At 40.6% G+C, this 52,097-nt stretch overlaps 1 protein-coding gene and 1 pseudogene across 2 annotated transcripts; both read left to right on the forward strand.

Moving 5' to 3' along the window:
- Positions 1-11,032: 11,032 nt before the first annotated feature.
- Positions 11,033-51,223, forward strand: RALBP1 (ralA binding protein 1). Of its 2 annotated transcripts, XM_059706637.1 has the most exons (11): positions 11,033-11,233; positions 23,825-23,914; positions 24,034-24,329; positions 26,301-26,759; positions 29,315-29,664; positions 31,088-31,249; positions 32,971-33,102; positions 39,511-39,618; positions 46,880-47,001; positions 47,241-47,364; positions 49,317-51,223. In XM_059706637.1, exons 3-11 carry the CDS (start codon positions 24,086-24,088, stop codon positions 49,581-49,583), a joined length of 1,968 nt encoding a protein of 655 aa, XP_059562620.1. In that variant the 5' UTR covers positions 11,033-11,233; positions 23,825-23,914; positions 24,034-24,085; the 3' UTR covers positions 49,584-51,223. The 2 variants fall into 2 exon arrangements, with proteins under 2 accessions (XP_059562620.1, XP_059562619.1); XM_059706636.1 differs by lacking the exon at positions 23,825-23,914 and having other exon boundaries at positions 11,034-11,233.
- LOC132239783 (small ribosomal subunit protein eS8-like) lies at positions 38,243-38,960 on the forward strand (annotated as a pseudogene).
- Positions 51,224-52,097: the final 874 nt, after the last annotated feature.

The raw sequence follows: 52,097 nt of genomic DNA on the forward strand, positions 1-52,097 counted from the left end.
TGAATAGACATCTTACAAAGGAAAATGTACTAATGGCCAATAAGCAAATAGAAATGTCCAACATTGTTAATATATCAAAAAATGCAAATTAAACTATAATTAACTTGTCACTTCAACTAACCAGAATGGCTATAATTAAAAACACTGATGATACCAACATTGATAGAATTGAAATAACAAGAACTCTTAGACATTGTTGGTAGCTATAAAATGGTTCATCACTTTGGAAAAAAATTCTGATATTAGAGAAACATCTACCTTGTGACCAGCAATTCTACTCTTAGGATTTTACCCGGGAGAAATTAAAAACATGTTTACAGTCCTAGCTGTGAAGGGTCTCAGGTTCGATTCATGTCAAGGGCACATGTCTGGGTTTTGGGCTGGATCCCCAATAGGGGGCATGCAGGAGGCAGCTGATCAATGATTCTCTCTCATTATTGATGTTTCTAAATCTTTCTCCCTTTCCCTTTCTCTCTGAAATCAATAAAAAATATATTTTAAAAAAACATGTTCAGAAAAAGGCATGTATAAGAAGGTTTTGTTTAGGGACAGTTCTGCATGGGCCTCTGGTTTTTTGCATGTCTTGTGAGCAGAAGCACTGGGTGCCTGTGTTCTGAGCTGTTTGTATAAAGAAAACCTTGGAAGATCAAGATAATGTCTTTCTCCAGAGCAGTCATAAATGATTCAGGTTCCCTAAGATCAGGGTTTGTCTCCTGTCACATAACTGGGTGTAGCAGGTGTCACTTGGCTCTGTTACATCACCCTGTGGAACTGGGGCCTAGGGAACTGGAGCAAATACTGAAACTCTGGCTACCACTATTCCTATGAGCAATAAAACCCTTGGTGTCTGACTCAGGAGTCTGTGTGTCTTCTGCCAGCATCCATGAAACTGGCAGGTTACTTTGTTATCATGCACGAGATGAGGCATGAAACTTCGGACTCTGCATAGTTCTTGACCTGTTCATAGCAGCTTCACCCCCCACCCCCCTGCCCGCCCAAGTGGAAACAACCTAAATGTTCATCAATGGGATGAGATGAACTGTGATGTGGTACTTAATGATGGCATGCCACTCAGTAGTAGAAAGTAATGAACTACTGGAACCCACAACAAGAATGACTCTCCAAAACGGGAAGAAAGCGACCTTACACAAAATAGTACTAACTGTCTGACTGCACTTATATGACGTTCTCGAATAGGCACAACGGACCCGTTGTGTAACAAATGAGGCAGCAGGTGTTTCTTACTGAGGGTAAAGCTGGGGACTGACTAGAATAGGGCTTGAAGAAACTTTCTTGGGTGACGAAAATTTATCTAAGAGAACAGATTGTCAGCTGTCAGAGAGGAGGGGGGCTGTGGGGCCAGGTGAAAAAGGTGAAGGAATTAAGCAAAAACACAGACAACAGCATGGTGATTACCAAAGGGAAAAGGGGTACCTGGAGGTAGAAGAGGGTATAGAGCAGTGGTTCTCAACCTTCCTAGTGCCGCGACCCTTTAATACAGTTCCTCATGTTGTGGTGACTCCCAATCTCATTGTTACAAATTGAACATAATTAAAGCATAGTGATTAATCACAAAAACAATATGTAATTATATGTGTGTTTTCTGATGGTCTTAGGCGACCCCTGTGAAAGGGTCGTTCGACCCCCAAAGGGGTCACGACCCACAGGTTGAGAACCGCTGGTATAGAGGGATAAATGGTGATGGAAGGAGACTTGACTTGGGGTGGTAGATACACAGTACAATTTACAGATGATGTATTATAGAATCATACACCTGAAACGTATACAATTTAATTAAGCAATATCACCTCAAATAAATTCAGTAACAAAGAACTTTTGCATATGAAAAAAACTAGAAAATGTATCTATCTAGATAGGGGCTGGGTTGAGTGTTGCATATTTCTGAACCCAGAATGGTTCACTTAATATTTGTCTATTTCACTGTATGTAAATTTTACCTTAAATTAAAAAAAGAACTATAGAACAAATATTGCAAGCTGAAATGTGTAGGGATAAAGTGTACTCATGTCTGCAATTTAATTTGAAATGCATACAAAAATAATGCATACAAAAAATAAGATGAATTGATATATGTCTTTTTGAATTTATGACACAATTTTGATCAGATCTGTAATGCTTTTAATATTAAAATAAATATTATTTTTTGGAAAAAATATAATTAACTCTGTATCATAGTTCTCAGCAACACATTTTTTAAAAAATAGGTACTATTTGTTTTCAAGTTAAGAATTATATGAGTTTTTTGAGTGTCTTACTATCTATATCCCATGTGAGGATATTGAATTGGGTGACCACAGATGTCTTCAGTCCAATATTCTGCTTTTTGCTCTGTTTCCTGAGCAATGAAAATACAAATTACAGCTGCTTTCTTTCCAAACAGAAAGCATCATTATTTTTCTCCTTCATAATGCATCATTTTCATAAATAGTTCAAATAATACAGAGACAGTGAACACATTCTCATTCACATTCTGTCCAGATAACTAAGTTTGCTGTTTGCTGTCTATCAGGACATCTTTCATGCCAAAACATACAGATACACAGTACTTTTTAAAAAATATTTTTATTGATTTCAGAGAGGAAGGAAGAGGGAGAGAGAGATAGAAACATCAATGATGAGAGAGAATCATTGATTGGCTGCCTCCTGGGGATTGAGCCCGCAGCCCAGGCATGTGCCCTTGACCAAAATTGAACCTAGGATCCTTCAGTCTGCAGGCCTACACTCTATCCACCGAGCCAAACTGGCTCCGGGTACACAGTACTTTTTTTATAAGAAACATAGTATTCTATTGCAGTGGATGTATCATAATTGCTTTAATCAATCCCTTGTTGCTGGACCCCAATGTGTTCATTATTAAAAATAACGATAGTATAAATAGCCTTGTGTTTATTTGGCCTTAGGATAGCCTTGGAATAAGTTTTTGGATCACAGTTTATGCATACTTTAAATTTTGTTAGAAATCCTCCATTTCTCTCTTGTAAGGCCGTAGCAATTTATAGTCCCACCAACGTCAGCTTCTAGAAACCTGCAGCTCCTATCTTGCAAAGTAAAATATTTAACAAAGGAACTCTTAAATATTTACTAGGAGAAGACTTCTCATCCCCTACTTACCAAAGGCTCCTATTTCAATCAAAGACTCTCTAAAGATTATTTCAATTGATACTCTGTTGTAATTAGACCCACACATAAACTTCCCAGGGAGATGGCAACCCACCATATTTTTAAAAGTCTATGTAGATTTAAAAGCTTTCAACAGCCACTACAAGGAAATCCTTTTGATGGGGAACTTCAAAGCCTTGTTTTGGTTAAGGCTCTTTTCTTTTTGTTTCAACTTCAGTAAAAAGATGAAATACCTGATTCCTTTTCCTGAGAAGTAGATCTTCAGTCATTAAAGGCATGTCTCCACAAGCAGAGCTGCACCAGGGCCAGACCATAGGTAGGTCAGTGAACCAGAAATGCTACTGCTCCGTTCAACAACCCTGCAAAATTAGAGTGTGTCAGCTGTTGTCCAATCTAGCCAGGCAAGAGCTTAGAGAGGTTAGAAACTTGCCCAAGGTCACCTGTTACTAGTTAGTGACAAATCCAGACTCAGCCCAAAATCTATCTGACTTTGGGACTCATTTCGGTGCCTTGGTTCATATTTTCCCCAACTTCAAATAGGAGTTTTATTTTATTTTTATTGAGATAGAATTGACATATAACATTTGCCGGGAGCCGGTCCATCCTTGCTGTTTCAAGGGACCTGGCATATATGGCATACGGTTCTTAATATGTTTGCTCACCTTCTTGGCGCTGTGTTTTAACCAAAGTCACCTCTCCGAGAAAGGTTGAATCCCCAGGTAGGGATTTTCCCCTGAAGTTAGGGAGGGAATGAAACCCCTCAACTAAGTGCCAGGCGGGTAATTAATCCCTTTAACTACGAACAATCATGCTTAAACTACATAATCTTTTCTCCCTGGAATGGAGATAAGAAACGCCCTAACCTTTGTAATAGAGATTGACAGGATTAGAATCAACTGGTATAAATACAGATGCAACAAGACAACAACAGACAGAATTTAGAACACAGGACTTAGGAGACAGGGCTTGGAAGACAGGACCAAGAGAGACAGAGCCTAGGCACAGAACCTACACAGAACGTTCTCTAGAGACAGAAGAACTTCGCTGGCGAGAGCATGCCGGAGGATCCTGGAGAGGAACTGGCCTCGGAGCCTAGAGACAGAGCCTAGCGGGAGAACATGGCAAGGGATCCTGGACTGAACCTGACTACAGAGATTGGCAGGAGAACCTGACTGGAACCTGGACACTGAACCTGACTGGAGAGCCTGGACAGAACCTGGCTGGAGAACCTAGCGAGGGAACATGGCTACAGAACCTCGCTGGAGATCCGAAGCAGAACCTCTCTGGAGATCCGGGCTAGAGATCCTGGCTAGGCTGCTGATCAACTGAACCCTGTCTCCGTGTCATTCCTTCTTCGCCGACTCCGTCTACGCCTTTGGGGACCCCTGGACCTGCTGGGGTTGGACCCCGGCAACATTATCTTAGTTTTGGGTGTACAACATGATTCCATATTTGTATATATTGCAAAATGATCACCAAAAAAAGTCTAGGTAATATCCATCACCACACATAGTTACAATTTCTTAAAGAACTTTTAAGATTCATCATATTATTTTCTATAAGTGCCAGAACAACCTTACAAAGTAGTTAGCATTAGGACCATTTTTGCAAATGAAGTAAGAATAAATATGTTCATAGAGCAGAAGTTAGCAAAGCACCTCAACTTGCCTTTCCAAATAAAGAATTTTTGGAACACAGCCACACTCATTTGTTTATATGTTGTCTTTGGCTGCTTTTGCATTACAACAGCAGAGTTGAGTAGTTCTAACAGAGACCATATGGCCCCCCAAAACCTAACAACTTACTTTCTGGCCCTGTAATAAAAAGTCTGTTGCCTGGCCTATGGGACTCGGTGGTTGAACTTTGACCTGTGAACCAGGAGGTCATGGTTCAATTCCCGGTCAGGGAACATGCCCAGTTGTGGGCTCAATCCCCAGTGTGGGGCGTGCAGGAGGCAGCCAATCAATGATTCTCTCTCATCATTGATGTTTCTATCTCTTTCTCCCTTTCCCTTCCTCTCTGAAATCAATACAAGCATATCTTTAAAAAAAAGTTTGTTGATTCTGGCATATAGTAGAAATTAGAGCCAATAATCAAATTCCAAAAATTTGTGCCCCATTACTTAGTCTAATTATGCCTGCTCATTGTGTATACAGATTCTTGCAAAGTTTTTGACAGTATTCCTCTTATCCTTGTGGACACGTTAGAGTATTGTGGCCTGGATGACAGTATAGTTACATGTTAATTCTGTCTATACGTGAAGGTCATCTCACAGTCATCCCAACTGGACTTGCCCAGTCAGCCACATATATGTTTGATATATACAGTACTGGTAGTCCTCTCCCATTAGTGAGAAATACATTTCAAGACCCCCACTGAATGCCTGAAACTGCAGATAGTACCAAAGAACCCTATACACATTGTGCTTTTTCCTATGCATACATACCTATGATAGAGTTTAATTTATAAATTGGGCACAGCAAGGGATTAATAATAAATAATAATAATAAAATAGAACAATTATAACAATATACTGTAATAAAAGTTATGTGAATGGCTTTTGGGGTATAACTAAGTAAAATCGAACACAGGCACTGAGATACCACAACAGTCAATCTGATAACCGAGATGGCAACTAAGTGATTAAGGGGCAGGTTGTGTACACAGTGTGGGTACCCTGCACAAAGGGCTGAGTTACGTCCTGAGTCACGTCCTGGCAGATGGAGCAGGATTTCATTATGCTACTCAGAGCAGCATGCAATTTCAAACTTCTAAATGGTTTACTTCTGGAATTTTTAATATTTTCAGTTCACTGTTGACCGTAGGTAACTAAAACCACAAAAAATAAAACCATGGATAAAGGAGGACTACTGTAGTTATTTTGGTGGTTTCTTGGAGCTGAAGAAAGCCTTATCATGCTTTCTTTTGAGGAGGGGTTCGATAAGCTATTTCAAAAACTCAGAAGGAAAGGGGAAGTTTTAGAGATAATGCTATTTCAACTTCAGCAAGAAAGAGCAAGAAGAAAGAATTTGGCAGAAGTATAGACAAAAAATAAGTAAATCATTTTCCATCACCCCCTCACCCCACCAAACTTTGAGTCGCATCATTTAGCATAGCTTCATTGTTAATTTGAGTGATTGCAAAGAACATCCAAACACAATAATTAAACTGCATTCTAGTATTAACTATAAATTATTTGGTATAATCTGGGATTTGTATAAATATAGGGTTAAATCCAGGCAAACTGGCTCTAGAATCCATGATCTTAATCACTATGTGATATAAATATTTATTTAGCTGAAAGTAAACATACATTTAACTTAAATGTACAGTGCTTGGCACAGAATAGTCAAGTCTATGAGTAGCAGATGTTATTTCAAGTAGAGGAAGAAGACATATACAGTTGTAGGGTACACTATCTAAGAATATAAACTTGGTGTGTTTGTTACTACATGGAGAGAGTCTACCAGAAAATAAACTCAACACAAAGAAAGAAGGACCAAAAGATGGTAAGGAAGAATCCTGATGATGCATTTGAGGCCCAAGAACCAGCTGTGCCTGGAGTCAGTATCTTGGACTTGGTTATGTGTGCCAATAAATTCTCCTTTTTTTTTTTAATCCTCACCTGAGGACATGCTTAGAGAGAAGGGAGAGAGGGAAGGAGGGATGATGGAAAGCGAGGGAGAGAAAGAGAGGGAAACATCAATATGAGAGAGAAACATTGATGTGAGAGAGACACATCACTAGGCTGCCTTCTGTTTGCGGCCGACTAGGGATCAAACTTACAGCCCAGGTATGTGCCCTGACCGGAATCGAACTGGCAACCTTCTGGTGGACGAGATGATGATGCTCAACCAACTATGCCACTCCAGCTGGGCAAATTCTCCTTTTTTGTTTAAGCAAAATTGAATTGAATTTCCATCACTTGCTACTGAGAGTTTTAGCAGCTTTATTATACAAAAATTTATCAGGCATGTATTATGTGTCAGGCACTCTATCAATAATCAGAACGGTGAACACACTTATGATTTTTGTTCTTGGATTTGCTTTCACAGTGCTAGCCAATACCTGAAGCAGCTGGTTCAGAAAAAGGTGTCATTTCATGGTAATTTACAGATGCTTGGAGGGTAGACAATCATCTCCTCAGAAGCCAAGGAGATTCAAGAGTTCTTGTCATAGATTGCAAATAAATGACCACAGATTTTTGTGGGGTCTGTTTCTACATCCTGGGGTTTGGCTTGTGACATGCTCTGGCTAATGTGACATTAGTAAATGACATCCAAACATTTGAAATTTTGTGTGTAGAGCAGTGATTTTCAAACTTTTTCATCTCATGTAAACATAAACTAATTACTAAAATTCTGTGGCACACCAAAAAGTATATATTTTTTGCCAATCTGACAAAATAATATAATATTGATTCATTCACACCAACGGCTATTGTGTTGTTGGCTGTTGTTTTTTTTTATTTCACAGTCGAAGGCAGTGGTTCTCAATCTGTGGGTCGTGGCCCCTTTGGGGGTTGAACGACCCTTTCACAGGGATCGCCTAAGACCATCGGAAAACACATATATAATTATATATTGTTTTTGTGATTAATCACTATGCTTTAATTATGTTCAATTTGTAACAATGAAATTGGGGGTCACCACAACTTGAGGAACTGTATTAAAGAGTTGCGGCATTAGGAAGGTTGAGAACCACTGGTCTAAGGGAAAACAGGTCAGTGCCCCTAACTAGTCAGTTATTGCATGTTTTAAAAATTCTTGCAGTATACCAGTTGAAAATCGCTTGTGTAGAGGAATTGTTGGCCATGTCACATAGCCATAGCTGAAAGTCTCTTCCACAGTTTATTTTTATTTTTTTTAATATATTTTATTGATTTTTTACAGAGAGAAAGGGAGAGAGATAGAGAGAGCCAGAAACATTGATCAGCCGCCTCCTGCACATCTCCCACTGGGGATGTGCCCGCAACCCAGGCACATGCCCCTCACCGGAACCGAACCTGGGACCCCTCAGCCCGCAGGCTGATGCTCCTTCCACTGAGCCAAACCGGCTTCAGCCACAGTTTATTTTTAATATTAATTTGTATTCGACAGGACCTTGCAATGTCATGTAAAGAAATCCAACAGAATTAGGACGTTTAGAGTTTTGCATCACAGAAAACCCCCAATACAAGCCTGCTTAAACAACACAGGGCATGTATGACACCATTCTAAACAGTAGATATTAGTCTGTAGGCCAAACAGGTGAGGTCTGATAGTGCAGCTCTAGTGATGCCACCACACATTTGGTTCTTCTCTCTCCAGAACGCATTTGACAATATTGACTGCATCTGCAGGCTCTCTGGTGCCTGTCCCTTAAGCCCATTTCCTTCAGGCTTTCCTCTGGTAGGAGCAAAATGGTTGCACGTTTTTAGCCTTCATGTACTTACCCCACACCAGAAAAACAAGGGCACTGCAATTTACTGCACTCTTCAACTGAAGTCTCTGTGGGGCTCCTTGGTTCTGATTGGGTTACACGACCATCTCCGAAACGCTCAGCCACTCGAGGGTCTGGTTATGCTGCATGGCTTCAATTGGGAGGAATGAAGACTCAGGAGGCAAAAAACAAGTATGTTCTATAACCACACAAATTCGTCCTAAATAATAAAAAAACAAATGAACGTATCAGCTCACCCAGCTAGGCTCACATGCTCAAAGCACTTAAAGAAGAGCTATAAAAACCACGGCCTCTGAAACGGAAACCAGTTTTCATGCTGCCGGCTCTTGGTTTCTCTCCCTTCCCATTCACATCACCTGCCTCCACTCCCCCCCCACCACCCCCCCCACCCCCTTTGGCTTCATTCATTCCTACAGTAGACAGGCCTGTTTTTGTGATGAAGAACATGGCCAGCAGCTGTTACTGTTAGGCCTACAGGGCAATCCAATCCTTCAGGGCCAATAGTTAGCCTCCGGGCACAGGAGAACAAAAGACCAGGAAAAACTCGCTGGACACCAGGGCTACGACCATACAAGGAATGAAAACTGCCTGGAGGCACCTGATGGCACACCTGCATTCCTTTCCCATTCCAACCCACCAGCTCAGCCCCCAAACCCACCGAGGACAAGGTTCCCACCAGTGACTGCATTGAAGGATGAGACTCCAGCTCCTGGGAGCTGCCATCATTGACCCGATGTCCCCTTGGCTCCGTCCTGTGCAGCCCTTCCCTTCAAATATCCCATCCCCCACCCCCTTCCCTTAATTAAATTCAATTAAACCACCATCTGAGATGGCTATTTAGCCTCCCGGGGCACACCACCATGCCACCCATCCACCAGGTTCACCTTCCGGTACCTCAGTAGAAACCTTTCCCCCTTCCATGTCTACGCCCACATAACAATTTCAAGCAAGGGCTCAAAAAATGCCCCAACTTGAGTCAGTGTCTACCTTCGGCCCAGTTAGTGTTGCCAGAGGCAGAGAGTATGGGGACTTGCCCATCTTAGTCACCAGGCGACACTTTTGTTGCCAGCGGGAAAACCAGAAGGAAAACCAGAAAGCTCCGCACGCAGTCAGAAGACAGTATCTTGGTGTCTGATGGTGGGTGAAGGTCAGGCGGAGGGGGCTGGCTTCACGGGGTAGAAAATGCAGAGTACAAGGGAGAGACCTCCTGTGGGATCTGAGGGAGCTGATTTGGGAGGTGCCCTGCAAGATGGGTTACGGAGGTCTAATATGCAAGGAGGCGCTGAAGGGAGTATCGACCTAGGAATGGGAGGGGTTGGGAAGGACTATCTATCCCAAATCCTATTCCCCTCACCAGCTGCCAAACTTTATAAAACAGGAACATTTCAGAAGACCCCGGACTTCCAGCCCTGCAATAACAGAACAATTCCTTAAGACTTTATGAAGGACTTCCGGGGGAACTCCTTATTTCCACCCTTCCTCGAGATTCAGTTGTATTTGCAAGCTCAAGGTGCACTGCGCAATTCTGTTCTAACTCAGATGTTTCTTGGTAAATGTTGAACCAAAGAAGGTGGCGGGAGAGCAAACCCGACCCTTGTCAATACCGATTTTTAAAAGATGAATATTTCAATTGATTTCAGAGAGGGAGAGGGAGAGATTCATCAGTGAGAGAGAACTGATGAGCTGCCTCCTGCACGCCCCCTACTGGGGATCGAGCCCACAACCCGGGCCTGTGCCCTGGCCGGGCATGGAAACCAGACCCTTCAGTCCACAGGCCCACGCTCCAGCCCCTGAGCCAAACCCGCCTGGACTTTTTTTTTTTTTAGGAATTCTGAGGATGGTCCAGAGCTTCATGCCTTTCCTCACGGGCCCAGACGCTTTCTTTAACCAACAGCCCTCAGAGCAGGAGTCCTCGCCCCAAGCCAAAGCTGCCCCACCCAGCCCCAGGTCGGGAAGATGTCCCACCCAGGCGCAGGCTGGGCCGGCCTTCCAGGCTGGTTTAACTGGTTAGGACGGCTGAAGCCGCTGGCACAAAAGGCCTGCTCTTCGGTAGCTGAGGAACAGACTGGCCAGAGCGTGCAGAGGGAAGGTATGTCCTCTCTCAAGGCGCTGCCCCCAAACCAAGAGCAGCGGCGGTAGGTGTACGTCCCACCCAGTCCCCCAAGACCAGGAACTGCGCAGGCGCCTCGAGGGCACCAGCGCGGCGCGTTCTTTCGCGCGCTCCCTCAGTCTCCTCCGCAAGCTTTAGGGCCGCAGGGGGCGCGGTGCTTCCTGGGAGTTGTAGTGTGCTTCCTTCACAAAGGGCCCTCCTGTGGACTGGGCTCTGGGTTTCCGAGAACTACGCCTCCCGACGCACCTCGCGCGCGGGCACCGGGCGTGTGCCCAGGTCGGCCTTAGCCGTCAGCGCAGAGTGAAGGACCCGGGAAGCCGGCTGCGGCGGGAGGAGGGAATGCGCTTGCGCGCTGGGCCAGCCTGTCGCGTTCGTCCCAATCATTGTAAACAGGCGGAGGCAGGGCGGGGTGAGAATGGGGCGACCGAGGCCGGCCAGGGGCGCAGCGCAGGAGGAGGCTTCGGTGGCTGCGGCGGCAGCGTGAGCGCGAGGAGGCGGTGGCTGCGGCGCGGGTGGGCGGTCGCGCGGCGGCGGGCACAGGTTAGTGAGGGGCAGCGGTGGCGCGCAGGGGTCGCAGGGCGCCCCCCTCGCGTGCCCGGCGAGCCCTCTCCGCACCCGCCTGGCAGTAGCTTCTGTCAGGCAGCCTGCGGGGCTGGGCTGGATGGAGTTGGGGGTGGGGGGCGTGGCTGCCCCTAGTGCGGGTGCTTCCCAGGCTGGCTTTTCCTCCGATCTCGCCCTTTGCTGCGCGTGCCTCCCACTTCCCGGCCGGGCCTCCCTCGTGGCGGCCGCGTTTGTAATTTGGTGCTCGAGGTCTGGAGGAGCGCCGCCCGGAGCCCAGCCCCTCCCCCCGTGGGCTCCAGGCCTCAGGGCAGCTCTTGGGCACCTCGGCACGGGAGAGGGGCTCAGTCTTTTATGTAACTGTACTGTTTTCCAGTTGCACCCCGAATATTGGCCCGTGTCCAGTGCTTGCCCAGCGGACCGGAGGGGCTCCTGGTGTGTCCCACCGCCGGTGTAAGCAGTGGGGCTCCTCCGCGTGCTGCGGTCCTTAGTTCAGGGCTCGGTGGGAATGGACGGACAGATCTGGGGCCCAGACTTCCTTTCACAGCACATTCCCACCTGTGCTTTTGCCAAAATGCTGTTGTTGAGGTCAGCTGTTGTGTGTGTGTGTGTGTGTGTGTGTGTGTGTGTGTGTGTGTGTGTTTAATCGTTGTAAAACAGGTTTTACAAAATATTCCACACCCCAGTCCTGCCTGAAGTAATTATGCTGTTTCAAGTTCGGGAATTCATTACTACAGAGCCTCCCTCTTGAGCAAGCACCCTTATTTCCCCTAGGGCCTGATAGGATTCTTGAAGATGATTAAAATGTTAATTCGAGACGGCGTGCATGGGCGTACCAAAGAAGTCCGGCGCAGTGGTGGGGACAGCGCGTTCGAAAAGCTCTTCCCCAGATTTTTGTGTGGAGTGCAGTGGGCATGTCCGGTGCTGGAACACTTTAGTAGCATTCCATCGTTCCTGGCAGTCAGTCACAACATAGTTAGGTGGCGATAAGGAATAGGCCCGCTTTTGGTTTGGTGATCCCAGAGGCAGCACTTCCAAATGGGGCGGCGAATGAGAAAGTAACCTCACTTTCTGTGCGTGATCTCGGTGATTTGATAATTCCTTTCTGAGTATTTTCCCGAAGGTGAGTAATTGCTGTAAGCTGTATTGGCAGTCGGAGGGAATTAGTGGAGCGGTTCCCACTTTTCAGAGTGACCCATGGTTTCAGTGGGGTAGGCAAGTGTAACAGTAACCATAGAGAATTCTTTAAACAAAGTATCTTCAAGCAGTGGACCATAACTTAAATGCTTTCTCTTCAAAATAGTATTTCTCACTTTAGATCTTTTCAGGGACCGTTTATTCCCTAATTTAGAGAAAGAAGTGGTATCAGAAAATGCATAATAACTTTAATTTGTACAGTTGTATTTACACAGTTGTTTGCTTGTCCAGAAGAGATTGGGTCCTGGACATAACCTAAAAGTATGTTCTTTTTTGGAAGGGAGAGGGAAGAGAGAGAGAGAGAAACATCAGTGATGAGAAAGAATCATTGATCTGCTGCCTCCTGCACACCCCTACTGGGGATCGAGCCCACCACCCGGGCCTGTGCCCTTGACCGGAATCGAACCTGGGACCCTTCAGTCCTTAGGCCGATGCTCTATCCACTGAACCAAACTCGCTAAGGCTTTTTTTAAAAGAAAAATCACAATAGAAACTTGTGTTAGTATATGTGGAGAGAATAAGGGAAAATGTGGATCATTTAGTATGGAGGAATTACTGTGTAGCAGCTGCTGTACTAGGTGAAGAGGACTTGCAGAAGGAAAAGGCAGTGCCCCTGCCTTCAGAGTGGTAAGACTATCTCTTATTTGAATTGTCAACAAGTACAGTATGTTTTTAAGATTGCTTTAATTGTAGAAAGTATGGGGTACGGTGGTTGTAGAAAGGAGGAGGAGGTAGTGGTCAGTTTCTTAAGAGAAAAGAGATTGAGGAAGGGAGCAATAGTAAGGAAAAAGTATATTTAGGAGGGATGAAAACATTTAAGTATACAGGCATAGAAAGTACACAGACAGATGGGCATTTAGGTAGAAGGAACAGTGTGAGCCAAGAAGCACAGGAGTCTAAACTTACATAATGAATTGGATCTGCAAGTATAGCTAGAGAGAGTATAGGCTGGTGGCAAGACATGAAATTGGGGAGCTAGGCAGAACCAAATTATGGATAGTCTTGCATACAGTTGAAGTGATTTCAATTTTACTTTGTAAGTAAGTGGGGGTCATTGAGACAGGATAAACAAGAGAGGCTTAAGCCAGCACAGCCTGTTTTAACCACCTGCTGTGCGTTAAGTATTGTATCAGGTTCTTATACCTTAGGTCCTTAAACGTAGGCATAGGCATGACTGAAGGAAGAAAGGAACTTAAGACAGAGGGAAAGTTGGACTTGATGAGAGAGAGCATGGTACATTTTTACGAGTGGAAAGTTGCTCTCTATTGCTATAGCATCGGGTTTATTATAAGTTTTGGGTTTATGGTAAGTAGCAGAAGATGAGGCTGCACAGATAAATCCTCAAGTATCTGGCATTCTAAGGGTTCTAGAAATCTTTTCCTATAGATAGTAATAGAGTTTATGGATTTTAATCAGGGGAGAGTCATGATAAGGTTTTATTTAGAAAGATCATTCTTGGTATTGGAGAATATAAATTTCAGAAGGGATAAAGGGAAGATAAGGCAGCAGGCAGAAAGGCTGGTTAGAAGTTTTTGTAATAATTGAGGTGACAGATAAGGGCCTAAACAAAGGTAGTGTCAGTGGAGGAGACACAGTGGAATAGGTTAATACCACAAATATTTAGAAGGTAGGATTCATAGATTTGGGAAATGAGAAATAATAGGATAAGATGACTTGGATTTTAATTTGGGTGATTGAATAAACAATGGTAAAGTATACTGGGACAGAATTCTGGAAGGGGTCCAGATTTGGGGAGAAACAGTATTTTGCTTTTGAATATATTGAGTGGAAGTCATTTAGGAAGCATCCAGGTGGAAACCCCTGCTGTAGAGTTGGATGTGTGGGTTTAGAGTACAAGAGAGGTCTTGGTAAGATCATCATCAGGCTATGCATATTGTAAATGGTCGCTGAAGCCTTTGGTGACACTGCATAGGAAGAGCTTACTGATGGAGAATAGTTCTGGAAATAGGACATGGAGAAAAACAAAACAAAACATGTAAAGCCAGATAGAAGAAGAACTGGGAAAGGAAATGCCAAAGTGTTTCGAGTTGTGGAGAAACCATAAGAAAATGTCGTAGAAACCCAAATGGGATCATTTTAAAAGGAAGCTATACTTCATAACCAACTCCAGAAAAGATAAAAATTGAGAAAAGGAAGCTGTACTTCAAATGCTGTGAGAACTTTAGTTAAACAAGGATTATGAAGGTTCTATTGAATTTGATAATAGTTTTGTAGCATTCTACTTAATGCTAACAATTGGGAAAGAAGCTAGGTTTCCTTTAATTGGGGGGTCAGAGACAGAAAGCAAATGTAGACTACTTCAAGAATAAGCAAATCTTAGCTGTGAGGGGAAGACTAGAAGGAGGTATTAGAAGGGGGTAATAAAAGGTTAAAGGAGGGATTTTTAACATGGCAAAGACTTGAGACTGCTTTTTTCTAACAGTTTTGTTGATATATAATTAAGATAACATAAAATTTATTCTCTTAAAGTTTACAAATGACTCAGTGGACTGGTCATGTTTGATTCCAGGTCAGGGCACATGCCCAGGTTTTGGGCTCTGTCCCCAATAGGGGTCGTGCAAGAGGCAGCCAATCAATGATTCGTCTTCTGCTGCCTGCATCTCACTGCCAGGGGGAGTTAAAAGATAGTGAGATAAAGTTTAGTCTTCAAACATTATTTTACAACTACAGGACCGGTGCACGAATTACTGGGGTGGGGTGTGGGGCTCAGCCCAGCCTGCACTCTCTCCAATCCAGGACCCCTTGGGGGATGTCTGACTGCCAGTTTAGCCCTGATCCCAGGGAATCGGGGCCAATCAGGCAGTTGGACATCCCTCTCACAATCCGGCCGGCTGGCTCCCACTGCTTACCTGCCTGCCTGACTGATCACCCCTAACTGCCCCCCCCCCCCAAGCCTGATCACCCCTAACCACCACTGCCTGCCAACCTGATCGCCCCTTACTGCCCCCCCCCCCCCCCCCCCGGCCTGGTTGTTCTCTCTGATGTTTTTCTCCTCCCTTCTCTCTGAAATCAATATAAATGTATTTTTAAAAAATAAAGTTTACAATGCAGTGGTTTTTAGAATATTCACTGAGTTGTGCAGCCATCTCCACAATAAATTTTAGAACATTTTACTCCAAAAGAAAAACTTCTTATTCATTATCAGTCATTCACCATTCCCCTTCTCCCATCCACTAGCAACGACTAATCAACTTTCTGTCTCTCTGGAGTTGCCTACTCTGGACATTCACATAAATGGAATCATATATGTCAGTGATGGCGAACCTTTTGAGCTCGTCATGTCAGCATTTTGAAAAACCCTACCTTAACTCTGGTGCCGTGTCACATATAGAAATTTTTTTATATTTGCAACCATAGTAAAACAAAGATTTATATTTTTGATATTTTATATATTTACATGCCATTTAACAAAGAAAACTCAAAGAAAATGAGTTCACGTGTCACCTCTGACACGCGTGTCACAGGTTCGCCATCACTGATACATGTGATCATTTATGACCGACTTCCTTTCCTTAGCATAATGTTTCCAAGGTTCCTCCATATTGTAGCAGATAGCAGGACTTCATTTCTGTTTTTTGTTTTGTTTTGTTTTTTTTAATCCTCACTTGAGGGTGTATTTCCATTGATTTTTAGAGAGAGGAATAGAGAGAGAGAGATGTGAGAGAGAAACATCGAGGGATCAAACCTGCAACCTTTTGGTGTACTGGACAACGCTCCAACCAACCGAGCCACCTGGCCAGGGCTTATTTTCTTACACCTTCACCTGGTGTCCTGTAACTTTCAATAGTTTCCTTGTGTATTCTTTTGGGTTTCCTATATAAGGTCATGTCATTTGTGAATAGAGAGATATTTACTTCTTCCTTTCTAATATAAATACTATTTATTTATTTATTTATTTTCTTGCCTAATTGCCCTGACCAGAACCTTCAGTACAACATTGAATGGAAGTGGGAAGAGCAAACCTTGTTTTGTTCCTCATCTTAGGAGGAAAGCTTCTAATCTTTTACCATTAAGTCTGATGTTAACTATGGATTTTTCATTGATATCCTTTGCTAGTTTGAAGAAGTTCCTTTCTGTTCCTACTTTGGGCAGGACATAGCCAGATGGCATGAGATTTTATCACACTGCTCAGAATGATGTACAACTTAAAACTTATGAATTGTTTGTTTCTGGAGTTTTCCATTTAGTATTTTCAGACCACAGTTTACAGTGGGCAGCAAACCACAAAGCAAAACTGCGGATAAGGGGGAGACCGTTGTACTCCTCTGTTTCCCTCAAATTCAAGATAACCCCATGGCTCCTCTATGAGTTTGCTGACCAGTTGGTGCTCTGGGTGCCTCAGGGCATTGTTTTGGATCATGGACTGGATACTTTTAGCCAATTTCTATTGTAACTGGTGGTGTGCTTTTAAAAAGGTTAATAAATAAAGTTTTTTCTCCTCCTCCCCCACCCCTTAGTTAAGTTCTAATTTAAGATTTACTTGAGGATAGAGCCTGTGATTATGAAATGTGGCAGAAAAGAGGCCTGCCCTCCACCAAAGGATATATCATCCCTGTGAAAATAATGTTTCACTGGTAGGTACCAAATGGTATTTATTGTTTTTTATCAAAAAATTTTTTTTGTCTTCTGTATTAGAATGACTGCTAGTGATAACACTTTGGATTTTGTTAAAAGGCAAGAGTCCAATGTGGGTTTTTCCCCAATACTTAATATGCAAATATATTATTTTATTTGGGCAGCTATTTGTAGAACTGAATTTTTTCCTTTCCAGCCTTTCTAACCTTGTAGGCTGACGGTGGAATTATTTGTCTGCTAGGTTCAGTATGTTTTGGCTGCTTATTTTCTAGCACCTGACACTCTAATCCTTAAAGAGTTTGAATTTTCATTTTAAATAATAAACATAATCTGTGCTCTTTATATTTCGGTCTCATCTGGAGGTTGATTTTACATATTTTGTTATGCCAGTCTCCTAAAATAACTTGTTAAATTATTTTGTTTTCATGTTATTAATCATGTAATACTTGTCAGCATTAAAACGTATTTCATATTCATTATGAAGAACTTTAGAATTTCATATTTTTAAAACTGATTTTACAAACATGTCTTAGGCATGTTTTAATCAGTAACACTGAGAATGTTGGGAAGCTGAGTGAAAAACATTAATTCACTGTGTCATTCATTGAATTTCTGTGAGTGGCATATGGGATTCTAATTAAAAGTTTGGATAAGCACCTGGGGGTAGGGGAGAAACTAAAATAGATTAAATCTGATTATGTATAAGAAGGATACAGAAAAGAAATAATCTAAATTAAGAGTAAAATCTCTATTAAAGTACAGTCTTAAACAAATGTTAGGGGATATGAAGGGACTGATTATATAACTAAATTGGAAGACATTTGGTCTGTGAGGATGTGCATGAGAAATTACTGTCAAGGCTGTAAATGTGAATACTAGTTTACATTTTTACTGGGTACCAGCCATAAAACCTCAAACATATTATCATGGGAAAGATTTCACTATTCATGATGTGAAACCCTTTAACCCTAATCTGCTTTGTCTGAAGGATTATTTCTCTCCCATTTCAGTTTGTAAACTTAAAAATTTGAGAGAAAGCTCTATTTCTTTTATTAGATTTTAAAATAAGATTTGCAATGATCTTTTTTTGGTGAGAGATGGTTTTACTTTTTGTGTTTTAAATTTTTTCAGAGTAATTCGTGAGGATGGTTTAACCAATCAAATAGTACTGGAGCAGAAATACTGAGGCAGGCGGGAACTGCTGTCTTTAGAAAGGCCTGCTTGTGAGGTTGGCTCTTTGGCATCTGGGAACTTGACTGCTAAAGTTCCTTATCTATAAAACTTTCCTAAATGCGTAAGAGTGGCTCACTGTGCCTAAACCATTTATAAAAACAATGTGGTTTATGCTGAGTATCTGCTTTCTTTCTGGGAGTCTGGAATTTTGGTGCATGCTAGATGGAGCATGCCTACATGATCAGGCTCCACAAAGGCCTTGGCCTCTGAGCCTAAGGAGCGGCCCAGCAGACACTTAACACATGTTGTTACTGTTGCCGAGAGAATTCCTCTTACTCCTCTCTTTTCCTTTGCTGTTTCAGCTTTGTATCCTTTTATTGTAATAAATCTTAGCCATGAGTATGAGTATATACTGAGATATGGGAGTCCTTCTAGCAAATCACCTATCCTGGGGGTGGTTTTGAAGACCCCCAACATAGAACTAAAAGACTTAAAATGGAATGCTATGCCCTGCTCCATTCTTGTATCTCTCTCAGTCTTAGTTTTTTTTCTTGACTCTATTTCTTTTGGTATTTTCTTATTTCTAAATAATACACTTCAACTGCTAATTTTTAAGATACTGTTTTAGACATTGTCTATTAACTAGATATTATGGTAGATGAGAATTTAGGTCTCACGTACCCTTCCCCTAGTTTCTGCCTCAGTCCTCTGATAGAATCATGTGGGGCACATTGTTTGATTGGATCATTATTCATTGTTTTCATTATGATGATTAGAGAAATACTGTCTAATGTTGAGCCAGGCAGTAGACTACAATTTCATTTTCTCATCTACCTTTTTATTTTTCTTAGAGTTAATGGTTATTTTTATTTGCTATTTTAGTCTAGTCTTATGACAAGTTTATTCTAAATGCACCAATGGCTTTTTACCACATCTTACTATTCTTTTCCACATGGTCGGATGTGTATGTGTTTCCCATTGTCCCCTGGAGCTCTTTTTTCCTCAGGGTCAGTGTGAAATGTGTCACATTTTGGTGACAGGCCTGCTTTTTCTGGGGCTTCCTTTGCTGCTCTCCAGGGTTGCATTTCAGATAATCAGAATTTTTAAGAAAATGTATAGGAACTACATTCCTTGCCATGGTGTGGAAATGCCTTTATTCTACCTATATACTTGAATGGTTATTGGAACTAATTTTCTTTCAAAATTTTGAAGCTATTCCTTTATTGTTTTTAAGTTTCCAGTGTTTCTGTTGATAAGTTGGTCCTGGTCCTTTGTATGCAAGTTGTTTACCCTGTCCCAGATCCAGCAGGAATCTTAGTATCATCTTTCTATCCCTCATGCTCTGAAACCTCATGATGTGCTTTGCAGGGTACTAGTAGTCCCTTATGATCTGGACACTCTTGTCTTTTAATTCTGAGAAAAAAATTTTTCACACCATTTTAAGAAGAAAAATACTGCTTACAAAATTTGGCATTCTCAAATAGTATGTTAATACTGGTTAGTGTTTAGTATGGAATATATTAATGAGCTGTATTTGGATTCCCTGGTGGAGTTTTAGATTAGAGACTTTTAATTTACAGATGCTTTTTAAAAACCATAAAAATGAGATAAAGCTGTTTCTAGTGAATTTTAGCCTGGTAGTTATTAATAAAGAACATTTATAAAATATTTAATTTGTTTAACTTATAAGCCAGTTAAGCGGTTTGTTTTCTGGAATAGGCCTTTTTCTGTGTGTGTGTGTGTGTGTGTGTGTGTGTGTGTGTGTGATCTCAAATGTGTTCTCCAGGCCTTTTTGACTTGATTATTTTTCTTTTTCTTTCCTTTTAAAAAAAATATATATTTTATTGATTTTTTTACAGAGAGGAAGGGAGAGGGATAGAGAGTTAGAAATATCGATGGGAGAGAAACATCGATCAGCTGCCTCCTGCACACTCCCTACTGGGGATGTGTCCGCAACCAAGGTACATGCCCTTGACCGGAATCGAACCCAGGACCCTTCAGTCCGCAAGCCAACACTCTATCCACTGAGCCAAACCAGTTAGGCTTGATTATTTTTCTTATAGTGTCTTTTGATGTGCAGAGGTTTTTACTTTTGATAAAGTCCAATTTGACAAGTTTTAATTTTTTACTTAATGCTTTCTGGTCCTGTCTGGAAAATTCCTATCCCAAGGCCTCAAAAATATGGTTTATTTTGGAAGTCTTATGGTTTTTAGCTTTTAAGTTTTAGGTCAGTGATTTATCATTAATTACATCTTGTGTGTGATGTGAAGGAGAGGGCTGAGCTACTCTTTTTTTCCACATGGTTATTCAGCACCAGTGGTTGTAGTCTTTCCTTTCCTGCATGAATTCCTTTGGAATCATTGTTGAAAATCAGTTGATGCCCTGGTCAGGTAGTTCAATTGGTTAGAGCATTGTCCCAATATGCCAAGGTTTCGGGTTTGATCCTTGGTCAGGGCATGTACAAGAATCAACCAGTGAATGTGTAAATAAGTGGAACAACAAATCGATGTTTCTCTCTCTCTCTCTCAAATCAATCAGTTTTAAAAATTGAAAAAAATCAATTGACTATATACATGTGGGTCTCTTTCTGAATTTTCTTTTGTTCCATTAATATCATTACTTTGGCTTTAATAACTTTGTTCCTTTTCAAGATGGTTGTGGCTTTTTTAAGTTCTTTCCATTTCTAAAAAATTTAGTATCAGCTTGACAGTTTCTTTCAAAAAGATTAAAAAAAAACCTTATCTATATATATATAAAAGCCAAGTGACTGGAACACTGGAATGACAGGTCGCTATGAGGTGCACTGCCGTTGGCCAGCTGGCCCGATGGGGGGGAGGGGTGGCCAACCTCCCGCGGCCCCTCCCCCCTGCTGGCCCAATCAGCCTCTGTTGGGGTGGGCCAGCCGGACCCACCTATGCACGAATTTGTGCACTGGGCCTTTAGTTGACATATATATACTGCAAAATATACCCAGTGGAAAGTGTGGTTCTTTGTGTTTTGACAATTGTGTATACTTATGGAACCACTACTGCATTCATGATATAGAACATTTTACCGGTATCGTGCCAAAGACTCTGTCATGTTCCTTTGCATTCACTTTCCTAGCTGACCACATCTGGCCCAACAGTACCACTGATTGGCTTTCTATAGATTAGTTTTGCTTGTTCTGGAATTCCATATACATGAACTCATACAGTGTGAATTCTTTTGTGTCTGGAGTCTTTCCTCATTATTGCTTTTGAGACTCATCTATATTGTGTCTAACAGTAATTTGTTCCACTTTATTGCTGAGTAATATTCCATTTTAAGGATATATCATAATTTATGTTAACTATTTACTTTGTTGACATATATTTGGACTATTTTAAGTTTTTGTCTATTGTAAATAAAAGTACAATGAACTTTCCCTGACAAGTCTTTGGTTGTCTTAGACTTTCATTTCTCTTGAGTAAACATCTGGGAGTGGAATTTTTAGGTGAATAGTGTATATTAATTTTATAAGAAACTTAAGCAGCTTTCTGAAGTGCTTGTGCAATTTTACATTCCCATCAACAGTTGCTTCACATTCATATCAACACTTGGCATTGTCAGTGCTTTTAGTTTTAGTAATTCTAGTAGGTGTATAGGTATTTTGTTCTTTTAATTTGCATTCTTCTATGAGTAATGATATTGAGGATTGTTTTCATGTGTTTTTTTTGACTATATGTTTTATTGGGTGAAGTGTCCAGTCATATTTTTTGCTCATTGCGTTCTGAGTTGTCTTAACTGATTTATGTGATACATACATATATCTTACATATATAGTACAGATATATGTATCTTATAAATCAATGATATGTACACATATACATTTTTTCCCTGAAGAAATGAGTAGTCAGCTATATGTATTACAGGTATTTTAACCAAGTATGTGACTTGCCATTTGATTTTCCTAATTTAATTTTCTTTCAAAGAGTGGAGGCTTTAAATTGTGATGAAAACCAATTTATCAATATGTTCTATAGTTTGTGCTTTTAGTGTCCTAGCTGATGTACTCTTGCCTATATTTGTCTGCTTGTTCTATTGTTTACTGAGAGAGGAGTTCTGTAATAATGATAATTGGGGATTTGTCCCTTTATTTCTGTCAAAACTTGCTTCATATAGTTGAATCTGTTATTAGGCATGTACATAGGTAGAATTATGTCTGTTATGGTTTTGGGAATATCCTTTTTTATCTCAGACAATACTTCTAGTTACCTTTTTATGATATGTGCATGGTATATCTTTTCCCTTCATTTGCCTTTTAAAAAAATATATATTTTTATTGATTTCAGAGAGGAAGGGAGATAGAAACATCAATGATGAAAGAGAATCATTGATCGGCTGCCTCCTGCATGCCCCCCACTGGGGATCGAGCCCATAACCCTGGGGCTTGTGCCTTGACTGGAATCGAATTGGGACCTTTCAGTCTGCAGGCCAATGCTCTATCCACTGAGCCAAACTGGAACTCCCTTTATTTGCTTTTAACCATTCTGTATAGTAGTATTCTTAAAGCACATCTTGTGTAAACAACATATAGTTGAATCTTGTTTATTTCATTCAGTATGATTATCTCTGACTCTTAATTAGAATGCTTAGTCCATTGCATTTAATGTAATTATTGTCCCCCCCCACCACCTTTTTTTTTTTGTATTGCTTTCAGAGAGGAAGGGAGAGAGAGAGAGAGAGATAGAAACATCAGTGATGAGAGAGAATCATAGATCGGCTGCCTCCTGCACGCCTCTCTACTGGGGAGCAAGCCCAAAACCCCGGCATGTGCCCTGATTGGGAATCAAACTCCTGGTTCATAGGTTGAGTCTCAACCACTGAGCCATGCCAGCTGGGCTTAATTTGTTTTAAGAATTATAATTGTAGCTAAACATTGTTTTTGTATAGATATTAGTCATTCTTCTATGAGCTGCTTGTTCATATTCTTTGTATAGATCTCTTGATTTGTTTATATTTTAATTGATTTGCAAATTTTTTCCCATATTTGCTTGTTTTTTGACTTTATGATCAGAGGTTTATCAGTCTTGTTATTTATGGCTTATGGATTTTTTAAATTGCAAATTAACCTTAAAAGTGAGTGCAAAGAGAAACAAGTGATTCCAATAGTATTTCAATTGAATATCATGAGAACTAATGCAAGTAACTTATGAACACAGTACTTGACTATGATGTACCCTCCGTCTAAAGAAGAAAAAATGCAAACAAACCTTGACTTCTTATTAATGTTTATCCTTTGTAATGTCCATTCTTGTGAAACTATTTGTATTTTACGATTGAGCAAATGAGGTAATTGCAGTGCAAAATGAATAGTTATTATCAACACATGGACTGTTTGCAACATAGAACTACAGTTACTGATCTATAATTGTGTCAATTATTAAATATATAATTTTAACTATTGTAAATTTTGATACTGAACTATTCATGTGTAGGTATATAGTCTTTTTAATTTATTATTTATAGTTGTTTGGTCATAGCTTAAAGGAAAACAGTAATATTTTAAGATGGATAGTAATCTGTATTCTACTTTGAGTACTCTAACTTTGATTTTTATTTGGTTTATTTTTCTAATGCTTGAAGATCCCAGGGCTTCTAACTCTGAGAACTAAAATGTATGATGCGTGGAATGTAACTTGAGATGATAAAATGAAAGCATCTTTTTAAAGGAGGGTAATGAAAAAATACTTTTGATTTATAAATGCAAGGTTAATTGCCCTGTTGTGTGTGTGTGGTGCTTTGTGTTTTGATGGGCGTTTGATCACTCTGATGATCTTTTCCCCTCTGTGCAGGTGTAATGGATAGGTAACAGAGAAGCCCTCTGCACTGTATCAGGGAGGCAGAATGACCGAGTGCTTCCTGCCCCCGACCAGCAGCCCCAGTGAACATCGCAGGGTGGAGCATGGCAGTGGTCTTACCAGAACCCCCAGCTCTGAGGAAATCAGCCCTACTAAATTTCCTGGATTGTACCGCACTGGTGAGCCCTCGCCTCCCCATGACAGCCTCCATGAGCCTCCTGATATAGTGTCTGATGATGAAAAAGACTATGGGAAGAAAAAAGGAAAATTTAAGAAAAAAGAAAAAAGGAGTAAGTGCCATTTTTCTCTGTTTTTGATATATTTTAGATAAATGTCTACTCCAGTTATATGTACCTGGTGTCTTCTGGAAATATATCCAAAAACTTCTGTTTGACATTTATTGTTCTTTATTTTTCAAGGTCTCAATTTTTGTATACTAGAGTTATATTTTAGGGTCTTTCTCAAAGAATGCTGAATTTCCAGGAATGGTAAAGTTTTCTCGTAGAAGTATCTTAAAGTGGTCATTTTAATTAATGTATAAAAAGTACATATTGGAATTTTGCCCTTATAGAATTTTACTTTTTGGCTAAGTTGTGTAGGCAATGGGGGTACACATTATTGGAATTATGACAAAGCTATTAATTTGTTTTAAGTAAATGCCATGATGCATTTGTTTATAGTCACTATTTGGTAGGAAGGATGAATTGTTTAAGCATATATCTTTAGTACATTAAAAGCAAATCAAGTGAGTTTTTAAGTATTGCTTTGAGTTTCACAGTATTTTTCAGTTAATTTATTTTTGAGGCATAACATTCAGATAGAAGGCATAGATTGTGTACAACTTGATGAGTTATCACAGAACGGACACTCCTGTGCAGCTACCACAGGATCTGAAATGGAACATTATGAGCACCCTAGACATTCCCTTTACTGCCCTGCACCGGGGCTCTCCCACCATCCCGAAGGCACTCTTCTTTCAGCGTAGCTTGGTGCTGCCTGGTTTTGTACTTATGTAAAGGGAAGCAGATTTCCTTTTGTGTCTAGTTTCTGTTGCCCAATGTTATGTTTGTTAGATTCACCTGTGTTATTTCATGTGGCAGTAATTTGTTCATTTTTTATTGATGAATTTTGTTCCATTGTGTTATATACTAGAAATACTAGAATTTATCCATTCTGTTACTGGTCATTTGGATTATTTTCAGTGTGTGACTGTCACTAATTGTGCTTCTATAAACATCACTGTACATGGTTATGTATTTCTGTTGTGTACATGCCTGGGAATGGGATTGCTCACTCACAGGCATGCTTATTACAGGTAGATCCTGTAAAACAGTTTTCCACAGTGGTTTATCAGTTTACATTCCCACCATCAGCGTCCGAGAACTGAAGTTGCTGTGCATCATAGTTATGACCTTAAGATTTTTGTCATTCTGGTTGGTGTGGGGTTTGTGATATTTTAATTAGAAGGGTATTTATGAAAAACTTGAATCTTTTAAATAAAATAGCTAGTAAAGTAGCTAGTAAAGTATCTAAAAAGAAGAATAGGAGAGTTATAGGTATTAAAAAACAAAACAAAACTAGGATAACTGATATGATATAAAGTAATTGTCAATGTGTGTAAACTAGGGCTTCTGATGCAGGGAAGTGGGCTGATGGATTCGGCCACCATCTGGAGATTAGGGAGTTTCCTGATTTTGTCCTCCACCCAAATGAGACTTCAGTCTCTGATGCAGCCTTCAGAAGGAACTAAACAGTGACGGGAGAGCAAAGTTTGATAGAGGACTGACTGGAGCATCTAAATAGCAGTACAGTTCCTGTCATGGTTTGAACTTGACTCAATACAGGGACCAAATATGAGAAAAATCTAAGCTAAATAGAGTAAATTCAGATGACAAAAGAATGCTCTATTTTATAGGATTCTTTTCCTTAGCCTTCTGTGTAGAACTTTCTGGTGTATTTGTAATACTAAAATTCCACTTAAACACATACAATAAAACCATTTTTCACCACCTGCTAGTCAAGAATAACTAGCTCTCTCCGTGTTGCCCTCTTGTGGTCAGGAAATGTCATTGCAGCATCTCATTTTAGGTGAGAGGAAACCCATTTTTGTTAGGAGTGAGTACCCAGGAGGGATTGGCCATGATGTGAAAAGGTAGGTAGCTAGTGCCAGGTGGATTTTTTTTGTCCTGTATTTAAAAAGCACATGAACAGTTTGACATTAAACAAACATATAAGTTATACTCCCTGCATTTCTTTGGCAGCTGAAGGCTATGCTGCCTTTCAGGAGGATAGCTCTGGAGATGAAGCTGAAAGTCCTTCCAAAATGAAGAGATCCAAGGGAATCCATGTTTTCAAGAAGCCCAGCTTTTCTAAAAAGAAAGAGAAGGATTTTAAAATAAAAGAGAAACCCAAAGAGGAAAAACATAAAGAAGAAAAGCACAAAGAAGAAAAACATAAGGAGAAGAAGTCGAAAGACTTGACAGCAGCTGATGTTGTTAAACAATGGAAGGAAAAGAAGAAAAAGAAGAAGCCAATTCAGGAGCCAGAGGTGCCTCAGATTGATGTTCCAAATCTTAAACCCATTTTTGGAATTCCTTTGGCTGATGCAGCAGAGAGGACCATGATGTATGATGGCATTCGACTGCCGGCAGTTTTCCGTGAATGTGTAGATTATGTAGAGAAGTATGGCATGAAGTGTGAAGGCATCTACAGAGTTTCAGGTATTGGGGACACATTGGTGGTTTTTAAAAATTAGCTTCATTTTCTTTTTTTTATTTGTATCTTTTTAAATATATTTTATTGATATTTTACAGAGAGGAAGGGAGAGGGACAGAGAGTTAGAAACATCGATGAGAGAAAAATCGATCAGCTGCCTCCTGCACACACCCCACTGGGGATGTGCCCGCAACCAAGGTACATGCCCTTGACCGGAATCGAACCTGGGACCTTTCAGTCCACAGGCCGACGCTCTCTCCACTGAGCCAAACCGGTTACGGCTGTTTGTATCTTTTTTAAAAATTAAATTTATTGGGGTGACATTGGTTAATAAAAGCATATAGGTTTCAAGTGTACAATTCTGTGATATGTCATCTGTGTATTGCATCCATTTTTTCAAAGGAAGGACAAATATTAACTTGTGAGGAAAATTGTGACATGAGTCCTAAGACATTCATTTCCTTAATTCTTCCATTTGAGAAAAAATCCCTCACAGTGTGTGTGTGTGTGTGTGTGTGTGTGTGTGTGTGTGTGTGTGGTGTATTTTGGCAGTTTGATTTTTTTATGATTCTCCTTTTCATTAGGAGGATTTACACACATGAGTTGATTATAGCTTGTAGCAGCCAGGATTGAGTTAGTAATACACATTTAGAATATATAAAAAAATTAGACTTATTTTTCCCATTTAATTGGTTCATACACATTTCTAGAAGGTAGATTTGATATTTAAGTTTTATTGAAAAAGTGCAGGCATTTTTTTAAATTGGGGAAACCCTTTACATGATCTCAAAGATAATATACCATTTAAGAGTACTACTTTATAGAAAAAAAAACATTAAAAATTGAATACGACTTATTTATAACTCCTTAGCAACATAAAAATAAGCATTTAAATAAGTTTAAAATCTTGACTTTTAAGAATAATTTATGATGAATTGATTTTTAAAGAATTAAACAGTATTAAAACAAGCTGCTTCTCTCACATGGTTTTGGTAGGCATGAAAAAACTTTGGTTTTGGTGAAAGTTTCTCTGAAGAGTTTCTATAGCTTTGTTCAAAAAATTATTTTGTCTTTTCTCTTTACTTATTTTTGATGTCTGTGTTCTTTTGGGGAGACAAAGTTGCAGAACCCTTCATTTGTATATCAAAGCATTCAAATTGAGCCATTCCCATGGACTCTTGGAGGTCGAGCTCCTGCTCTGATCAATTTGTTATTTACCTTTTTAAGCTCTGGTAGTATGCTGCATTCAGCACACTGTACTACAGTTTAAGGCTGTGACTTTTTGTTTTTTGTTTTAATGCTAATATTGTTTTCTGCTGGAGATTTCTGATTCTCACTTATTCATATATAAGTTCCAGTTTTAAAATTTAAAATACATTAATATTTTGTATGTGCTCTTTCTCTACCTGGAATACTTTATTTGAATTGTCCAATTTTTAAAAGGAAAATATTTAAGAAAATAGGGATTATTTTCTAACTTTTCTGCCTCAAAATAAAGGTTATACAAAAATGAGATTCATAATACTTTCATCTTTGGAGTGACTGATTTTATTTTATCAGTGCTAGATAACGTACACATTGATTATCATGCCATAAAAGGTTTTCACATAAAATAAGGAATGCCAAAGCCCAGATGTCAGTGCTATAAGTTAAAATGCTGTTTAGACTAGATGACATTTTAGTATTCACATTTGCCATTACAGTTGCTCAGCCTTAAGTTGTTGTTGTTTCAAATAATTAGCCTAAAGTCTTAAGTATTAAAAAACAACAGAAAGCTACTTTGTATTCTTATGAGCAGTCACTGTCACGTTACTTAAATACAAATTGGATTTAAGACTTAAAAAACTTATGTAATGTTCGAAAAACATTCGTTTTCTGTGTCAGTGTTTCTTTCAGTCTAGTAAGAAAAGCAAAACCCAAATTTTAGAAACCCAAATTTTACCTTTTTTTTGTTCCAGATTAAGAAAATAAGTAAAGAATTAAAACTTAAAAATAAAAATTAGGTGGGGATTATTTAATGGAGAATAATTTTCAAAGAGTTTGTTTTGATAGTGAACTCACTGTTTGCATTTTACTTATAAAAATTGGAACATGCTTATATATACTGAGTTGTCATTTTATGTTGTCAGTCTTGTGACTATTTAGAAAAAGCAATTGGCTGCCCATGTAGAGCAAGACTTTATGCTTAGATTGTAGTTTAGTTTTTGCCTGAATTTTTGCCTACTTATCTTTAACTTTCAAAATAATATTTTCCTGAGTTGATTGGCATATTTGTTTAAAATGTCCGTGATTGCTATGACTCTTTTTCTGAATATTGAGTTTCTGTTATCATTTAACTTTTGGTAGAATTCACCCTCCAATTATAGTCTTCCCTATTATCTTGTTTACAGAGGAATTGTGTGAACCTTGTATAGATAAATACTTCATAATTAGAGATTTGTCATTGTCAGATTGGCTTTTCTTGTATGTCGCCCCAAGGGGTGGGCACAAGGGTAAATAAAGCTGTTTGATTTTTCTTCTTCTCGATATTCTCTTTTTCTCTGAATTTGAATGTTTTAAGGAATTAAATCAAAGGTGGATGAGCTGAAAGCAGCCTATGACAGAGAGGAGTCTCCAAATCTGGAAGAGTATGAGCCTAACACTGTAGCCAGTTTGCTGAAGCAGTATTTGCGAGACCTTCCGGAAAATCTGCTTACCAAAGAGCTTATGCCTCGCTTTGAAGAGGCTTGTGGGCGGAGCACAGAGAGTGAGAAAGTGCAGGAATTCCAACGCTTACTGAAAGAACTGCCAGAATGTAACTTTCTTCTGATTTCCTGGCTGATCGTGCACATGGACCATGTTATCGCAAAAGAACTGGAAACGAAAATGAATATACAGAACATTTCTATAGTGCTCAGCCCAACTGTTCAGGTACATGCGCCATGGGGGTGGGGGGGAACATTTTCATTGCTGAGTTGCATACAAGCAATTAACCAGCAAAAGTAGATAATGGTTTAGCCTGAATATTATTTTTTTCTTTCACAATGTGGACAATGTCAACACAGAGGATGATGAATGTATTTTCCCATTCGCTTGTAGCTATGTAATATGAATATTGTAGTCTTTGGTGTGGGTTTATAAACCAGTTCCTGATAATAGTGGTCTCTCATTAGAAGAGGAACCCATGCTACCTGCAATTACAGAGTTCATCCATAGAATTTCAACTATTTCTGCAAATAGTGTTATTGCTTAATTATATCACACACACATATCAGACTCATGCACAAAAGGATCTAGCATTTGCTTAGTTAGGGATTTAAGCTGAGGATTCCATTCATAAAGATAGGTCCTAGAGAAGCATTTCATAGAATCTTAATCTGAGAAGATTTCAGGGAATTGGGTAATGTGTTAATTGGTATCTCTTTATAACAAAAATATTTGGCCTTTTATTGCTGCTCACTTGGTGCTGGCATAGAGGATGTGTTTTCCTTTAATTAGATTTATTGACATTTTACTCAGGTCAAATACAAATGACAAAAAATCCGATAATGTTTATATTTTTTATTTTAAGCCTTTTGGGCCAATATACTGTATTATTATTAGTCATTGTCTAAGTACACTGTATAAGAGTGTATTTCCTTTTACTAAAGATTCTTTTATTGCTCATTGATTATACTTTGGAAGCAAAATGTTTCTCAAATTTCAATGTTATTCTTAGAATTTCAGAATTTGGTAAATATTACATTGTTATTTAATATTACTATAATAAGGATGATAGTATCATAGAAGATTCAAGTGTGCTGTAGGAGTAAGTTTTAGGTAGAAAGTAATTTCTTACTAGCTTTTCAGCCAACCTCATGTCCTGATCTAGCATATGAAACATCATATTTAAAAACCGGCCATGCAAATGTGCCCAGATGATATTGTTTCTGGAGGTCTCAGACTCTCAGTCCAGCTTTACAACTGCAAGTGCTCTTACTTTCTTCATATTCTTCAATAGATCCAGATGTTTGTGTTAAAAGGTCTCAAAATAACATAAGAAAGAAGGTAAGATTTTTAAAAAATCAGTTAATATTATAGTGCTAAGAAGAAATAAATCGGTTATCAGCTTCTGTATCCTTTTCTTTCCAGTTCCTTATGGTGATTAAGTACAGACTTAAGTCATATTTTTTCCATTCTCTTCTTTAAATTGTCTGCTAATTAGCAAAGCATGTCTAGTCACTATCGAGGAGAATTTTCATTCTTGTGTCCAGGATTAAAGGATGCACATGCAATAAATACAAATTAAATGAAACAAAACAATGTTAATAGTGTTCTTGCAATCCTTTTCTTTCTTTCCCCCCCCCCCCCTTAGATTAGCAATCGTGTCCTGTATGTGTTTTTCACACATGTGCAAGAGCTCTTTGGAAATGTGATACTAAAGCAAGTGACAAAACCTCTTCGCTGGTCTAACATGGCCACTATGCCCACACTGCCAGAGACCCAGGAGAGCATCAAGGAGGAGATCAGAAGACAGGTGTGTGAGCTCAGCCTGTGCGTTAGCCCTGAAAGAGCCTACCTTTGCTCTGACAGTTTTGGAGGCTGATGATGATGATAATGATGAAGAAGATGAACTGTTGTTCATAGAGTACTTTTTAAAGTATGTCTGAAGCTATGTTAGGCACATGTTATGGAGATAAGTCAATATCATGGAGAGAGCACAGGTTTTGAAATAAAAAACCTGGCTTTAAATTCTTCCTCTGCTTCAATTAACTGATGGATTTTAGGCAAATCGCTTAACCTTTTTAAGCTTCAGTTACCTCATTTTAAAATGGGGCCTCTCATAATTTGATGTGAAGATTACAATAAATGAAATAATGCATTAAAGACGCTCAGCATGGTTCTGGGAATGTCTTAGTCTAAAAATGTTAGCTTATCTAGATAAGATTGCTGTTATTGACCATATATTAAATATAAGAATACTGACAGCTATACTAATAAAAGGGTAATATGCTAATTAGGGCAGATGTCTTCCGGATAACCTTCCAAACGTCCTTTTGGACAAAGCTGCAGCGGCTGTGAGGGCTGAGGCGCGGCTGTGAAGGGCCCAGGCTCAGGTTGGCAATGGCAGCAGCAGTGGGTAATGGGGGCAGTGCCTTCCCCTGATCCTCCAGGTCATCTCCTGCAGAGGGAGGCCAGACTGCAGCTTAGGGAGGGGGCTGAGGCAGAGGCGGTTAGGGGCGATCAGGCCAGCAGGGGGGCAAGGTAGGAGCGATCAGGCTGGCAGGGGGGCAAGGTAGGGGCGATCAGGCTGGCAGGGGGGCAAGGTAGGGGGAATCAGGCCAGCAGAGGGGCAAGTTAGGGGCGATCAGGCCGGCAGGCAGAGGCAGTTAGCCTAAACCGGCAGTTGGGCATCTCCTGAGGGGTCCCAGATTGGAGAGGGTGCAGGCCGGGCTGAGGGACCTCTCCACACACCCCGTACACAAATTTTGTGCACTGGGCCTCTAGTTATAAATAACTTACTCTGTGTCACATGGTTACTAAGCTATAGAACCAGGACTTGACCCCATATCCTGTGCTTTTCCACTTGCTACTTTGATAGAAGAAAACAGCGCCATTTGGTTATATGTGTTTGCTTGGCAAGCTAAGAAACTCAGGACCAAATAAGAAACTTACATTTTATTATTATTACATCTTTTATTTGCATACACATTATCAAATCCTTGCTTCTTCCGTTCCATTGGCTCTGAGCTCCCTCATTTTTTAGTAGTTGATGATGTGTTGGGGGAAGGAATGTAAATAAACTACTATCGAGCTAATGTAAATAATGAGAACCCAATGCCTTGGCAAAACAAAGAAGAATGATTTTTTAGTCATATCCTTAAAAAATAATTTGTGCTGCTACTTCATTCCTTTAATGATTAAAAAATAGTGGAGCCCTGGCCCAGTAGCATCGTCCTGTATACCAAAAAGGTTGCAGGTTCAATCTTCAGTCAGGGCACACAGCTAGGTTGTGGGTTGGACCTCCCCCCTGTCAGGGCACCCACAGGAGGCAACCGATCAATGTTTCTCTCTTACATTGATGTTTCTCTCTTTCTCCCTTCCCCTCTCTCAAATCAGTAAACATCCCCTCAGGTGAGAATTTAAAAAAGAGAGAAAAGAAAAAACAGTTGATTCTACATCTTTAGAAATTGCATGGTTTTATTTTAAGGTGATAGGATGTGAATGATCAGAAGTGTGTGATTTATTGTTTTCTAGGAGTTTCTTTTGAATTGTTTACATCGAGATCTGCAGGGTGGGATAAAGGATTTATCTAAAGAAGAAAGATTATGGGAAGTACAAAGAATTTTGACAGCCCTCAAAAGAAAACTCAGAGAAGCTAAAAGACAAGTGAGTACATTTATTATTTTTGGTACATTATGTTTATAATAAAATATCAAAAGAATGTGCTAGGATCTTTCATATACTCTTTTAAGTTATTTTTTAAAAAAATACAATATACACACTTTTCTTGAAGCGAAGGTCCTGATGGGAAATTTATTTGTTTAGAAGTTCCCAGTTTTAAATTGCAGATTCTTCAGCTTGGCATCAGAGAAATGTTTCATTTGAACAAATTATTTTACTAAAAGATGTTTTGTCATTTCCTGGTTGGTTGTACCTATGAAGGGAGCTTCCTAAGCATGAGAAGCAGTTGGAGAGTGATACTTTTCACTGGGGAATTTGAGTCAGATATTTGGAAACACATGGAGGTACTAAGGATCAGGAGGTATTTTCTTTACCTAGGAATAGGAAGAGTGGCATGTGACTCCTGATAAGTGTGGGTACGTGAGTCAGACTTTGGATCCCCCCTGTAGTTTAGTGTATGTTGCTTGGCTCTGGGACTGAGTTTCCTAGCCACACCAAGGCTGAGTCGAAATTTCTCCACCATCTTACAACCCACATGCCAATTCAATGGAAGGATCCAAATAACACTACCAAGGAACATTAGCATTTTTCAGACTGGGAGAGCATGATTGCTGGTGGGTTGCCATTGTGGTTGTGCCAAAAGACAAAAGACAACCCAAGGACTTTTATTGCTTTGAGGCTAGAGATTTACATTTATGTGGAGGATAGCTTTGTCAGAAAAGAAACCCAATATCACATGTGGAATCTAAAGAACAAAATAAATGAACAAACAAAACAGAAACAGACTCATAGATGTAGAGAACAAACTGATGGTTGCCAGAAGGGAGGAGGTTGGGGGACTGGGTGAAAAAGGTGAAGGAATTAAGAAGTACAAATTGGCAGTTACATAGGAGTCATGGGGATGTATAGTATAGGGAATATAATCAGTAATATTGTAATGACTGTGTATGCTGCCAAGTGGGTACTTGAATTATCGGGGGATCACTTTGTAAATTATATAATCGTGTAATAACTATGCTGTACACCTGGAACTAATATGAAATAGTATTGAAAGTAAACTGTGATTGAAAAAGAGAAACATTCATGAATATTTTTACACATGAACCCCAGGACTAGCCGAAGCCCTCTGTGTATTTCTCTTCCTTCTTTTCTCCTGTTTACCAGATTATCTTATTTTTATTTTGCTTCCTATGCCTATTTTTATTGTTGTTATTCCCCTCATGATTCAACCTGGAATCAGGTTTTAGATGACCAGCCAATCCTCATGGTTGCAGTTGTTAACCAGGTAGCATTGTCCATGTCTTTAAATGAAGGGCCTCTGACTTAGAATAGAACTAATGTAGGTTTGGCTTTTATTTCTCTTGCTTCTACATATTTCTTGGATAAAGGAATCATGATTTAAACCAGAGTCAATGATAGAAAGGAATGGATTACCATTATCAGTTTTTCTTGATGCTAACTTACCATGCCTGCTCATTAATACACAAAATACTCAAAGATTCTATCAAGTGTTTTTCAACTTTAAGGAATAAATGACTTAAAGATAAAAGTAAATAATCCTATATAATAAAAGGGTAATATGCAAATTGACCCTAACAGACCGATCTGGTAACGGCCGCTCGCTATGACATACACTGACCACCTGGGGCAGATGCTCAACACAGGAGCTGCCCCCTGTTGGTCAGTGCGCTCCCACGGGGAGCTCTGCTGAGCCACAAGTTGGGCTGACAGCTGCGAGCACAGGGCTCCCAGGCTGCCAGAGGGATGTCTGACTGCCAGCTTAGGCCTGATCCCCCCAGGGGAGCTGGCCTAAGCTGGCAGGTGGACATCCCCCAAGGGCTCCTGGGCTATGAGAGGGCACAGGCTCGGCTAAGGGACCCCTCTGAGTGCATGAATTTTCATGCACTGAGCCTCTAGTTCATTATATTAACGGATTAAAAATAAGAAAAACCACAAAATCACATCAACAGAACAGAAAACCATTTGACAAAATCCAACACTTACTCATGGTAAAAAAAAAAAAAACACACAAAAAAAACCTCTCAGCAAACAACTTTCTTAACCTGATAAAAGGTGCATCTGTGAAAAATTCCATGACTAATGTGCTTAATAGTAAAACTCTAAATGCTTTCTCCTAAAATTGGGTGTATAAGGCAAGGATTTCTGCTCTGACCACTTGTACTCAACATCATACTGGAGGTTTGTTCAGGCCAGTGCAACAAAGCAAGAAAAAATAAAAAAGGATACAGATTGGAGAGAACTAAGTCTATGTATATGACATGATCACCTATCTATAAAATCCTAAGGAATCTATAAAAAACTAATAAGTGAGGCCCTGGCCTGGTAGCTCAGTGAGTTTTAGAGTGTCATCCCAATACACCAAGATTGTGGGTTCAGTCCCTGGTCGGGGCACATACAAGATTCAACCAAAGAATGCATAAGTAAGTGGAACAACAAATCAGTGTTTCTCTCTCCTCACCCTTCCTCTCAAAAATCAATCAATAAAACCCCCCAAAAACTAACAAGTGAATTTAGCAAAAGTTTTAGGATATAAGCAAAGTTGTAGGATATAAGATCAGATATACAACAGCCTATTGTATTTCTGTATATTAGCAGTGGACAATTAGATATTGAACCTAAATAGAAAAAAGTTCTAAATAACATAGAGCCCGTATATCTCAATATTGTTAAGATGTTGGTTTTCTCAAGTTGATCTGTGGATTCAATAAAAATCTAAACAGGTGGCTTTGTAGAAATTAACAAGTTCTTCTAAAATGTATATGGAAATACAAAAGACCTAGAGTAGCCTAAACAAAAACATTAGAGGACTTGCACTACCTGATTTTAAGACTTACTATGAAGCTACAGTAATCAAGGATAGACATATAGAATAGAATGTCATAAACAGACCCACACATATAAGGGCAATTAATTTTCAACAAAGATGACAATGCAGTGGGAGAAAAATTTTCTCTTCAAGAATTGGTGCTGAAACAATTGTATCTTTATATGCAAAAGAAGAACCTCTCATTAAAAACTAGAGGCCTGGTGCATGAAAATTTGTGCACGGGGGTGGGGAGGGTCCCTCAGCCAGGCCTGCCCCCCTCACAGCCCAGGAGCACTCAGAGGATGACCTACTGACAACTTAGGCCCGGAGGCTCCCTCTGTGGAAAGCCACTGGGTGATCAGGGGAAGGCACAGCCCCCATCACCCTGCTGCTGCTGCCACTGCTGGCCCTCGATCCTTGCCACTGGTGGGTGGGGGGCGACCTGGACCAGGCCAGCTGGAGGAGGGCCTGTGGGAGGTTGAGGCACAGCAGGTCACACCCTGTCCAGCCTCTGTAGAGGCGTGGCACTGGGACCGGCCTGAGCCGCGCCTCTGCGGCTGCCTCTGTGGCAGGGGCAGCACTGGAACCGGGATCACACAGCCCCTTCTCCCACTGCCTCTGCAGAAGGGACCGTGACGCTGGTCCAGCCTGCGCAGAGGACTCTCCTGCGCCAACTCTGAGAAATTAGCTGTGTCCCCACCTTCTCGTACGGCCCCACCCTCTCATGCGGCACCGGGCTCTCCCACGACCTCTGTGAAAGGGGCCACGGTGCGCTGCTGCCTCCTGCACTGCTGGCCCTCGGCCCTCGCAGCTGCTGTGGCTTTGTCTGGAAGAATGTCTGGTCTAATTAGCATATTACCCTTTTATTAGTATAGATCAGTGATGGCGAACCTATGACACGCGTGTCAGAGGTGACATGTGAACTCATTTTTTTGGTTGAGTTTTCTTTGTTAAATGGCATTTAAATATATAAAATAAATATCAAAAATATAAATCTTTTATTTTACTATGGTTGCAAATATCAAAAAATTTCTATATGTGACACGGTACCAGAGTTAAGTTAGGGTTTTTCAAAATGCTGACACGCTGAGCACAAAAGGTTCACCATCACTGGTATAGATGAATCATACACTAAGACAGCGGTTCTCAACCTGTGGGTCGCAACCCCTTTGGCAGCTGAACGACCCTTTCACAGGGGTCGCCTAAGACCATCCTGCATATCAGATATTTACATTGCGGTTCATAACAGTAACAACATTACAGTTATGAAATAGCAACGAAAATAATTTTATGGTTGGGTCACAACATGAGGAACTATATTTAAAGGACCAGAAAGTTGAGAACCACTGCACTAAGATCTAAAGAAAACTTCTAGGAGAAAACACAGATCTACTGACTTGCTTAGGTAGTGGTTTGTTAAATAGGACTCTAAAAGAAAAATTTGATAAATTACATTTCACCAAAATTTGAAAACTTCTAAAGACACTGTTAAGAAAGTGAATATACAAGCCAGAAGCTGTGTCAAAATGTTTGCCAAAAACACATATCTGATAGAGGACTTGAACAAAAATCTATTTTAAAAAACCCTCTTACAACTAAATAGGAAGACAAAACAGTTCATTTTTTTAAGATTTTATTTTTCTAGAGTAGTTTTAGGTTCACAGCAAAATGTGAGGAAGGTACAGAGAGTTTGCATATATTCCCTCCCAACACACATGTGTAGCCTCTGCCATGATCAGTATCCCTCACCAGAGTGGTGTATTTATTACATTAACAATTCAATTTTATATAGGCAAAAATTTGAATAGGCAGTTCACCAAAGATGATATACAGATGGCAAATAAGCATGTGCAAAGATGTTCAACATCGTTGGTTATTAAGGAAATAGAACTTAAAACCACAATGACATAACACTACACAACAACCAGAACGGCTAAAATAAAAAAACCAAGTGTTGACAAGAATGTGGAGCAACTGATACTCATATTGCTCTTGATAGTACAAAAATAGTACAGTAATTTTGGAAAACAGTTTGGCAGTTTCTTAGAGTTAAATGTATGATTGTCATATAACCCAGCAATCCCACTTCTGGTTATTTAAGAAAGCATGTACCCACACAGAGCTTTTACAAAATGTTCATGACAGTTCTAGTTATAATCGGTCAAAACTAGGAAGGACCCGGATGTCCATCAGCTGGTGAATGGATAAACAAATTGGGGTACATTCACATCATGGCATATTATTCAGCAAACTCCTGATACAAACAACAAAATAGAATTGTTAAAAACATTATGCCAGCTCTCTTTCGTACCGGCGCCGAGCCATGGGTATCTCTCGGGACAACTGGCACAAGCGCCGCAAGACGGGGGGCAAGAGGAAGCCCTGCCACAAGAAGCGGAAATATGAGCTGGGACGCCCTGCCGCCAGCGCTAAGATTGGACCCCGCGGCATACACACCGTCCGCGTGCGCGGCGGCGACCAGAAGTACCGGGCCCTGAGGCTGGACGTGGGCAACTTCTCCTGGGCCCCGAGTGTTGTACGCGCAAAACGAGGATTATTGATGTCTACAACGCATCCAACAACGAGCTGGCCCGCACCAAGACCCTAGCGAAGAACTGCATCGTGCTGGTTGACAGCACACCGGACCGACAGTGGTACAGTCCCACTTCGCACTGCCCCTGGGCCGCAGGAAGGGGGCCAAGCTGACTCCTGAAGAGGAAGAGATTTTGAACAAAATACGATCAAAGAAAATTCAGAAGAAATACAATGAGAGGAAAAAGAATGCCAAAATCAGCAGTCTTCTTGAGGAGCAGTTCCAGCAGGGAAGCTGCTTGCATGCATCGCTTCAAGACCAGGCCAGTGCTGCCGAGCAGATGGCTATGTGCTCGAGGGCAAGGAGCTGGAGTTCTATCTGAGGAAAATCAAGGCCCGGAAAGGCAAATAAGTCCTCTTCCCTTCTATCTTAGCCCGTGTAATAAAGGTGTTTATCCTAAAAAACAAAACAAAACAAAAAAAACATTATGCCAAGTGAAAGAAGCCAGATAAAACAGACTACTGATTGATTCAATTTATATGAAACTCAAGAAAAAGCAAAACTATAGCAGTGGGAAGCAGATCAGTGGTTGCCAGGGACAACAGATGGTGGAAGAACCCAAGGGTATTTTGTGTGGTGATAGAACGGTTCTATATTATGATTGTGGTGGTGGTTCCTTGGCTGTATACATTTGTTAAAACTAATTGAATTGTATGCTTAAAATCCCCCACCAAAAAAAGTACCACAGAAGACAATTTGTGTGAAAGGGTTCTGGAAATGGTGAGCACATTAACCAGAATTGCACATTTTCACACTGTAGCCACAGGTTAAGATCCACATGTTATTTTTCAATTAACATTTCCTGTTAACAAATGTCCATTTATCCAGATGGTTCCTCTGACTGTTAATGTTATTTTTTTCAATTCTAGGAAATGAGAAGGAAACGTCTAGAATGGTAATGGTGTGATTTGTTGAATATGTGTTACATATAGGCTGATCAGTTTTGTTTTTTTTCATTTGTATTACTTGTCAGGAGTGTGAAACCAAGATTGCACAAGAGATAGCCAGTCTTTCAAAAGAGGATGTTTCCAAAGAAGAAATGAATGAAAATGAAGAAGTTATAAATATTCTCCTTGCCCAGGTAAGTTAAACTCTTTTTCTCTGTTCTGCAAGCTTCCTTTTTAAAGAAAATTAAAATTGTATATATTTAACGTATACAAAATGATGAGGTGGTAGACACAGTGAGATGGTTATTACAGTCAGGTTAATTAATATTATTGCCTCCTATTGTTAACTTTTTCTTTAGTGATGAGAGTACCTGAAATTTACTCTTAGTACATTTTCAATACTCAACACAGTATTACCCTATATAATAAAAGACTAATAATGCTAAGCGTCCAGTTGTCTGTTCAACCAATCAAAGTGTAATATGCCTGCCGGGGTCCAACCCCAGCGGGTCCAGGGGTCCCCAAAGGCGTGGACGGAGTCGGCGAAGAAGGAAGGACATGGAGACAGTGTTCAGTTGATCAGCATGGTTGGGTTCTCTTGCCTGGTTCTACTGCCAGGTTCTGTAGGTTCTGTCTTCTTGGCTCTGTTCTGAGTTCTGTCTCTCGCTGTCTTCTGAATTCTGTGTTCTAAGTTCTGTGTGTTTCTGTCTTGTTACGACTGTATTTATACCAGTTGATTCAATCCTATCAATCTCTATTACAAAGGTTAGGGCGTTTCTTATCTCCATTCCAGGGAGAAAAGATTATGTAGTTTAAGCATGATTGTTCGTAGTTAAAGGGATTAATTACCCGCCTGGCACTTAGTTGAGGGGTTTTATTCCCTCCCTAACTTCAGGGGAAAATCCCTACCTGGGGATTCAACCTTTCTCGGAGAGGTGACTTTGGTTAAAACACAGCGCCAAGAAGGTGAGCAAACATATTAAGAACCGTATGCCATATATGCCAGGTCCCTTGAAACAGCAAGGATGGACCGGCTCCCGGCATATGCTAAGGCCGCTCACTATGATGTGCACTGACGACCAGGGAGCAGACAGTCGACCGGTCAAACAATCACTGTGATGTGCACTGACCACCAGGGGGCAGATGCTCCAACTGGTAGGTTAGCTTGCTGCTGGGGTCCAGCCGATTGGAACTGAGCGAGGTGGGCCAGACATGCCCTTGAGTCCCTCCCTGGCTGGCCAACCTACTGTGTCATTCCCCGGCCCTGATCATGCACCGGTGGTGTCCCTTGGCCTGGCCTGCACCCTCTCACAATCTGGGACCCCTTGGGAGATGTTGGAGAGCCGGTTTCGGTCTGATCCCGCAGGCCAGGCTGAGGGACCCAACTGGTGCACGAATTCGTGCACCGGCCTCTAGTTAACTGTAGTTATCATATCTGCACATGAGGTCTCTAGACTTACTCATCCTATATAACTGCAACTTTGTATCCTTTGACCATCTCCCTATTTCCCCCACCCCTCAGAACCTTTCTACTCTATATTTCTTTGAGTTTTGACTTTTTTTTAGATTCCACATACTAGTATAAGTGAGATCATATAATAGTTGCCTTTCTCTGTCTGGCTTATTTTACTTAGCATGTCTTTTAGGTTCATTCATGTGGTCATAAATGGCAGGATTTCCTTCTTTGTCATGGCTGAATAATATTCCTCTGTGTATGTGTGTGTACACACCACTTCTTGATCCATTTATGTGTTGCTGATTGGGGTTTTTGGTAGTTTGATCTTATGAATAATGCTGAAGTGAATATGGGTGTGCATATATCTCTTCAGTATCTTGTTTTCATTTCCTTTGGATGTATATTTATAAATGGGATTACTGGAGTATGACTGTTCTATTTTTATTTTTTGAGGAACCTCCTGTTTTTCATAATGGCTGTACCAGTTTACATTCCCACCGACAGTGTACAGAGGTTCCTTTTTTCTGCATCATCATCTGTGTAAGGTGATATCTCATTGTGGTTTTGATTTGCATTTCCCTGATGATGCGTGGCATTGAACATGTTTTCATAAATCTGTTGGCCATTTGTATATCTTTTGAGATGTTAGGTCCTTTGCCCACTTTTTAATTGGGTTGTTTTCTTTCTATTGAGTTGTTTGAGTTCCTTATGTATTTTGGATGTAAAACCCTTATCACATGTATGGTTTTCAAATATATTCTATTTATAGGTTGTCTCTTCACTCTGTTGGGAAAAAAAAGCTTTGCTATGCAGAAACCTTTTATTTGATGCAATTCCATCTATTTTTATTTGTCGCCTGTGTTTTTGGGGTCCTATCTAAAAAAATTAATTGTCCACACCAATGTCAAGGAACTCTTTCCTATGTTTTCTTACAATAGTTTTATGGTTTCAGGTCTTAGATTGAAATTGTTAATCCATATTGAGTTGATTTTTTTTATATGGAGTGTGATAAGGGTCTGATTTCATTCTTTTGCATGAGGAAAACCAGATTACCAATATAATTTCTTGAAAAGATTGTTCTTTCCCCATTGGGTGTTCCTGGCACCTTAGTCAAAAATTAATTGATAATAAATGTGTGGATTTATTCCTGGGCTCTCTATTCTCCATTAGTCTAGATGTCTGGTTATATGCCAATGTCATAATGCTTTATTATAACTATGTAGTATATTTTGAAATCAGGTAGTGTGATGCCTCTAACTTTATTCATTTTGTTTAAAATTGCTTTGGCTTTTTGTGGTTCTGTATGAATTTTAGAATTTTTCTATTTCTGTGGAAAACACCATTGGAACTTTGATAGAGATTCATTGAATCTGTAGATTGCTTTGGGTAGTATGGGCATTTCAACAATATTATTTCTTCTGCCCTAACTGGTTTGGCTCAGTGGATCGAGTGTCGGCCAACAGACTGAAGGGTCCCAGGTTCGATTCCAGTCAAGGGCACATGCCTGGGTTGCGGGCTCGATCCCCAGTAGGGGGTGTGCAGGAGGCAGCCAATCAATGATTCTCTTTCATCGATGTTTCTCTCTCCCTCTCCCTTCCTCTCTGAAATTAATAAAAATATATTTTTAAAAAATATTTCTTCTGATCCATGAACATGAAACATTTTTCCCATTTGTATCTTCAAATTCTTTTATCAATGTTTAATAGTTTTCAGTGTCTAGGTATTTCACCTTGTTATATAAATTTATTCCAAGTATCTTTTGATACTATTGTAAATGGAATTGTTTTCTTAATGTATTTTTCAGATGGTTTGTTGTTAGTGATTCTGAATCCTGCAGCTTTATTCTTTATTTATTAGCTCTAACAATTATTTGGTGGAGTCTTTAAGGGTTTTCTTTCTTTTTTATAAACTTTCTTAAAAAAAAGTATTGATTTCAGAGAGAGGAAGGGAGAGGGAGAGTTAGAAACATTGATGAGAATCATTGATCGGGTCCCTCCTGCCTGCCCCCTACTGTGATTGACCCTACAAGCCAGGCACATGCCCTGTGAATTGAACCTGCAACCTCCTGGTGCATGGGATGACCCTCAACCATCTGTGCCACACCAGCCAGGCTTTAGGGTTTTCTACATATAAGATCATGACCATCTGCTTTTATTTTTATCAAATTTGGTTACCTTTTTTTTCTTATCATTTTGGCTAGGACTTCCAGTTGAATTTTGTCAACTGTTTTATTGCATCTATTGAGAGGATATGATTTTTATTCTTTATTCTGTAATGTGGAGCATCACATTTAATTATGTTGAGCCATCCTTGTATCCCAGAAATAAATTCCACTTGATTATTCCATCTGATCTTTTTTTTTTTTAATATATATTTTATTGATTTTTTACAGAGAGGGAGAGAGATAAAGAGTTAGAAACATCGATGAGAGAGAAACATTGATCAGCTGCCTCCTGCACATCTCCTACTGGGGATGTGCCCACAACCCAGGTACATGCCCTTGACCGGAATCGAACCTGGGACCTTTCAGTCCGCAGGCCGACGCTCTATCCACTGAGCCAAACCGATTTCGGCCATCTGATCTTTTTAATGTGGTGTTAGTATGTTGTTGAGAATTTTTGCAGGGATATTGGCTTGTAATTTTTTTTTTCTTAGTGTCATCGCCTGGCTCTTGGTATGAAGGTAATGTTGACCTTGTAAAATAAATTTAGGAGTGTTGCCTCCTCTTCAGTTTTCTGGAAGAGTTTGAGAAGGATTGACAGTACTTCTTTAAATGCTTGGTAGAATTCACCTGTGAAGCCCTGTCTTCTGGGTCTTTTTTGTTTGTTGGGAGATTTTTTATTACTGATTTAATCTCCTTATTCATTATTGGTCTGTTCAGATTTTCTGTTTTTTCATGATTCAGTCTTGGTAGATTTTATGTTTCAAGAACTTACCCATTTCTTCTAGGTTCTCCAATTTGTTTGTGTATAAATGTCCATAATAGTCTCTTATAACCCTTCGTGTTTCTGTGGTATCGTTTATAGTTTTATTCATCTGATAAGTTTTAGTATGTTATGTTTCCATTTTAATTTTTCTCAAGCTATTATTTTGATTTCTTCTCTGACTCATTGGTTATTCAGGAGTTGTACTGGTTATTGTATAATTTGAGAAGCTCATTTACAAAGGTGTAAGTTTTGTTTTTTTAATTTAATGTATTATTGATTTCAGACGGGAGGGGAGCGAGAAATAGAAACATCAATGATGAGAATCATTGACCGGCTGCCTCCTGCATGCCCCCTACTGGGGATCGAGCCTGCAACCCGGGCATACTAGTATGCCCTGACCCAGGAATTGAACCATAACCTCCTGGTTTGTTTGTTTTAGGTGGATGCTCAACCACTGAGTCACATCAACTGGGCCAAAGGTGTAGTCTTTTAACCAAACTTTATTTTGAGGTTTTAGACTCTTGTCTGCTGTTTGCCCTATCTTTATTCAGGGTGCGGCAAAAGTAGGTGTGTAGTTGTGAATATACGACAGTTTATTCTTGTACTATTGTTATTATTTACTAATTACTGTATTTCCCATATGAACAACTGCAGCCTATTTTTGCCCACCCCCTATGGTGTTTAAATGTTCAACTAGAGAAAACTATCTTCTACTGAATGATTATTGGACACTGTTCTAGATGCTTTACTTAATCTCATTTCATCTACATAGGTCGAATTATAAGTACTTCTCCTGATTTACAGATTAGTGGTACTTGTTTCATATTAATAATATTGGACTTTAATAACGATTTAAAATATATTCTTCCTGATATCACAAAGTTTGGGATCCTTGAAATGTACCATTACAGACAGTTGTTGCTAATAGCACTTTTTAGATATTCTGATTTTATTCTTTGCAGTGAAAGTCAATTGTTGATAAATTGTTTTATTTTTCATTCGTTGATTTGACCAATAGCCCTTGAGTGCCTATTCCAGGAATAGAGCTGAAGATGAGTCTCTCAAGTCAGCCTTAATCTGTTCTAGAAACTCCACGTTCACTAGTAATAAGGAATGAGGTCTAGGCTCTGACAATAGCCTGTTCCTCCAAAACTCATGTATTTGGGATACTGAAGCCTGTGAAGTTTTAGTTCTTTCCTGTCACTTCTGAAAAATACTTTGTTCTGCCTAACACATAACTCTTCTTCCCTGAAGTCCCAGGTTATGCTTTGATTTCGGAATTTTTCCATCTGATATTTCCTAGAAAATAAACATGTCTGTTTAGAAACATGTGGGGAATACTGCATATTACATCTCCAAGAGATTCCTCATGCATTTTGGGGGCCTTGAGTGGTTCACTTTAGAACTTGACCAGTGTCTTTAAGTTTAATCATAGGTACTTATCCTGTTGATACCTATTAGTTTGGGAAGAAATTCTGTAACAGGATGAGGGGATCCTGCCCTCAGGCATTCGCAGCACTGAGAGAGGTCCTGCCAGATAAGCTCTGGGGCTGGGGGCTGCCTTCCCTGCTTCGTGGAGACCCAGGCTGCAACTAGATTGGGGCTACCTCTGTACCCTCACCTCACGGTGCCCGAGCACCCTTGGCAGGCGCTAGAGTGGGCACTCTGAACTCCAAGGATCACATCTCTGGCCTCCATGAAAGGCCACCCTTGGGTGTACCCAGTGTGTGTGGTGTGTGGTGTGTGTGTGTGTGTGTTAGCAAAACTGTCCGTAACCCCTGCCAGGGCTGAGGGTGAAGAGGAGGTATTACTTCCCTCACCTAGAACCCCTCCAAAGAATCTTTTTAAATAAACGAGCTATTTAGGTTAAAAAAAAAATGCTTTAGACCTCTGCCTCTTAGCCCTCATTTCTATAGCCTTCCATCTGTTACCTCCTAAGTTTTGTCTGTGTTCTTTATGTTGAGAGGCTAGATCTTGGCCAGATAGGGATTTTCCCCCTTTGGTGAATCGGTCAGTTTTATTTATTTTTTAAATATATTTTTATTGATTTCAGAAAGGGAGTGGGGAGAGATAGAAACATCAATGATGAGAATCATTGATCGGCTGCCTCCTGCACTCCCCCTACTGGGGACGGAGCCAGTAACCCAGGCATGTGCCCTTGACTGGACTCGAAACTGGGACCCTTAAGTCCGCAGGCTGACGCTCTAGCCCAGTCGTGGGCAAACTACGGCCTGTGGGCCGGATCCGGCCCGTTTGAAATGAATAAAACTAAAAAAAAAAAAAAAAGACCGTACCCTTTTATGTAATGATGTTTACTTTGAATTTATATTAGTTCACACAAACACTCCATCCATGCTTTTGTTCTGGCCCTCCGGTCCAGTTTAAGAACCCATTGTGGCCCTCGAGTCAAAAAGTTTGCCCACCCCTGCCTAGCCACTGAGCCAAACCATCCAGGGCTGAATCGATCAGTCTTAGAAATCCATATTCTGTTAAAGCAGAATATTCACTGTTTGACAACATGTTATCTCTGGGGGCGTGGTTTAAGGAGGATGGTGGCTTGCGGTGAGATTTCTTCTGTAAACATCTTTCCTGCACAGGATCTGCTGTAGGTGATGCTGACAGCAGCTGTACATCTGGTTCTTCTTTTCTCAGTGACACTGTTGGAGGCCGGCTACCTGGGCCCCAAATACTCTCCCTTTATTGAGAAGTGGGGAGGCATTGAGAGGACTGGGAGGCAAACACTTGAACTTTGGCCTTGTGCCCAGTGTGCAAGCCCCACAGGAGCTTTGCAAAACGAGAACATGGACTCCTGAGTGGCATTTTATGTGTTGAGAAAAACTTAGTCATTCCTCCTTAGTAAACTAAGTAACTTAGTTTACCTTTTCTCAAAGGAGCCTTTTCTTGGCACTAAAGAAACAGGATATATTTTGGTTGTGCAGTACAGCAAGCTTTCCCATTACTAGTGTGTTATGTGTATGAGGCTAAGAATTCAAGACAACATAGGAGACCCCAAAAGAGTGACATATCTTACACTCCTACTCTCAAAGGTGTTCACCTTGATCATTATTTTAGGAGAATGAGATCCTGACTGAACAGGAGGAGCTTCTAGCCATGGAGCAGTTTCTCCGCCGACAGATTGCCTCAGAGAAAGAAGAGATCGAGCGCCTTAGAGCTGAGATTGCCGAAATTCAGAGGTAAAGGAGAGGCAAAGGATTTTGAAACTTCCCAGATGTTTATTTAAATATAAGCATAATGATTTCAGCTCTCAGACTTTCATATAAAAGAATTAAGCATGCAAAATTAATCACCCTAAGTTTCTTACTTATTAAATGTTAAAAATGGTGTTATATCAAGTAGACTTGTGAAAACCTGGCAAATCTAAAAGAAGGGAGGTAACAGACAAGCATACTTTCCTGGATCTCTCGCCCTTTAGTCGTCAGCAGCACGGCCGGAGTGAGACGGAGGAGTACTCCTCTGAGAGTGAGAGCGAGAGTGAAGATGAAGAGGAGCTTCAGATCATTCTGGAAGATTTACAGAGACAGAATGAAGAGCTAGAAGTGAGTTTTTTGGGGAAAATAACCAAAAATCACACTAACTTCTAGAAAGTTGTAGCAACTATGTATTTCCCCTTAGAATTTTTCTTCTCCTTGGTAACCAACTGGGGAGGCTGAGTAGAGATGAGTTTAGGTGAACGTTGACTGCTGGCCAAGCAGATGGCACAGGTGTGGCCTGGTCCGAGGTGGTGACTTTTCCTGACTGTAGAGTACCACACAGACCTCTCTCCCACTTGGGTTAAGCCTCACCTGACGGTGCCAGTTTGAGCAGCTTTGAGTGGTCTGGTCTGTGTTCACAGAGAAGGAGAACAGAAAAAGAAATGCTAATGCAAGAAGGAAAACCTCCTGGATCTCCCTCTGGGACAGTTTTCTCAGACCTTAACCTGTAAAGCAAGCAGCCGGACAGAGTGAACGTGGCACTAAAAACTGGGAGACAACTGTGCTATAAAACAAAGTAAATGATCCTGATCAGAATTTCCCTTCTTAACCCAAATAAAACATTGTCTCTAGATGTTTAATCTAAAGGTTCAAAGAGGCCATTCTCTTCTTAGAAAGGAAATATAAGAAAGTGAAACAGCTTTGTTTCCCTCATTCAGGTGCATTCAGCTCCTGGGGAAACCAGAACTTACCTACCTCATAGAAAATTAGATGAATTCCATACAAATCCACCACCCACAAAAGTCCTCTCCACAGAACCTGTGGACAGAGTTCATAGAGGCTGCCCAGCGAGGCTCAAAGTCAAGACACTCGCTATATAGCCAGGGGTGTGGTGGGAAAAGCAGAGCAGTGGTTGAGATCTAGGCCACCAGGTAGCTTCCATTCTTTAGAAAGATTGCATGTTGGCACCTTATTTTGTTTTCTTAACATTTTACAGATTATATTAAAAATCCTATGTAGGAAAATATATTCTAGGATTATAGTACTTGGGATCCAAAGACAATACTCTCATGATTTGAACAAGATAGTTAATATCTTTCATCCAGCAGACATCCAGGTCTGCCTTTTTAAACACTAGAAACCTTATTTAAATAATTGTTTTCTATTAGTACATTTGTCTTAACACATTACATACCGCATAGAAATTTTAAGACATACGCCAGGGACCGCACGTTTTTGGGCAAACTGCACGTTATTTAAATCATCATAATGCACTTTAGGTGTTGTTTTTCAATAATTATAACATTTTTATTTACAAATACAATTAAACAATTAAAGTTCCTAGTACTTTTTAAACGTATGGTACTGCGTAAAATATTTTCCTCTATGAAGAGGGACCAAACAAAATTTACATAAGTATCTAGATTCGCTCCTTTTTCCATGGGCGTGAAAAACGAGAACACTCATGAGCGGTCCTTAACAGATGGCGCACAAAACACGAGAAAACTCCTGAGCGGTACGAAATGTGTTAAGATACTCTTGTGTTTTGGAATAGAGTTTATATCTTGAATTTTTATGGGCCTCAGTTGCATATTCATGGTCATGTCTTTCACTTCACGACTAAATTGACTAAAACAAAAATAGATTCTTATGTAGGACTAGAGGCCTGTTGCACAAAGAGATTCGTGCAATAGGCCTTCCCTTCCCTTGGCTGCTGGCACCAGTTTTCCTCTGGCACCCGGGACTCAGGCCCTTCGCTCTGGCTGGGCTCCGGCCAGAACCCCCCCAAGCCGTCCGGCTTCACTGCTCCGCTGATCCCGGGGCCGGGAGGCCTCGCTGCTCGGCCGGCTTCAGGGCCGTTTGGCTTCGCTCCACCGCTTGGAGCCTACGTATGCAAATTAACCGCCATCTTTGTTGGTTAATTTGCATATCACCCTGATTAGCCAATGGGAAGTGTAGCGAAGGTACGGTCAATTACCCTTTTTGTCTTTTATTAGATAGGATACTCTTGCTAACTGTTCTCTGCTTGTGAATCATTGTCATTTTGAGAGAATGGTTCTTTTCTGTCATTCCTTAAGATAAAGAACAATCATTTGAATCAAGCAATCCATGAAGAGCGAGAGGCCATCATCGAATTGCGCGTGCAGCTCCGCCTGCTCCAGCTGCAACGAGCCAAGTCTGAGCCACAGGCACCGGAGGAAGAGGAGCCTGAGAGGCGTGGGGGTGCCGTCCAACCACCTAGAGACAGCGCCCCAGAGACAAAAGCAACTAAAGAGCAGCCAAAGGCAGGCAAGGAGCAGGCCAAGCCGTCCCCGAGCAGAGACAGGAAGGAGACACCCATCTGAGCATCCTGAGGTCATGGATCTCCCAACCTGTGCATCTTACTGTAATCCCGAGAGTCGGACTGGACAACTCTCTGCTGTACATTCTGTAAAGACACCTTTTCTTCCCAGAGACTCTTCCTTCTTACACACACACGCACACACACACACACGAACTTCTCTGCGTCAGGCTCAGGTTATGGGAGGAGAACACAGGGGACGCGCTGTAGGTTTACAGGGGACAGATGAGTTTTCCAGATAGCTTATTTTAAGATTAGTTTTCTTTGTTAACTTAAAATAACTATTTTAACCCTTGAGTGGCTTCTTTTTAAACCAAAAACCATCTTTGCTTTTTTATTATGGCAGAATCGGATCTCTCTCCCTCGTTTAAGGGGAGGAACCAAACAAGGCAAATACTGCTCCTGCCGTGTGGCTCACCCCCGTCTCACCCTCCAGGGTCACTGCTTACCTAGTCACTCTTGCTTGTGCCTTTTATACCTTTTTGGTGCAGATTATATCATGGGGAGCTGCCTCATAATTCCTGACTGGCCAGTATGGCTCTTACTGGGGTTACCTTTACTCACTCTTGTCACCCTCTCTTTCGACCGTCATAAAACACAATCCTTGCACCTGAGTCACCAGGATGGCCTGGCTGGTGGCAAACAGAGCTGCCTGTAAAGCTGGCCTGCCAGCCCTGGAGCAGCCTGGCTCAGCGTGAATGAGGCCACCTGACTCCTCTAGGTCCTCATTGCTATTGATGAGCAAATGCTCTTCACTGGGTTGGTCTGAGGTAGCCACCTGGACCTAAGGAATCCACACAAAGAATCTGTTTCTCAAACCAGAAATCTATGTTACTGAACTTCCATTACAAACAGAATGACTTTGATTGCTTGCTTGGGCTAGAATGTAAATGTCTCTTTGCCTGAATAAGCCATATATATGCTGTTAAACAAAAGTTCTCAATTATCCATATGTTTCAGTGAACTGCTGATGGACTCCCAATCGACAAGACTGAGCAATAGAAAAACAACTTTTCCTTTTAATGACAGCTGTGATCCCTGACTCCGTTTTCTTGCTTTTTGCCACTTCACTGGTGACCTGAGGGGTCTCTCAGGCACCTTTGTGCAGTCATGCTTTGTTCCGCCCAGATCAGTGGCACCCAAGAGGGAGGTCAGCTCATGGCTGTGAAGACCCACAGCCAAGGTGATGGAAACAACGCCCCAGGAGGCTCATCCTCCCCTCCTCCTAGTTAGTATTTATTTTCAGCACCTGTTTGATGCAGTTTTTTATCTTCTATCTATTGCACTGTTGTGACTTGTTGGCCATTATTTGATTTTTGTACGAAAAGAAAGCTTTGTTATAGAAATCAGCATAATATTTTTTTAAACCTGGAGAGAAGATACTATGGTGACTGAAAATATGATCAGGTGTCAAATATAAATGTATAAAAGCCTTCTTGCTGTCCTGTTGGTCATATTACATTCATTTTATATTTGCTGGCAATATTGGAGGTTTCTTTTTGTGTAAACTCTAATTTCTATCAAGGTATCATGGATTTTTAAAATTTAGTATTTCATTACAGTTGTCTCAGTGTTGATTAACTAATTTTTGCCAGGACCATTATTGATCAAGCAAATAAATTCAACAGCCATTTGAGAAAAAAATGCTTTTCATTTTTTTGTATACATTTTTTCTTTGAAATAATTGAGTAGGTTATGGCTGTCAAGGAGTTGGTTTGATATTTAAGGTCCTATAGTGAAAAAAATGTTCTCACACACATTGTGTTCCCTACCCAGTTACTTGGTCGCAAATGGAAGCAGCAGCTCTCTAATAAAGATGGCTAGCCAAACGGACAGTGGGGCCGCTGGAGCAGGCAGCCGCACATCCTGTGTGGGACCCTGTACCTGGCTGGCCCTCGCTGCTTCCCGGCACCTGCAGGAAAGCTGCCGCTGGATGTTCCTGGGCTTTGGGCTCAGCAGCTGGTGCTGCCACCCCAGCTCCCAGGTGAGTGAAATGCACATTAATGTGAGGCGCCATCCTAACCACTATTTTACTGTAGATGTTTAAAGACCAAAACAAAACAAAAAACACAGAAAGATCTCAGAATGACCACGTAAGACAGGTGGCAGCCCTACAATGTGACATGCACACACCACACCACACTGTTCCTATTCTCATTCTGCCTGAGCCCGAGAACTTTCTCGTCGGCTGGCACCGGCCTACTGTGAGGGGCCAGCCCGTACGCTGGCATCATTCATAGTTAAATGGCAGTTGCTGTGGCCTCTGGGAAATGGAGGAGTAAGCCAACGGAGTCCCTGTAAGAAGCCTCTCCCTTCCATTTCTGCTCTTCCTCAGGTCTGCCTAGGAAATGTTCCCTACACAACTTCTTTCCTCAGATTTTTGTGCCCAAATTTGTACTTTCTCAGACTAACACTGAAATACCTGATGACAGAGCCATGGGGGCTGAAGCATGGCATTCCCCAAGGCTGCATGGCAGCTGGACTCATTCCATGAGAAAACTGCAAGCAGTTCCTCGCG

The sequence above is a fragment of the Myotis daubentonii genome, chromosome 8 (genome assembly GCF_963259705.1).
Source record: "Myotis daubentonii chromosome 8, mMyoDau2.1, whole genome shotgun sequence".
In the NCBI taxonomy this organism is placed as follows: domain Eukaryota; kingdom Metazoa; phylum Chordata; class Mammalia; order Chiroptera; family Vespertilionidae; genus Myotis; species Myotis daubentonii.

Excerpts from the sequence above, each read along its gene's own strand:
- RALBP1 (XM_059706637.1), top strand. The coding sequence starts at position 24,086 with ATGACCGAGTGCTTCCTGCCCCCGACCAGCAGCCCCAGTGAACATCGC. Across the intron at positions 31,250-32,970 it reads AGGAGGAGATCAGAAGACAG|GAGTTTCTTTTGAATTGTTT; the intron begins GTGTGTGAGCTC and ends ATTGTTTTCTAG. Across the intron at positions 47,365-49,316 it reads GACAGAATGAAGAGCTAGAA|ATAAAGAACAATCATTTGAA; the intron begins GTGAGTTTTTTG and ends TCATTCCTTAAG.